The 72089-nt window shown below is 46.3% G+C and overlaps 1 protein-coding gene across 1 annotated transcript; it reads left to right on the forward strand.

Moving 5' to 3' along the window:
• Positions 1-277: 277 nt before the first annotated feature.
• On the forward strand, positions 278-35079 carry LOC139354339 (uncharacterized). The gene is made up of 7 exons (XM_070998563.1): positions 278-1434; positions 1508-1705; positions 1790-2183; positions 2273-2472; positions 2707-3059; positions 3972-4634; positions 34874-35079. The coding sequence occupies exons 1-7, from the start codon at positions 278-280 to the stop codon at positions 35077-35079; spliced, it is 3171 nt and encodes a 1056-aa protein (XP_070854664.1).
• Positions 35080-72089: the final 37010 nt, after the last annotated feature.

The raw sequence follows: 72089 nt of genomic DNA on the forward strand, positions 1-72089 counted from the left end.
TTGATGAACGCATTGCAGCCGTTATTTAGTTTTGAATCTTATTCTCTTTGGTATATGAAATACTTACTTTTGCCCTTTTTATGTATTTTGGTGCTGCGTCACACTTTAGAGATTTTTTAGGACTTAGTGTTAAGACTACAACGGAAAGCATCGGACACACAAGAAAATGTGACAAAGTTTAATAATTGAAATACAGTCCACTCAAATTGGGAAATAAAACGTTTTTATTCTACACCATATCGTTTGTCCTTCTATCCAGATTTAGTTACTGATTAACATGGATCAGTTTAAACTTTTGAAGGCAGCTAGAAGTCGTGCGAAGGCAAGCATTACGCGTTTGCTAACGGCGTCTCAAGATCCACGTGCGGGATTAGAATGGGAGCTTGATGAAATACAAGTTTCATTGGAAAGGCTCAACATCGTCTGGAAAGAATTCGAGTCCATCAGCGACCAAATGGTCCTTTTTGACGAAGAGGAAGGGTACGTCGATCCAGCCATCGACAACGAAAGGTACGAGGACAAGTACTTACAAGCAAGCACATTATTTCGCAACCTCATACGCACCTGTCAAGAATCTCAGGAGAATGAAAGAGAAGGCAACAACTTCAGACAAGCTGGCAACCCTGATGAGGCCGCATCAATGGCATCAGGAGTGGGAAACGAAAACCTAGTTCGTTTTCTGGAACAACAACAACAGCTCAACGAGCGTTTGGCTGAGCAACAAGCAACGCTTTTAAGGGCAAACTCGGCAGCAAATGTAATGCATAATGAACTGCCAAAAATCCACATCAAGCTGTTCACTGGCGACTACAAGGAGTGGCCAGCCTTTCAAAACATCTTCGAGAGTACGATCCATAGCAAGCAGCATTTGACAGCAATACAAAAGTTGCACTACTTGAAAACGTACATCACTGGCGAAGCAGCTGACTTGATTCGACATATGCCAGTAACGGATGCAGCTTACGAGGCTGCTTGGACTTGCCTAATTGATCGGTACAATAGACCACGTCACATTGTTAACACTCTGCTGGAGACATTTGTTAATTTACCTTCGACCGACAGAGCAGATGTAACAGTTTTGCGCAAGGTGACGGACGGAGCCACCGAAATTGTACGCGGCCTGGATGCAGCAGGGCAAACTAATAGGGACTGCTGGATTATAAACTTCATCCTAGTCAAGATCGACGCGGAAACCCGTCGCAAATGGATCGAAGGAAGCCGGGAACTGGAATCTCCGTCTGTGGATGATCTACTCAAGTTTTTAGACCGACGTTGCGAGGAATTCGAGCTCAGCAAAAGTGAGTCAGACATTGACTCCAAGGTTGGCCCACAACATGGCAAGGCAAAGCGATCGTCACACGCTTTAGTATCAATGGAAGCAAACACTTGTGGGAAGTGTAACTCCAAGGAGCACAAGATCCACACCTGCTCAAAGTTTGGTGAATTGTCAATCGAGCAGAGTCGCACATTTGTTAAGGCTAAATCCCTGTGTTTTAACTGCCTTAAGCCTGGGCATGTGTCACGAAAGTGTGAATCCAAATTCACATGCAAGTATTGCCACAATCGTCACCACTCTCTGCTACATGCAGATATTCTTAGTTCGCAAGCCGCTGTCGCTTCGACACACTCACGAGATGATGAAAGACACATCCCAAACGCTCCTGAAGATGCTACCGTCACCATCAGCCATATCGCACGGGCACAAGTGGCTCCCACAGCTGAATCCAGCTACAAGGGCTACGAAAAAGTGCATTGCCAACAGCTCTAGTGTTTGTTAGAAACGCAACAGTGGTTCGGAACTGTCGTACATCTCCGAGCGGTGCGTAAAGGCAATCGGACTGGCACGCTCACCGTCACGAATCTTGGTGACCGGAACTTCGTCTATCAAGGCTGAGACAACTAGAGGCTTCACCACACTGGACTTGCAGTCAAGGATCTCAGATCACACAATGAAGGTACGTGCTCACGTACTCAGCAAAATTACCTCCACGTTGGCAAGACACGTTATCGCCGCCTCAGCACTCAAGGCATTCGCTGGCTTTGAGCTTGCGGATTCTGACTATCAATCGTTGGCGCCAGTTGATATACTCCTGGGCAGCGACTACTTTTGGACCGTGTTCACCGGTCAAAAGATGTTCGACAACCAGGGCAACATCATCGCCATTTCGACCATATTTGGATGGGTCATAGCATCTATCGTTACTACCGGATGTTCATCTGCAACAAAAATGCACACGGCTATTGAGCTATTGAGCTGGAGAATGTCAACCAGGAATTCCATGGAAACCCAAAGGACGATGAAGTTGAAGAGCACTTTGTGATGACGCACACTCGGGACTCTAAGGGGCGTTACATCGTCGAACTTCCGTTCAAAAACTCCAAGGAACAGTTTTCGGATACTTTGCAGGGAACGCTAACAAGATTCAGGGGTGTAGAGCGCCGCCTTAAGAAAGACCCCAATCTGCATTCACAGTACGTGCAATTTATGCGAGATTATATTCAGTTGGGCCACATGCGAGAACTATCGCCAGAAGACATTGACAAAAAGACGTGCTTTTACTTGCCACATCATCCTGTAATTACCCAAAAATTACGGGTCGTATTTGACGGCTCATTCAAGGACACGAATGGACGGTCCTTAAACGAAGTTCTGCACATTGGACCCAGCATTCTACGAAACTTTTTCTCGATTTGTATGCGTTTCAGAATGTTCAAGTTCGACTTCTCAGCAGATATTGTCAAAATGTACCGACAAATCTGGGTGGCTGCCAACCATTGTGGCTATCAGCGAATTGTTTGGAGAGAAGATGAAACGACTCCTATTAAACACTATGAATTGTCCACGGTAACATACGGCACATCCTGCGCACCATTTTTAGCAGTGAGGGTCCTGGATCAGTTAGTTCACGACCATCAACACGAATTTCCTACCGCTGCAAAGATCTTGAAGGAGCAGTTTTATGTGGACGACGTACTGAGGGGAGCCAATACCGAGGAGGAGCTCATTCGCAATCAAAATGAGTTGATCCAGTTGATGAAATGTGCAGGCATGGAACTTGGTAAATGGGTTTCCAATTCATCACTTGTCGCCGACAGATCTCTCGCTACAACCGAAGTACAAAGCAAAGGATCCAATTCTACAGCAAAGGTTCTTGGCATTCATTGGGATCCAGAAGAGGATATGTTATCCTACAAAGTTTGCCTCACAACAAATCCGCACAACACCAAACGCCAAGTGCTGTCAGATGTGGCACGCATTTTTGACCCGCTGGGTATTCTGTCGCCAGTGGTAGTGCAATTTAAAATTCTGTTCCAAGAATTGTGGCTAATCGATCTCGGCTGGGACACGGAGCTTCCTCCGAAAATTGCGGACTGGTGGAATAAATGCCGTGACGACCTACACATCCTTCGCGACCTACGCCTGCCACGGTTTGTCCAAAACAATGAAGATCACATCGAACTGCATGGATTTTCAGATGGCTCCATCAAGGCATATTCCGCAGTCATCTATAGCAGAGTAGTGCGAGCAGATGGCACCGTATCTGTTTCACTCATAGCAGGAAAAACCAGAGTTGCTCCGCTGAAGCAGCAGTCTCTACCGCGTCTTGAACTGTGTGGCGCTTTGCTACTGAGCCGACTGTTCTTATCAGTCAAGGCTGCACTACAACACAAGGACATTGAAGTACATGCGTGGTGTGACTCAACCATAGTCTTGGCCTGGCTTTCACATCCACCATCTAAGCTTAAAACATTTGTAGCCAACAGAACATCAGAAATACTCGAAGCCTTACCGCGCAACGCATGGCATCATGTAAACACAAAGGAGAATCCGGCGGACTGCGCCACACGAGGAATGCTTGCTTCAGACCTTCTCCATTTCGACTTTTGGTGGATGGGACCTTCATGGCTGCAATATCCAGAAATGCTTGCGGTAATGTTGACCTCTAAAAAGTTCTGTTCTTCCCTTTTAGAAAACCATGGAAAAGAGGAAGTGAAGACCACCGCATTAACCGCACAGGAAAGCTGCTCATTGTCACCAATCGAATCTTTGACTCAACGCGTCTCGTCCTGGACAAAGCTGGTACGCGCTGTAGCTTACGCCTTGCGCTTCATCCAAAAGACCAAGGCCATTAAATCTGTAACGCTGGCAAATGGAAAGATTCTCACCTTTGAGGAGATTCGGGCCGCTCGCATTCTTTGCCTGCAAGAGGCTCACAAATGTTTCATGGAATACCGCAAACTACTGAAGGAAAACAAGCCACTTCACAGCCGCTCCCAGTTGGTGAAGCTCTCGCCGATTATCTGCAAGGATGGCCTTCTTCGAGTTGGTGGACGACTGGACAACTCACAATTACCAGCTGATGTAAAACACCCTATACTGCTTCCCAAGTCGAACCGCATCACAAGAATGATTTTGGAACACGAGCATACGACAAATCTTCATCCAGGAGTTTCTGCACTTTTTGTAATTGTTCGTCAAAAGTACTGGATCTTTGGTGCGCGCAACCTGATAAGAAATCTGGTTCACAACTGCATCAAATGTTTTCGCCAACGTAAACTCACGGAGCACCAATTCATGTCCGATCTACCAGGCATCCGTATAACTGAAGCTTTACCCTTCCAGCACTCGGGCTGTGATTACGCTGGACCATTTATTCTAAAGGAAAGGAGAGGGCGCAATCCCCGAAAAACAAAGGGCTACATATGCCTCTTTGTTTGCCTTGTGACATCAGCCATACATTTGGAACTGGCCACCGATCTTAGCACAGACACATTTTTGGCATGTCTTCGGCGTTTCATATCCCTTCGCGGAAAATGCTCACAGATCTTCAGCGACAACGGGACGATTTTGTGGGTGCCAAACGGGCACTAGATGAGATGCAGCAACTTTTATCTTCGCAGGCGCATCAACGCAATGTAGCACAATCGCTGGCTGATGATGGAATCAAATGGAGTTTTATACCTCCCCATTCGCCACATTGGGGAGGAAAGTGGGAGTCATCAGTACGTTCTGTTAAATTGCATCTGCGTCGAGTTGTGGGAAAAACTGTTCTAACCTTTGAGCAAATGCAAACTCTGATCGCTCAGATCAGTGCAGTGGTGAACTCGCGACCGCTATGCTACACACCTGACACCGACCTCACCTACTTGTCTCCGGCCCACTTTTTAATTGGGCGCCCATTCACAACTGTTCCAGAGGGAGATCTGACTAATTTGCCGATCAATCGTCTGGACTATTGGCAGCACTTGCAATCGATGTATCAAGGGTTTTGGAAACGCTGGCACCAAGAGTATTTGACATCCCTACAGCAAGGTCAAAGTGGAACAACAAGGAACGCAACATCACAGTAGACAATGTAGTCCTCGTCAAAGACTCAAATCTCCCTCCAGCAGCTTGGATACTAGCCCGTGTAGTGGAAGCTCATTCTGGACCAGGTGGACTTGTACGCGCTGTAAAACTTAAGACGTCTACTGGAGAGATGACCCGGCCCATCTTCAAGTTAGCTGTACTGCCTAATTCTGAAACATTGTTTCAGGGCGGCCCGGGATGTTGATGAACGCATTGCAGCCGTTATTTAGTTTTGAATCTTATTCTCTTTGGTATATGAAATACTAACTTTTGCCCTTTTTATGTATTTTGGTGCTGCGTCACACTTTAGAGATTTTTTAGGACTTAGTGTTAAGACTACAACGGAAAGCATCGGACACACAAGAAAATGTGACAAAGTTTAATAATTGAAATACAGTCCACTCAAATTGGGAAATAAAACGTTTTTATTCTACACCACCTGCCTTAACTTCAAACCCCAAATATTCAACACAGGACTTAAGAAATGAGCATTTGGTGATATTAAAAGAAAATCCGGCTTTAGTTGGGTTTTGCAAAACTACCTCAAGTCTTTCTAAAGCTTCGTCTTTGGTACCTGCTACTACCATAACGTCGTCCATGTAGACGACTACATACGAATGAACAAGATCACCTAAAGCACAATTAATAGCTCGTTGAAATACGGAAGGGGCATTCTTTAACCCAAATGGCATGGTAACAAACTCATACTGTCCGTCCGGAGTAACAAACGCTGTTCGTTCGATCGAATTCGGATGAATTGAGACTTTGTGAAATCCGCTTGCCATATCTATGCAGGTGAAAAACTTAGCACCACTTAGTCTACCTATCCGGTCCGAAATAAGTGGCAAAGGATACTTGTCAGAAATAGTGTTCGAATTCAGTTCCCTATAATCAACGCAGAGACGGTCAATTCCTTTTTTCTTCTTAACAAGAAGCATCGGGCTTGCAAAGGGGGAGGAACTTGGTTTTATAATGATCTGGCTGATGATGGAATCAAATGGAGTTTTATACCTCCCCATTCGCCACATTGGGGAGGAAAGTGGGAGTCATCAGTACGTTCTGTTAAATTGCATCTGCGTCGAGTTGTGGGAAAAACTGTTCTAACCTTTGAGCAAATGCAAACTCTGATCGCTCAGATCAGTGCAGTGGTGAACTCGCGACCGCTATGCTACACACCTGACACCGACCTCACCTACTTGTCTCCGGCCCACTTTTTAATTGGGCGCCCATTCACAACTGTTCCAGAGGGAGATCTGACTAATTTGCCGATCAATCGTCTGGACTATTGGCAGCACTTGCAATCGATGTATCAAGGGTTTTGGAAACGCTGGCACCAAGAGTATTTGACATCCCTACAGCAAGGTCAAAGTGGAACAACAAGGAACGCAACATCACAGTAGACAATGTAGTCCTCGTCAAAGACTCAAATCTCCCTCCAGCAGCTTGGATACTAGCCCGTGTAGTGGAAGCTCATTCTGGACCAGGTGGACTTGTACGCGCTGTAAAACTTAAGACGTCTACTGGAGAGATGACCCGGCCCATCACCAAGTTAGCTGTACTGCCTAATTCTGAAACATTGTTTCAGGGCGGCCCGGGATGTTGATGAACGCATTGCAGCCGTTATTTAGTTTTGAATCTTATTCTCTTTGGTATATGAAATACTAACTTTTGCCCTTTTTATGTATTTTGGTGCTGCGTCACACTTTAGAGATTTTTTAGGACTTAGTGTTAAGACTACAACGGAAAGCATCGGACACACAAGAAAATGTGACAAAGTTTAATAATTGAAATACAGTCCACTCAAATTGGGAAATAAAACGTTTTTATTCTACACCACCTGCCTTAACTTCAAACCCCAAATATTAAACACAGGACTTAAGAAATGAGCATTTGGTGATATTAAAAGAAAATCCGGCTTTAGTTGGGTTTTGCAAAACTACCTCAAGTCTTTCTAAAGCTTCGTCTTTGGTACCTGCTACTACCATAACGTCGTCCATGTAGACGACTACATACGAATGAACAAGATCACCTAAAGCACAATTAATAGCTCGTTGAAATACGGAAGGGGCATTCTTTAACCCAAATGGCATGGTAACAAACTCATACTGTCCGTCCGGAGTAACAAACGCTGTTCGTTCGATCGAATTCGGATGAATTGAGACTTTGTGAAATCCGCTTGCCATATCTATGCAGGTGAAAAACTTAGCACCACTTAGTCTACCTATCCGGTCCGAAATAAGTGGCAAAGGATACTTGTCAGAAATAGTGTTCGAATTCAGTTCCCTATAATCAACGCAGAGACGGTCAATTCCTTTTTTCTTCTTAACAAGAAGCATCGGGCTTGCAAAGGGGGAGGAACTTGGTTTTATAATGATCTGGCTGATGATGGAATCAAATGGAGTTTTATACCTCCCCATTCGCCACATTGGAGAGGAAAGTGGGAGTCATCAGTACGTTCTGTTAAATTGCATCTGCGTCGAGTTGTGGGAAAAACTGTTCTAACCTTTGAGCAAATGCAAACTCTGATCGCTCAGATCAGTGCAGTGGTGAACTCGCGACCGCTATGCTACACACCTGACACCGACCTCACCTACTTGTCTCCGGCCCACTTTTTAATTGGGCGCCCATTCACAACTGTTCCAGAGGGAGATCTGACTAATTTGCCGATCAATCGTCTGGACTATTGGCAGCACTTGCAATCGATGTATCAAGGGTTTTGGAAACGCTGGCACCAAGAGTATTTGACATCCCTACAGCAAGGTCAAAGTGGAGCAACAAGGAACGCAACATCACAGTAGACAATGTAGTCCTCGTCAAAGACTCAAATCTCCCTCCAGCAGCTTGGATACTAGCCCGTGTAGTGGAAGCTCATCCTGGACCAGGTGGACTTGTACGCGCTGTAAAACTTAAGACGTCTACTGGAGAGATGACCCGGCCCATCACCAAGTTAGCTGTACTGCCTAATTGTGAAACATTGTTTCAGGGCGGCCCGGGATGTTGATGAACGCATTGCAGCCGTTATTTAGTTTTGAATCTTATTCTCTTTGGTATATGAAATACAAACTTTTGCCCTTTTTATGTATTTTGGTGCTGCGTCACACTTTAGAGATTTTTTAGGACTTAGTGTTAAGACTACAACGGAAAGCATCGGACACACAAGAAAATGTGACAAAGTTTAATAATTGAAATACAGTCCACTCAAATTGGGAAATAAAACGTTTTTATTCTACACCACCTGCCTTAACTTCAAACCCCAAATATTCAACACAGGACTTAAGAAATGAGCATTTGGTGATATTAAAAGAAAATCCGGCTTTAGTTGGGTTTTGCAAAACTACCTCAAGTCTTTCTAAAGCTTCGTCTTTGGTACCTGCTACTACCATAACGTCGTCCATGTAGACGACTACATACGAATGAACAAGATCACCTAAAGCACAATTAATAGCTCGTTGAAATACGGAAGGGGCATTCTTTAACCCAAATGGCATGGTAACAAACTCATACTGTCCGTCCGGAGTAACAAGCGCTGTTCGTTCGATCGAATTCGAATGAATTGAGACTTTGTGAAATCCGCTTGCCATATCTATGCAGGTGAAAAACTTAGCACCACTTAGTCTACCTATCCGGTCCGAAATAAGTGGCAAAGGATACTTGTCAGAAATAGTGTTCGAATTCAGTTCCCTATAATCAACGCAGAGACGGTCAATTCCTTTTTTCTTCTTAACAAGAAGCATCTGGCTTGCAAAGGGGGAGGAACTTGGTTTTATAATGATCGCATCCAACATTTTCTTCCACGCTCAATCTGTAAGGTAGTCTCTGAACTGTCTTGTTTGGATCAATCAGTCGATTCTCTAGCTGTCCCGTTGTACCGCGACTTTGTGGAATAACGTTTATAAACGAACCTGAATAATTTTGAAGCATTGATGTTAGCCTTTCCTTATCTAAACCACTTAGACCGGTATCAACATTGGCCAAATCGGGAACACAGTCTGAAGTCAAGACAGGCACAACAGTTTTTTCATTAAACATTGAAAGTGAATTAAATGTAATGGTTACAAAAAGAAAAGGCTTTCAACTCCTGTTGCAACTCGTTTCGAGAATTGACTTGTGTCTTCGCAATCGCTTGTCCAATCCAGCCACGTGTGCCAAAGCAACAGAAAAGGCAATTTGCTCTACCGTCAGGGACTTCCACCTGGACATCAGGGATGTTACAACTCTGCTTCCATACATCGACATAGATTCTCCCTCTGTTGGGCGACCATTCAGCAGATTCAACACAGTTGCAGCCAAGTTCTCCATTCCGGCGAAATACTGCAAAAACAGTTCTCTGAACTGCGTCCATGTGATCCCAGGGTAGACCGTTTGTGCAAGCCAATGAGACGCGCTTCCTTGCAAGGACCGACTGAGAGCCATCACGAGAGCGCTGCCTTCTAGACTGTTTTCGGAAAGAATGTAATCCACGGTTGCACTCCATGATACTGCATCCGTGCTTGCACGATCAGGATTAAAGTTCGGGAATACAACGGTAACTGCGTCATTCGGGGCTCGCTGTACTGCTCTTATAAGTTCCGAGAAAGTACGATTTTGTGATTCCAAAAGCAGCTTCAGATTATTTTCGCTTTCGGTTTGAGGCCTGCGTAATCCCATTTCTGATGTCGAGGATTCACCAGAATCGTCCTCTGCTTCAGGCTGCTCTTCGTGCTGGTCCGAACGGAAACGATTTCTGGCGCGTGGCATCTTTTCGGTTTGGCTCTTCAAATACGAATGCCCTCTCTTACTGCTTGCGTCCTTTTTGCCAGCGTCGCTCTCTACTTTATTCTACTCTCGCTCTCGCATTCCAATACACACACTACTGAGAACTTTCCGTTATTCCTTTTGGATGCCGACACCTGCATCCTTCTATCTCGCTCACACTAGTGCACAGACTAACGTTGACGACAGAAACTGTTGCCTCCATTTGAACAGCCGAAGGAACAGCACAGAAGTACGTGAAAACGAATGGGAAGCGAACGACAAACCAAAGCTTACAGTTGTTATAATTTGAATTGGCCAACTAATCTACGACACGTCCATCCTGACTTTCACACGTCCTCGTGTGTTTCCAACTTTAAAACATTACAAAATATTATCTCTCAATAATAAATATAACTAGATATGTACCTTGAAGTTAAAGCAAAAATAACTATATTTTCATTAATCAGAATCCTTATAAACCATTAATCTATGAATAACAAATCAAACTTAGCATTTTTCCTTTGTTAACATTTTACCTTAATAACATTATTCTTTTAAATTCAAAACAAAAATACAGAATTCTTAATTCTTAACTAGCAGATCGAACTTACACTTCCTCATACGTAAACAAAGGACAATACTTTTATTATTTTAAGCCTTGAGATCCGGACTACCAGCAATTCAATCAATATTCATTTTCCATTTTCATTTGCTTCTCCAATAAGCAATCACATTGTTACATCGTCAATCACTATCTCTAACAGTTTTCATTTTACTTAACAATTTAAGTTTTGTCTCGACCAACCGGCCAACATAGCACACAGTTGTCTCGACTATAAACAGATCAATTGACCAACCGGCCAACACATAGCACACAGTTGTCTTAACTGTAAACAGATCAATTTACGGGTTTTCATTTCAACCAACCGGCCAACACATAGCACACAGTTATCATTTACATTTTCTTATTTCATAAGTCATCGCAGCCATCACCGGCTCGATCGACATCATCTTCATCCATGACCGCCTCGTCATGCTCTGTGGTAATCCCCTTCTCAGGCATATTTCGTAAAAATTCTTGGGAATATTTGTAAGTTCGATTGCCCTTTAACGCTTTTAATTTATATCGATCACCTGGTAATAGCTCAACAACTAAAAATGGGCCTTTAAACTTGGGGTCTAGTTTTGTCTGGTGTCGCTCCTCATTCTTAAGTAAGACATGATCCGCAACATTATGCTTAACAATAGTGGCTTTATTCCGATCGAATCTTAATTTGTCATATTTGGAATTTTGTTCCATATTGTGCTTAGCTATATTTCTGATTAGATTTACATCAACCACACTCTCGTTTTCAGCAACGGGTACAAGACCAAATGGTCTAGCTTCTTTTCCAATTAGTAACTCTATTGGACTAACCTTCGTTACCCGATTGGGAGTGCAATTAAGAGCCTGTTGAATTTCATACAAAGCGTACTGCCAAGATCCCTTGCCCGTTTCAACCGCAGTTAGCATAGATTTAAGAGTACTCATCACTCGTTCGACGTGGCCATTGGCCCGGCTGGCGCCAGTTGCGATCAAATGTAAATCTATCTTTTGTGCTGAGCAAAAGTCACGAAACAGTACTAGCAAAGCTACGTCCCTGATCAGCTATCAAACGGGAAGGAACCCCAAAAACCTTAAAGACCTCACTGACTTGATGCAGCTTTCAGAGTCTAGTCTAGTGGTGTGAAACAAATGGACGAACTTAGAAAATGCATCTATTTGAACTATTATATATTCGTTTTGGTCATTTTAACCACTAAACTTCCCTGTGATATCAATATGAACTGTATGAAACGGGACGCTCACTTTCGGAATGGGATGCAATTCAGCTTGTACCTTGCCAGTCGGAGTTTTAGATAACCTACAGGTAATGCAATTGTCAATGAATTTACGGACATACTTTGACATTTTGTCAAACCAATAGTACTCGTACATTTTTGCAAGGGTCTTTTCCCAACCGAGATGCATAATTGCCTCGTGAATGTTGTTAACAGCCGACCACCTAAAGGGCTTTGGAATAATAGGAAGACAGTGAGTTCTCCCATGTCTTTGAATTTTCCTATACAGAGTACCAACACGTAACCTAAATGTTTTCGCTATATCCTCAGGAAGTTCTCCATTGCGCAATTTGGACACGATAGATGATGTTTCTTCATCTCTTTGCTGCTCTGCCAGCAACCAGTTGTCGGTAATCTCTGTCAAGTTTATACGCTTTTCGGTTGTACCTTTTGAATTTTTACGATCTTCCAACACTGGGTTTCGAGAGAGAAAGTCTACATGAGCCATTCGATCACCTGGTCTATACTCAATATCGAACTTAAAAACCTGCATACATGACCACCACCTTTGCACTCTAGGAGTTAACTCGGCTTTGGTTTTTGAAGCTTTGAGCGAATTACAGTCCGTATACACCGTAAATTGACGATGATGCAAGTAATGACAAAAATAATTCATGGAGACATATACTGTGAGCGTTTCCAACTCGCTGAAATACTCGATCACTCGAGGCTTGTTCTCGATCCTATGCAATAAAATGGCCTCGTAACCATCAGCACTTGCGTCGGTGTGAAGCTCAATCGGAAAAAGTGGGTCGAATATACTGAGCACGGGTTCATTGGTCAAGATAAAAATTATTCTTTGTCGTACTTGCTCGTGCTCCGGGTTCCACTCAAACGATATGCTTTTGGAAGTTAAAGCATACAGAGGTTTCAACAATTGTGAGAACTGAGGGACAAATTGCCTAAAATAAGAAACGAGACCAATAAACTGTCTCAGCTGGGTCACAGACTGTGGGGGTGGCAGATCAGTCAATGCTTTTATTTTCCTTGGATTGGGTCTTATTTCACATGCCTTAACTTCAAACCCCAAATATTCAACACAGGATTTAAGAAATGAGCATTTGGTGATATTAAAAGAAAATCCGGCTTTAGTTAGGGCTTGCAAAACTACCTCAAGTCTTTCTAATGTTTCGTCTTTGGTACCTGCTACTACCATAACGTCGTCCATGTAGACGACTACATACGAATGAACAAGATCACCTAATGCACAATTAATAGCTCGTTGAAATACGGAAGGGGCATTCTTTAACCCAAATGGCATGGTAACAAACTCATACTGTCCGTCCGGAGTAACCAACGCTGTTCGTTCGATCGAATTCGGATGAATTGGGACTTGGTAAAATCCGCTTGCCTTATCTATGCAGGAGAAAAACTTAGCACCACTTAGTCTACCTATCCGGTCCGAAACAAGTGGCAACGGATACTTGTCAGAAATAGTGTTCGAATTCAGTTCCCTATAATCAACGCATAGACGGTCAGTTCCATTTTTCTTCTTAACAAGAGGAGGAACTTGGTCTTATAATATTCGCATCCATCAGCTGTTTATTAGACATTCGCACTTGTTCATTTTCTTCCACGCTCAATCTGTAAGGTCGTCTCTGAACTGTCTTGTTTGGATCAATCAGTCGAATCTCTAGCTGCCCCGTAGTTACGCGACTCTGTGGAAAAACGTTTATAAACGAACCTGAATAATTTTGAAGCATTGATGTTAGCCTTTCCTTATCTAAACCACTTAGATCGGTATCAACATTGGCCAAATCGGAAACACAGTCTGAAGTCAAGACAGGCACAACAGTTTTTTCATTAAACATTGAAAGTTAATTAGATGTAATTGTTACACCAATTTCCTGTCTCAAAATTTCTCGCCCTATCAGAGCATCGTATTTGATATAACTATCTTGAACTGCATGAAAAAGAACTTCGATGGAATGATCACAAATCAAAACTTTAGCCAATATCTATAGGTTGCTACAAACCGTATTACTACCAATACCTCTTAAAATTACTACGTTATTTATTCTAGGTCCAGACAGCTTTAGCGAGACGGCTTCCTTGATGAGCGAGCACTCGGCTCCTGAGTCAAAACGAAATTGGAACAACTCACCAAATTGTTGAAAAGTTCCAAGGGGCTCAAGTACGGTACACAGGTTGACATCTTTAACATAATCCCTCTTGACCGTCATTGAGCGCTCCTGACGATCCGGGAACACAGTAGCCACATGCCCTTCCTTTCCACACTTAAAGCAGATTAGAGTCGAGCGATCTCTTCCTCCGTTATGTCCAGAACGTTGATTAGCTAGTTGACTATGTCGCGGGGCCACACCAGACGAGCGACACTCCGCCTTCTTGTGACCCTCATTTCCGCATTTGTGACATCTGATATTGAAGAATGGTCTTGTTTTCTTATTAGTTGGGGCCGACAAGACAAAAGAAAAGCCTTAAACTCCTGTTGCAACTCGTTCCGAGAATTGACTTCTGTAGTAAAAGCCAAGCGTCGAAATCGCTTGTCCAATCCGGCCACGTGTGCCAAAGCAACAGAAACGGCAATTTGCTCTACCGTCAGGGACTTCCACCTGGACATCAGGGATGTTACAACTCTGCTTCCATACAGCGACATAGATTCTCCCTCTGTTGGGCGACCATTCAGCAGATTCAACACAGTTTAAGTTTTGTCTCAACCAACCGGCCAACATAGCACACAGTTGTCTCGACTATAAACAGATCAATTGACCAACCGGCCAACACATAGCACACAGTTGTCTTAACTGTAAACAGATCAATTTACGGGTTTTTATTTCAACCAACCGGCCAACACATAGCACACAGTTATCATTTACATTTTCTTATTTCATAAATCATCGCAGCCATCACCGGCTCGATCAACATCATCTTCATCTATGACCGACTCGTTATGCTCTGTGGTAATCCCCTTCTCAGGCATTTTTTGTAAAAATTCGTGGGAATATTTGTAAGTTCGATTGCCCTTTAACGCTTTTAATTTATATCGATCACCTGGTAATAGCTCAACAACTAAAAATGGGCCTTTAAACTTGGGGTCTAGTTTTGTCTGGTGTCGCTCCTCATTCTTGAGTAAGACATGATCCCCAACTTTATGCTTAACAATAGTGGCTTTATTCCGATCGAATCTTAATTTGTCATATTTGGAATTTTGTTCCATATTGTGCTTAGCTATATTTCTGATTAGATTTACATCAACCACACTCTCGTTTTCAGCAACGGGTACAAGACCAAATGGTCTGTCTTCTTTTCCGATTAGTAACTCTATTGGACTAACCTTCGTTACCCGATTGGGAGTGAAATTAAGATCCTGTTGAATTTCATACAAAGCGTACTGCCAAGATCCCTTGCCCGTTTCAACCGCAGTTAACATAGATTTAAGAGTACTCATCACTCGTTCGACCTGGCCATTGGCCCGGCTGGCGCCAGTTGCGATCAAATGTAAATCTATCTTTTGTGCTGAAACCAAACCAATAGTACTCGTACATTTTTGCAAGGGTCTTTTCCCAACCGAGATGCATAATTGCCTCGTGAATGTTGTTAACAGCCGACCACCTAAAGGGCTTTGGAATAATAGGAAGACAGTGAGTTCTCCCATGTCTTTGAATTTTCCTATACAGAGTACCAACACGTAACCTAAATGTTTTCGCTATATCCTCAGGAAGTTCTCCATTGCGCAATTTGGACACGATAGATGATGTTTCTTCATCTCTTTGCTGCTCTGCCAGCAACCAGTTGTCGGTAATCTCTGTCAAGTTTATACGCTTTTCGGTTGTACCTTTTGAATTTTTACGATCTTCCAACACTGGGTTTCGAGAGAGAAAGTCTACATGAGCCATTCGATCACCTGGTCTATACTCAATATCGAACTTAAAAACCTGCATACATGACCACCACCTTTGCACTCTAGGAGTTAACTCGGCTTTGGTTTTTGAAGCTTTGAGCGAATTACAGTCCGTATACACCGTAAATTGACGATGATGCAAGTAATGACAAAAATAATTCATGGAGACATATACTGTGAGCGTTTCCAACTCGCTGAAATACTCGATCACTCGAGGCTTGTTCTCGATCCTATGCAATAAAATGGCCTCGTAACCATCAGCACTTGCGTCGGTGTGAAGCTCAATCGGAAAAAGTGGGTCGAATATACTGAGCACGGGTTCATTGGTCAAGATAAAAATTAGTCTTTGTCGTACTTGCTCGTGCTCCGGGTTCCACTCAAACGATATGCTTTTGGAAGTTAAAGCATACAGAGGTTTCAACAATTGTGAGAACTGAGGGACAAATTGCCTAAAATAAGAAACGAGACCAATAAACTGTCTCAGCTGGGTCACAGACTGTGGGGGTGGCAGATCAGTCAATGCTTTTATTTTCCTTGGATTGGGTCTTATTTCACATGCCTTAACTTCAAACCCCAAATATTCAACACAGGATTTAAGAAATGAGCATTTGGTGATATTAAAAGAAAATCCGGCTTTAGTTAGGGCTTGCAAAACTACCTCAAGTCTTTCTAATGTTTCGTCTTTGGTACCTGCTACTACCATAACGTCGTCCATGTAGACGACTACATACGAATGAACAAGATCACCTAATGCACAATTAATAGCTCGTTGAAATACGGAAGGGGCATTCTTTAACCCAAATGGCATGGTAACAAACTCATACTGTCCGTCCGGAGTAACCAACGCTGTTCGTTCGATCGAATTCGGATGAATTGGGACTTGGTAAAATCCGCTTGCCTTATCTATGCAGGAGAAAAACTTAGCACCACTTAGTCTACCTATCCGGTCCGAAACAAGTGGCAACGGATACTTGTCAGAAATAGTGTTCGAATTCAGTTCCCTATAATCAACGCATAGACGGTCAGTTCCATTTTTCTTCTTAACAAGAGGAGGAACTTGGTCTTATAATATTCGCATCCATCAGCTGTTTATTAGACATTCGCACTTGTTCATTTTCTTCCACGCTCAATCTGTAAGGTCGTCTCTGAACTGTCTTGTTTGGATCAATCAGTCGAATCTCTAGCTGCCCCGTAGTTACGCGACTCTGTGGAATAACGTTTATAAACGAACCTGAATAATTTTGAAGCATTGATGTTAGCCTTTCCTTATCTAAACCACTTAGATCGGTATCAACATTGGCCAAATCGGAAACACAGTCTGAAGTCAAGACAGGCACAACAGTTTTTTCATTAAACATTGAAAGTTAATTAGATGTAATTGTTACACCAATTTCCTGTCTCAAAATTTCTCGCCCTATCAGAGCATCGTATTTGATATAACTATCTTGAACTGCATGAAAAAGAACTTCGATGGAATGATCACAAATCAAAACTTTAGCCAATATCTATAGGTTGCTACAAACCGTATTACTACCAATACCTCTTAAAATTACTACGTTATTTATTCTAGGTCCAGACAGCTTTAGCGAGACGGCTTCCTTGATGAGCGAGCACTCGGCTCCTGAGTCAAAACGAAATTGGAACAACTCACCAAATTGTTGAAAAGTTCCAAGGGGCTCAAGTACGGTACACAGGTTGACATCTTTAACATAATCCCTCTTGACCGTCATTGAGCGCTCCTGACGATCCGGGAACACAGTAGCCACATGCCCTTCCTTTCCACACTTAAAGCAGATTAGAGTCGAGCGATCTCTTCCTCCGTTATGTCCAGAACGTTGATTAGCTAGTTGACTATATCGCGGGGCCACACCAGACGAGCGACAATCCGCCTTCTTGTGACCCTCATTTCCGCATTTGTGACATCTGATATTGAAGAATGGTCTTGTTTTCTTATTAGTTGGGGCCGACAAGACGACGCCAGTACCGCGGCTCGGTCCAGCATCAAAAGAAAAGGCTTTCAACTCCTGTTGCAACTCGTTCCGAGAATTGACTTCTGTAGTAAAAGCCAAGCGTCGAAATCGCTTGTCCAATCCAGCCACGTGTGCCAAAGCAACAGAAACGGCAATTTGCTCTACCGTCAGGGACTTCCACCTGGACATCAGGGATGTTACAACTCTGCTTCCATACAGCGACATAGATTCTCCCTCTGTTGGGCGACCATTCAGCAGATTCAACACAGTTTAAGTTTTGTCTCAACCAACCGGCCAACATAGCACACAGTTGTCTCGACTATAAACAGATCAATTGACCAACCGGCCAACACATAGCACACAGTTGTCTTAACTGTAAACAGATCAATTTACGGGTTTTTATTTCAACCAACCGGCCAACACATAGCACACAGCTATCATTTACATTTTCTTATTTCATAAATCATCGCAGCCATCACCGGCTCGATCAACATCATCTTCATCTATGACTGACTCGTTATGCTCTGTGGTAATCCCCTTCTCAGGCATTTTTTGTAAAAATTCGTGGGAATATTTGTAAGTTCGATTGCCCTTTAACGCTTTTAATTTATATCGATCACCTGGTAATAGCTCAACAACTAAAAATGGGCCTTTAAACTTGGGGTCTAGTTTTGTCTGGTGTCGCTCCTCATTCTTGAGTAAGACATGATCCCCAACTTTATGCTTAACAATAGTGGCTTTATTCCGATCGAATCTTAATTTGTCATATTTGGAATTTTGTTCCATATTGTGCTTAGCTATATTTCTGATTAGATTTACATCAACCGCACTCTCGTTTTCAGCAACGGGTACAAGACCAAATGGTCTAGCTTCTTTTCCAGTTAGTAACTCTATTGGACTAACCTTCGTTACCCGATTGGAAGTGCAATTAAGAGCCAGTTGAATTTCATACAAAGCGTCCTGCCAAGATCCCTTGCCCGTTTCAACCGCAGTTAGCATAGACTTAAGAGTACTCATCACTCGTTCGACCTGGCCATTGGCCCGGCTGGCGCCAGTTGCGATCAAATGTTAATCTATCTTTTGTGCTGAGCAAAAGTCACGAAACAGTACTAGCAAAGCTACGTCCCTGATCAGCTATCAAACGGGAAGGAACCCCAAAAACCTTAAAGACCTCACTGACTTGATGCAGCTTTCAGAGTCTAGTCTAGTGGTGTGAAACAAATGGACGAACTTAGAAAATGCATCTATTTGAACTATTATATATTCCTTTTGGTCATTTTTAACACGAAGCTTCCCTGTGATATCAATATGAACTGTATGAAACGGGACGCTCACTTTCGGAATGGGATGCAATTCAGCTTGTACCTTGCCAGTCGGAGTTTTAGATAACCTACAGGTAATGCAATTGTCAATGAATTTACGGACATACTTTGACATTTTGTCAAACCAATAGTACTCGTACATTTTTGCAAGGGTCTTTTCCCAACCGAGATGCATAATTGCCTCGTGAATGTTGTTAACAGCCGACCACCTAAAGGGCTTTGGAATAATAGGAAGACAGTGAGTTCTCCCATGTCTTTGAATTTTCCTATACAGAGTACCAACACGTAACCTAAATGTTTTCGCTATATCCTCAGGAAGTTCTCCATTGCGCAATTTGGACACGATAGATGATGTTTCTTCATCTCTTTGCTGCTCTGCCAGCAACCAGTTGTCGGTAATCTCTGTCAAGTTTATACGCTTTTCGGTTGTACCTTTTGAATTTTTACGATCTTCCAACACTGGGTTTCGAGAGAGAAAGTCTACATGAGCCAATCGATCACCTGGTCTATACTCAACAACGAACTTAAAAACCTGCATATACGACCACCACCTTTGCACTCTAGGAGTTAACTCGGCTTTGGTTTTTGAAGCTTTGAGAGAATTACAGTCCGTATACACCGTAAATTGACGACCATGCAAGTAACTGTGAGCGTTTCCAACTCGTATGAGTGGTAGCGTGATTCGGCGGGGGAAGTCCTCTTGCTGAAATACTCGATCACTCGAGGCTTGTTCTCGATCCTATGCAATAAAATGGCCTCGTAACCATCAGCACTTGCGTCGGTGTGAAGCTCAATCGGAAAAAGTGGGTCGAATATACTGAGCACGGGTTCATTGGTCAAGATAAAAATTACTCTTTGTCGTACTTGCTCGTGCTCCGGGTTCCACTCAAACGATATGCTTTTGGAAGTTAAAGCATACAGAGGTTTCAACAATTGTGAGAACTGAGGGACAAATTGCCTAAAATAAGAAACGAGACCAATAAACTGTCTCAGCTGGGTCACAGACTGTGGGGGTGGCAGATCAGTCAATGCTTTTATTTTCCTTGGATTGGGTCTTATTTCACATGCCTTAACTTCAAACCCCAAATATTCAACACAGGATTTAAGAAATGAGCATTTGGTGATATTAAAAGAAAATCCGGCTTTAGTTAGGGTTTGCAAAACCATAACGTCGTCCATGTAGACGACTACATACGAATGAACAAGATCACCTAAAGCACAATTAATAGCTCGTTGAAATGCGGAAGTGGCAACAAACTCATACTGTCCATCCGAAGTAACGAACGCTGTTCGTTCGATCGAATTCAGTTGAATTGGGACTTGGTGAAATCCGCTTGCTATATCTATGCAGGTGAAAAACTTAGCACCACTTAGTCTACCTATCTGGTCCGAAATAAGTGGCTACGGATACTTGTCAGAAATAGTTTTCGAATTCAGTTCCCTATAATCAACGCAGAGACGGTCAGTTCCATTTTTCTTCTTAACAAGAAGCATCGGGCTTGCAGAGGGGGAGGAACTTGGTCTTATAATGATCGCATCCAACAGCTGTTTAATAGACATTCTCACTTGTTCATTTTCTTCCACGCTCAACCTGTAAGGTAGTCTCTGAACTGTCTTGTTTGGATCAATCAGTCGAATCTCTAGCTGCCCCGTAGATACCCGACCTTGTGGAATAACGTTTATAAACGAACCTGAATAATTTTGAAGCATTGATGTTAGCCTATCCTTATCTAAACCTCTTAGATCGGTATCAACATTGGCCAAATCGGGAACACAGTCTGAAGTCAAGACAGGCAATACAGTTTTTTCATAAAACATTGAAAGTGAATTAGATGTAATGGTTACACCGATTCCCAGGCTCAAAATTTCTCGCCCAATCAAAGCATCGTGTTTGATATAACTATCTTGAACTGCATGAAAAAGAACTTCGAAGGAGTGATCACAAATCAAACCGTATTACTACCAATACCTCTTAAAATTACTACGTTATTTATTCTAGATCCAGACAGCTTTAGCGAGACGGCTTCCTTGATGAGCGAGCACTCGGCTCCTGAGTCAAAACAAAATTGGAACGACTCACCAAGTTGTTGAAAAGTTCCAAGGGGCTCAAGTACGGTACACAGGCTGACATCTTTCACATAATCCCTCTTGACCGTCATTGAGCGCTCCTGACGATCCGGGCACACAGTAGCCACATGCCCTTCCTTTCCACACTTAAAGCAGATTAGAGTCGAGCGATCTCTTCCTCCGTTATGTCCAGAACGTTGATTAGCTAGTTGACTATGTCGCGGGGCCACACCAGACGAGCGACACTCCGCCTTCTTGTGACCCTCATTTCCGCATTTGTGACATCTGGTATTAAAGAATGGTCTTGTTTTCTTATTAGTTGGGGCCGACAAGACGACGCCAGTACCGCGACCCGGTCCAGCATCAAAAGAAAAGGCTTTCAACTCCTGTTGCAACGTGTTCCGAGAATTGACTTCTGAAGTAAAAGCCAAGCGTCGCAATCGCTTGTCCAATCCAGCCACGTGTGCCAAAGCAACAGAAAAGGCAATTTGCTCTACCGTCAGGGACTTCCACCTGGACATCAGGGATGTTACAACTCTGCTTCCATACAGCGACATAGATTCTCCCTCTGTTGGGCGACCATTCAGCGGATTCAACACAGTTGCAGCCAAGTTCTCCGTTCCGGCGAAATACTGCAAAAACAGTTCTCTGAACTGCGTCCATGTGATCCCAGGGTAGACCGTTTGTGCAAGCCAATGAGACGCGCTTCCTTGCAAGGACCGACTGAGAGCCATCACGAGAGCGCTGCCTTCTAGACTGTTTTCGGAAAGAATGTAATCCACCGTTGCACTCCATGATACTGCATCCGCGCTTGCACGATCAGGATTAAAGTTCGGCAATACAACGGTAACTGCGTCATTCGGGGCTCGCTGTACTGCTCTTATAAGTTCCGAGAAAGTACGATTTTGTGATTCCAAAAGAAGCTTCAGATTATTTTCGCTTTCGGTTTGAGGCCTGCGTAATCCCACTTCTGATGTCGAGGATTCACCAGAATCGTCCTCTGCTTCAGGCTGCTCTTCGTGCTGGTCCGAACGGAAACTTTTTCTGGCGCGTGGCTTCTTTTCAGCTTGGCTCTTCAAATACGAATGCCCTCTCTTACTGCTTGCGTCCCTTTTGCCAGCGTCGCTCTCTACTTTATTCTACTTTCGCTCTCGCATTCCAATACACACACTACTGAGAACTTTCCGTTATTCCTTTTTGATGCGGACACCTGCATCCTGCTATCTTGCTCACACCAGTGCACAGACTAACGTTGACGACAGAAACTGTTGCCTCCATTTGAACAGCCGAAGGAACAGCACAGAAGCACGAATGGGAAGCGAAAGACAAACCAAAGCTAACAGTTGATATAATTTGAATTGGCCAACTAATCTACGACACGTCCATCCTGACTTTAACACGTCCTCGTGTGTTTCCAACTTTAAGACATTACAAAATATTATCTCTCAATAATAAATAGAACTAAATATGTACCTTGAAGTTAAAGCAAAAACAAGGAAGAACGCTATAGTCGAGTACCTCGACTATCAGATACCCGTTACTCAGCTAAAGTGACCAAAGGGAAATGGAGATATGCAAGCAGCAAAGCGAGATTAAAATGCGCCACGCAACGGCGATAGACAGATTTAAACGTTATGGGCGTTAGAGTGGGCGTGGCAATTTTTTTTTGGATCAATCGATAGGTATTGACGAGACCAACACATTTCAGTTACAATTTTTATCTAGCATGAAAATTGTGGGCGTCACAGACTTGGGCGGCTTGTGGGCGTTAGAGTGGGCGTGGCATATTCGCGTGACAAACTTGCGCTGCGTATAAGGCTACGGAATCTAAATCTGAAATCTTAATTCTCTATCTTTGATAGTTTCCGAGATATCCACGTTCATAATTACGATTTTTTGAAGTTTGTGGGCGGTTTATGGGCGTTAGGGTGGGCGTGGCAAACTTTTTTTTGGGTCAATCGATAGGTATTGATAAGAACATTACATTTCAGTTAAAATTTTTAGTCTAGCATCAAAACTGTAGGAGCCACAGTTTTGGGCGGATTGTGGGCGTTAGAGTGGGCGTGGCACTGTACTGAAACAAACTTGCGCTGCGTAAGAAGCTCAGGAATCTGCACGCCAAATCTCAATAGCCTAGCTCCCATAGTTTCCGAGATCTCAGCGTTCATCCGGACAGACAGACGGACAGACGGACAGACGGACAGACGGACAGACGGACATGGCTAGATCGACTCGGCTAGTGATCCTGATCAAGAATATATATACTTTATGGGGTCGGAAACGCTTCCTTCTGCCTGTTACATACTTTCCGACGAATCTAGTATACCCTTTTACTCTACGAGTAACGGGTATAATAACTATATTTTCATTAATCAGAAGCCTTATAAACTATTAATCTATGAATAACAAATCAAACTTAGCATTTTTCCTTTGTTAACATTTTACCTTAATAACATTATTCTTTTAAATTCAAAACAAAAATACAGAATTCTTAATTCTTAACTAGCAGATCGAACTTACAGTTCCTCATACGTAAACAAAGGACAATACTTTTATTATTTTAAGCCTTGAGATCCGGACTACCATCAATTCAATCAATATTCATTTTCCATTTTCATTTGCTTCTCCAATAAGCAATCACATTGTTACATCGTCAATCACTATCTCTAACAGTTTTCATTTTACTTAACAACTTAAGTTTTGTCTCGACCAACCGGAAAACATAGCACACAGTTGTCTCGACTATAAATAGATCAGTTGACCAACTGGCCAACACATAGCACACAGTTGTCTTAACTGTAAACAGATCAATTTACAGGTTTTCATTTCAACCAACCGGCCAACACATAGCACACAGTTATCATTTACATTTTCTTATTTCATAAATCATCGCAGTCATCACCGGCTCGGTCAACATCATCTTCATCCATGACCGCCTCGTCATGCTCTGTGGTAATCCCCTTCTCAGGCATTTTTCGTAAAAATTCGTGAGAATATTTGTAAGTTCGATTGCCCTTTAACGCTTTTAAATTATATCGATAATATGGTAATAGCTCAACAACTAAAAATGGGCCTTTAAACTTGGGGTCTAGTTTTGTCTGGTGTCGCTCCTCATTCTTGAGTAAGACATGATCTCCAACTTTATGCTTAACAATAGTGGCTTTATTCCGATCGAATCTTAATTTGTCATATTTGGAATTTTGTTCCATATTAAGCTTAGCTATATTTCTGATTAGATTTACATCAACCACACTCTTGTTTTCAGCAACGGGTACAAGACCAAATGGTCTAGCTTCTTTTCCGAATAGTAACTCTACTGGACTAACCTTCGTTACCCGATTGGGAGTGCAATTAAGAGCCTGTTGAATTTTATACAAAGCGTTCTGCCAAGATCCCTTGCCCGTTTAAACCGCAGTTAGCATAGATTTAAGAGTACTCATCACTCTTTCGACCTGGCCTTTGGCCCAGCTGGCGCCAGTTGCGATCAAATGTAAATCTATCTTTTGTGCTGAGCAAAAGTCACGAAACAGTACTAGCAAAGCTACGTCCCTGATCAGCTATCAAAGGGGAAGGAACCCCAAAAATCGATTCTAAAGACCTCACTGACTTGATGCAGCTTTCAGAGTCTAGTCTAGTGGTGTGAAACAATTGGACGAACTTAGAAAATTCATCTATTTGAACTATTATATATTCCTTTTGGTCATTTTTACCACTAAGCTTCCCTGTGATATCAATATGAACTGTATGAAACGGGACGCTCACTTTCGGAATGGAATGCAATTCAGCTTGTACCTTGCATATCGGAGGTTTAGATAACCTACAGGTAATGCAATTGTCAACGAATTTAGGGACATACTTTGACATTTTGTCAAACCAATAGTACTCGTACATTTTTGCAAGGGTCTTTTCCCAACCGAGATGCATAATTGCCTCGTGAATGTTGTTAACAGCAGACCACCTAAAGGGGTTTGGAATAATAGGAAGACAGTGAGTTTTCCCATGTCTTTGAATTTTTCTATATAGAGTACCACCACGTAACTCTAAGGTTTTCGCTATATCCTCAGGAAGTTCTCCATCGCGCAATTTGGACACGATAGATGATGTTTCTTAATCTCTTTGCTGCTCTGCTAGCAACCAGTTGTCGGTAATCTCTGTCAAGTTTATACGCTTTTCGGTTGTACCTTTTGAATTTTTACGATCTTCCAACACTGGGTTTCGAGAGAGAAAGTCTACATGAGCCATTCGATCACCTGGTCTATACTCAATATCGAACTTAAAAATTGCATATACGACCACCACCTTTGCACTCTGAAGTGCTTTTGAGGCTTTGAGCGAATTACATACTGTGTTTATGCGATGCCGAATTCACGCTTTCATTTCGAGATTTCAGCCGATTCGTGTGTGCATAAACGCCATTTCGTGAATTCGGCAACACACGAAAGTTGACTATGAATTCAACCTGAAAGCGTGAAATGGTCACAATTAAACCCCGGTAACTCTATATAATTATCGGAGTTGCCAGATCGATATAAATACATAAATACACCTTAAACTTAACAAATTTTTTGTTCATTCAGTGCCAATGGAAACTAGTTTTCATCTTATATTTATACGGTAAAAAAATGTTATACTGGCTTGCACACACTTTATCTTTAATACAAGCAAGATTATTTCATGCGAATCGAAAAAAAATAATCGGTTTTATAATCGCTAACACCTTTTTCCACCGGTCCGGCATCTCTGTCAGCTGAGATTGATAAAAAGCATGAATTCGGCTGTGTCGCATAAACAGGAGCAAATTTTATTTCACGCTTTTAAGAAATCCTTAGCATAAACATAGTAACAGTCCGTATACACCGTAAATTGACGACCATGCAAGTAATGACGGAAATAATTCATGGAGACATATACTGCGAGCGTTTCCAACTCGTTGGAGTGGTAGCGTGACTCGGCGGGGGAAGTCCTTTTGCTGAAATACTCGATCACTAGAGGCTTGTTCTCGATCCTATGCAATAAAATGGCCCCGTAACCATCAGCACTTGCGTCGGTATGAAGCTCAATCGGAAAAAGTGGGTCGAATATACTGAGCACGAATTCATTGGTCAAGATAAAAATTACTCTTGGTCGAACTTGCTCGTGCTCCGGGTTCCACTCAAACGATATGCTTTTGGAAGTTAAAGCATACAGAGGTTTCAACAATTGTGAGAACTGAGGGACAAATTGCCTAAAATAAGAAACGAGAACAATACACTGTCTCAGCTGGGTCACAGCCTGTGGGGGTGGCAGATCAGTCAATGCTTTTGTTTTCCTTGGATTGGGTCTTATTTCACCTGCCTTAACTTCAAACCCGAAATATTCAACACAGGATTTAAGAAATGAGCATTTGGTGATATTAAAAGAAAATCCGGCTTTAGTTAGGGCTCGCAAAACTACCTCAAGTCTTTCTAATGTTTCGTCTTTGGTACCTGCTACTACCATAACGTCGTCCATGTTGGCGACTACATACGAATGAACAAGATCACCAAAAGCACAATTAATAGCTCGTTGAAATACGGAAGGGGCATTCTTTAACCCAAATGGCATGGTAACAAACTCATACTGTCCGTCCGGAGTAACCAACGCTGTTCGTTCGATCGAATTCGGATAAGTTGGGACTTGGTGAAATCCGCTTGCCATATCTATGCAGGAGAAAAACTTAGCACCACTTAGTCTACCTATCCGGTCCAAAATAAGTGGCAACGGATACTTGTCAGAAATAGTGTTCGAATTCAGTTCCCTATAATCAACGCAGAGACGGTCAGTTTCATTGTTTTTCTTAACAAGAAGCATCGGGCTTGCAAAGGGGGAGGAACTTGGTCTTATAATGTTCGCATCCAACAGCTGTTTAATAGACATTCGCACTTGTTCATTTTCTTCCACGCTCAATCTGTAAGGTCGTCTCTGAACTGTCTTGTTTGGATCAATCAGTCGAATCTCTAGCTGCCCCGTAGTTACGCGACTTTGTGGAATAACGTTTATAAACGAACCTGAATAATTTTGAAGCATTGATGTTAGCCTTTCCTTATCTAAACCACTTAGATCGGTATCAACATTGGCCAAATCGGAAACACAGTCTGAAGTCAAGACAGGCACAACAGTTTTTTCATTAAACATTGAAAGTGAATTAGATGTAATTGTTACACCGATTCCCTGGCTCAAAATTTCTCGCCCTATCAAAGCATCTGTGGTAATCCCCTTCTCAGGTATTTTTCGTAAAAATTCGTGGGAATATTTGTAAGTTCGATTTCCCTTTAACGATTTTAATTTATATCGATAAAATGGTAATAGCTCAACAACTAAAAATGGGCCTTTAAACTTGGGGTCTAGTTTTGTCTGGTGTCGCTCCTCATTCTTGAGTAAGACATGATCCCCAACTTTATGCTTAACAATAGTGGCTTTATTCCGATCGAATCTCAATTTGTCATATTTGGAATTTTGTTCCATATTGTGCTTAGCTATATTTCTGATTAGATTTACATCAACCACACTCTTGTTTTCAGCAACGGGTTCAAGACCAAATGGTTTAGCTTCTTTTCCGATTAGTAACTCTATTGGACTAACCTTCGAAACAAGATTGGGAGTGAAATTAAGAGCCTGTTGAATTTCATACAAAGCGTACTGCCAAGATCCCTTGCCCGTTTCAACCGCAGTAAACATAGATTTAAGAGTACTCATCACTCGTTCGCGCCAGTTGCGATCAAATGTTAATCTATGTTTTGTGCTGAGCAAAGGTCACGAAACAGTACTAGCAAAGCTACGTCCCTGATCAGCTATCAAACGGGAAGGAACCCCAAAAACCCTAAAGACCTCACTGACTTGATGCAGCTTTCAGAGTCTAGTCTAGTGGTGTGAAACAAATGGACGAACTTAGAAAATGCATCTATTTGAACTATTATATATTCCTTTTGGTCATTTTTAACACTAAGCTTCCCTGTGATATCAATATGAACTGTATGAAACGGGACGCTCACTTTCGGAATGGGATGCAATTCAGCTTGTACTTTGTCAGTCGGAGGTTTAGATAACCTACAGGTAATGCAATTGTCAACGAATTTACGGACATACTTTGACATTTTGTCAAACCAATAGTACTCGTACATTTTTGCAAGGGTCTTTTCCCAACCGAGATGCATAATTGCCTCGTGAATGTTGTTAACAGCAGACCACCTAAAGGGCTTTGGAATAATAGGAAGACAGTGAGTTCTCCCATGTCTTTGAATTTTCCTATATAGAGTACCACCACGTAACTCAAATGTTTTCGCTATATTCTCAGGAAGTTCTCCATTGCGCAATTTGGACACGATAGATGATGTTTCTTCATCTCTTTGCTGCTCTGCCAGCAACCAGTTGTCGGTAATCTCTGTCAAGTTTGTACGCCTTTCGGTTGTACCTTTTGAATTTTTACGATCTTCCAACACTGGGTTTCGAGAGAGAAAGTCTACATGAGCCATTCGATCACCTGGTCTATACTCAATATCGAACTTAAAAACCTGCATATACAACCAACACCTTTGCACCTTTTTCTGAAATACTCGATCACTCGAGGCTTGTTCTCGATCCTATGCAATAAAATGGCCCCGTAACCATCAGCACTTGCGTCGGTGTGAAGCTCAATCGGAAAAAGTGGGTCGAATATACTGAGCACGGGTTCATTGGTCAAGATAAAAATTACTCTTTGTCGTACTTGCTCGTGCTCCGGGTTCCACTCAAACGATATGCTTTTGGAAGTTAAATTCGCATCCAACAGCTGTTTAACAGACATTCGCACTTGTTCAATTTCTTCCACGCTTAATCTGTAACGTCGTCTCTGAACTGTCTTGTTTGGATCAATCAGTCGAATCTCTAGCTGCCCCGTAGATACCCGACCTTGTGGAATAACGTTTATAAACGAACCTCAATTATTTTGAAGCATTGGTGTTAGCCTATCCTTATCTAAACCACTTAGATCGGTATCAACATTGGCCAAATCGGGAACACAGTCTGAAGTCAAGACAGGCAATACAGTTTTTTCCTTAAACATTGAAAGTGAATTAGATGTAATGGTTACACCGATTCCCAGGCTCAAAATTTCTCGCCCAATCATAGCATCGTATTTGATATAACCATCTTGAACAGCATGAAAAAGAACTTCGAAGGAGTGATCACAAATCAAACCGTATTACTACCAATACCTCTTAAAATTACTACGTTATTTATTCTAGATCCAGACAGCTTTAGCGAGACTGCATCCTTGATGAGCGAGCACTCGGCTCCTGAGTCAAAACAAAATTGGAACGACTCACCAAGTTGTTGAAAAGTTCCAAGGGGCTCAAGTACGGTACACAGGTTGACATCTTTAACATAATCCCTCTTGACCGACATTAAGCGCTCCTGACGATCCGGGCACAGTAGCCACATGCCCATTCCTTTCCACACTTAAAGCATATTAGAGTCGAGCGATCTTTTCCTCCGTTATGTCCAGAACGTTGATTAGCTAGTTGACTATGTCGAGGGGCCACACCAGACGAACGACACTCCGCCTTCTTTTGACCCTCATTTTCGCATTTGTGACATCTGATATTGACGAATGGACTTGTTTTCTTATTAGTCGGGGCCGACAAGACGTCGCCAGTACCGCGGCTCGGTCCAGCATCAAAAGAAAAGGCTTTCAATTCCTGTTGCAACTCGTTCCGAGGATCGACTTCTGTAGTAAAAGCCAAGCGTCGAAATCGCTTGTCCAATCCAGCCACGTGTGCCAAAGCAACAGAAACGGCAATTTGCTCTACCGTCAAGGACTTCCACCTGAACATCAGGGATGTTACATCTTTGCTTCCATACAGCGACATAGATTCTCTCTCTGTTGGGCAACCATTCAGCAGATTCAACACAGTTGCAGCCAAGGTCTCCGTTCCGGCGAAATACTGCAAAAACAGTTCTCTGAACTGCGTCCATGTGATCCCAGGGTAGACCGTTCGTGCAAGCCATTGAGACGCGCTTCCTTGCAAGGACCGACTGAGAGCCATCACGAGAGCGCTGCCTTCTAGACTGTTTTCGGAAAGAATGTAATCCACCGTTGCACTCCATGATACTGCATCCGCGCTTGCACGATCAGGATTAAAGTTCGGCAATACAACGGTAACTGCGTCATTCGGGGCTCGCTGTACTGCTCTTATAAGTTCCGAGAAAGTACGATTTTGTGATTCCAAAAGAAGTTTCAGATTATTTTCGCTTTCGGTTTGAGGCCTGCGTAGTCCCACTTCTGATGTCGAGGATTCACTAGAATCGTCCTCTGCTTCAGGCTGCTCTTCGTGCTGGTCCGAACGAAAACGTTTTCTGGAGCGTGGCATCTTTTCAGTTTGGCTCTTCAAATACGAATGCCCTCTCTTACTGCTTGCGTCCCTTTTGCCAGAGTCGCTCTCTACTTTATTCTACTCTCGCTCTCGCATTCCAATACACACACTACTGAGAACTTTCCGTTATTCCTTTTTGATGCGGACACCTGCATCCTTCTATCTCGCTCACACCAGTGCACAGACTAACGTTGACGACAGAAACTGTTGCCTCCATTTGAACTGCCGAAGGAACAGCACAGAAATACATGAAAACGAATGGGAAGCGAAAGACAAACCCAAGCTAACAGTTGTTATAATTAGAATTGGCCAACTAATCTACGACATATATATGATGGACGTACAAACGAGCAGTACAAACGAGCAGTACAAACAAGTGGCCCAACGACACCAAGCACGTGCTTGTTACGCGCGGGGCCCTTTTATCAATTTGGGCAAAAAATGCGAGCTCGCGAGGAAGATACAAAAAATATAAAGAGACGGGACACAAATGAAAATAAAAGAAGCAACTAAGAATGAAGCAAATGAGTTAAAATATTAGATTTTAATTCCGGGATAGAAGTTGAAGTGCAAATTAAATGATAAAGGTTGTTATAAATTTTACATAAAACGCGAAAGGGCTCGTGCAGACAAAAATTAGATGTACATCGTGGCAAATTTAGGGGTCAAAAAGAAGAAATTTTTTTTGTACCGACTCAATACGGTCAATATGCACTTGATATTGTGGACTCCAAACCGAAGAACAATATTCCAAGATAAGACGGACAAGGGAGGTAAATAATAATTTGGTTGTATAAGGGTCATCCAATTTTGTTGACCAACGCTTTATAAACCCTTGTTGACAGTGGCCATTATGTGGCAGTCAAATTTTAAGTTTTGAAGAGAGTAACTAACAAAAGTTGGAATACCCCTTTAAAAAGTCATAACGTTGCATTTAAGGCAGTTCCAATTTAAAAGGTTGTACTCACAACATCACAGAAAACAATCAATATCTTACTGTAAGTTCAAACCCGACGCTATATCATTATATGATAAACAAAGCTTAACATCATCAGCATACATTAGTACACGAGAATGTGTTATGATAGAGGGAAGATCGTTAATAAACAAAGTAATTAGCAAAGGGCCAATTGACTACCCTGAGGCACTCCAGATGTCACGTAGATCAATTTTGAAGCAGTGTTCTTGAATATAGCCCTCTGAGTCCTACCGTTCAAATAACTTGATATCCAAGTTAATAGATTACATGGAAACCCAAGCTGATTTAATTTGAAAAAGAGAAGAGAGTGGTTGACAGAGTCAGAGGCCTTACTAAAACCTGTGTATATAACGTCGTCTGCATTTTATTCTTAAATCCATTTATTACAATAGATGACAATTCAAGGAGGTTGGTGGTGGTCGATCTTCGCTTAACAAAACCATGCTGACACGGTGATATTAGCGAGGAACATAAATGTTGCAAATGTTTTATGAATTGCCGAAAATTTAGAAATACCTCTAGAATTCTGGGCATCCGCCTTCGCACCCTTTTTGTGAAGTGGAATGATAAAAGAGTCCTTCCAGAAAGTAGGAAAAACTGATGATGAAATAGACAAATTAAAAAGTTTAAGAATCGGTTTACATACGGTTAACGCACAAAACTTAAGCACACACCCGGGGAGTCCATCTAAACCGGGAGAATAAGTTGGCGTTGTTGTTGCTAAGTCTCTTAAGAAAGAACTTTCCGTAATTACAGGGGTAAAAATACAATTTGCCCTATTTAAGGGATTAGGGTAGTTAGAATTTGACCAAGCAGCCGAACTACAAGTAGTTTGGAAAAACTCGGCAAATAAATCAGCAATTTTAGAATCCGTCGATGCATCCATTGAGTTAAAACGTACCGATGAAGGCAATGCTGACGACTTTCGCTTGGCATTGACAAAGTTATAAAACTGCTTCGGATCATTTGAAAATTCAAATTTACATCGATTTAAATACATAGAATAGCAATGACTATTGAGAACATTAAAATCCGATCGAGCCACCACATATTTCAAAAAATCAGATGGCTTACCCGATTTTTTATACTTTTTATAAGTGTTTGTCTTAAGGTTTTAAAGTCTTTGAAGCGCATTGGTAAACCAAGGAGGCCTGGTTAGCTTTGAAGGAAGCCTATCAGGAACGCATTCATTAAAAAAGGTATTTAACACTATATAGAAGTGTTCAGTGGCACTTTCAATATCCATACAATTGTACAAGTCTGTCCAATTATATTGAGAAATCATGTCGTTAAGTTTTTTATAGTTACATTTTCGGAAACATCTCACTTTAGTTTGAGAAACTAAAGGAGAGAGGGTATCAACGCATGGGAGGCAGATTGTCAATTCCATTGTTGGATGATATCGGTCTTTAGATACAACAAGAGCGTCAATTCTAGATACCGTGACTTCAGACGGGTCTGAAACAAACACAAGATCTAGTTGTCTATTTAATGAATTCCGTATAAAGCTTACTTGCTGTAACGATAATTCCAGAAGACCATCTACAAAATCATGGGCGGATAGAGGTATAGCGACTAGTGAGTCAGTAGGAGGAGACCAAGAAATATCAGGGAGATTAAAGTCACCCAAAACAATCAAAAGGTCTCTGTTTTTTAAAACCATAAAACCGTTTGCAAATTAAGCACGGAAGTTGATTGATTCTAGTCCCTGGACCTTTGCCAAGTTATTGTGCAGATCCGGTGGATTTAATGAGAAAAGGGTTTCTGAGATTGAACCATTTAGTCCAGAGATAAAAATTCGTAGAGCATTGCACCATATTATTTTGGTTTGTTTCCCTGGTAATTACGTTGTCCTTTCATTATGGTTTTGTTTATTAATAAAGTCATTTTTATACCCGTTACGCGTAGAGTAAAAGGGTATACTAGATTCGTCGGAAAGTATGTAACAGGCAGAAGGAAGCGTTTACGACCCCATAAAGTGTGTATATATACTTGATCAGGATCACTAGCCGAGTCGATCTAGCCATGTCGGTCTGTCCGTCCGGATGAACGCTGAGATCTCGAAAGCTATAAGAGCTAGGCTATTGAGATTTGGCATGCAGATTCCTGAGCTTCTTACGCAACGCAAGTTTGTTTCACCTGCTTACCACGCCCACTTTAACGCCCACGAACCGCCCAAAACGGTGGCTCCTACAGTTTTGATGGAGTAAAAATTTTAACTGAAATTAATTTTTCTTATCAATACCTATCGATTGATAAAAAAAAAACTTGCCACGCCCATTTTACCGCCCACAAACCGCCCACAAACTTCAAAAAATCGTAAATATCAACGCGGATATCTCGGAAAATATCAAAGATAGAGAATTGGGATTTCAGATTTAGATTTCGAAGCCTTGAGCGCAGCGCAAGTTTGTTACGCTAATATGCCAAGCCCACTAACCGCCAAAACGTGTGGCGCCCACAATTTTCGTGCTAGAAAAAACATTTTAACTGAAATGTATTAGTCTCGTCAACACCTATCGATTGACCCAAAAAAGTTTGCCACGCCCACTCCTACGCCCACAAACCGCCCAAACCTACAATATTCATGCAGATCAAGAGTGCAATGTGGGGATATCGGGTCTCCACCGTACTATGGACTCTCGTGAACTTTGGACCGGGAGAAGAAGTGCCACACCTCGGCAGTGGAGCGATACACAGGCGTGCCACAAGCATCACGGTTGGAAGCTGTGCGTAAAGGACAAGTGGGTCAACCAGGAGTCACGGACTTTGAAACCGGAGTGGAGAGATTCAGCGGGCCGTGCGCAAAAGGGAAATAACGGTTCCCGGGAAATAAGGCCGCAGAGCGCTGGCAGCTGGATCAGTCGATCACGAGGAGTCAAACCATCAAGATCAGTTAAAATACCAAAGTGAATAGTCAGTCAAGCAAGTAATCTACGAGGGAGCCACAACAAGGCAAGTCGTCGGAAACAGCGCCGTGGGAAGCATACAAGGAGCAAGATCGCCATGTCGAGACGTTCGGGACTGGGACATCAGGAATCTCCGAATTGAGACATAAGTGGCTGAGGTCCGGAAGGCATCACACGGCTAAGTTAAGGCGTTTGTTCTCCAACTTTGTCACGACCACACCCTGGCGAATCGCCCGGCGGGTCTGTCAGAGTCAAGCGAAAGAGGCCTACGACGAAGAACCGTTAGCTCGGGGAGGAATGTTGTCTATGACCCAGCGTACCTTGCCCGACCAAGTAGGACCTGGCGTGAAGGGCGAGCGGTGGATCGATTTGCGGTTTCAAGAGGCGTTGGCCTGGAGAGCCCTGCGATTACCGGCGAAGTTCCCGAACAGCAACCGCCCGAATCCCCGAGTGCCAGAACGCCAAGCTACTAGTCAGGAAGGGCGAGCGAACGACCCTGGAGAAGCCCAGCGGCAAGTCAACAGACAGGACAGAGGACATCGGCAGCGACGCCAGCAGACATCACCGGCAGCCGCGCTACCATCGCCGCGCGGATCTTATTGGGGAGCGTAAGAGAGTCGCGGACGTCAAGCATTAGGGTGAGGCCGGGTGGAACGTTCGTCTGCGCTAGGCGTAAAGCAAAGTGAACTGCTAGGCAACTTCCTGGCGATGACCTTGAATGTCAGCGCGATCTGAGAAAGAACCTAGCGGACCGTCCGGGACAGAGCAAGGGACAGGTATTGTTCACCCTAGTCGGAGAAGGGTGAAGGGTGACGCTTCCCTAAGCCCACAAGGCCGAACTCTCTGCGAGTCCAAGGCGCGACAAGCGACCCCGAGGCAGCGCGTCGGCAAGCGAGCAGAGGCGGCCACTACGAGCGTCCCGAGACACAGGAGCCAGCGGACGTCGAGTCAACTCGTCGACAAGCCAGGACGAGGAGCACTAGCAGCCGGCGGAACCAGAGCAGGGAGATACCGAGGCCAGCCCAACCACACACCCGCTGTACTAATACCACGAGAATAAATCCCACTGTTACCATTCGAACCCTGTGTTTTCTCACTGATCTACGGGGCAGTCACGTCATATAAATTTGTTGGGAGGAATACACAATCTTCTGAGCTAGCCGCACGAATCTCGTGGCGAGCAGACAACAAAATCACTTCGTTACATCTGGCGCCCAACGTGATTGTCCCAACAGTGAGAACAGCACAATAAAAATGGGAATGAAGTGCATTTACCGCCTTAAGAAGGAGGACTTCGCCCATGTCGCACAGAAGCTTAATGTCGCCCTGGAAAGCAGGCTAGACGACATGAGGAAGGCACTGTCAGAATACTACTCAGAAACGGAGAACGATTCACAACATGCAAAAAGAGGCCCACAGGAGAGAGACAAGCCAAGACAGGAAAACGGCAGTGCTGACCCCGAGACCAAGCCAGTCGGACTATGCAAAGGTCGCTAAACAGGTCCGCGAATGGTCGTTCAGGTTCGACGGCATGGACTACTTAATCGACATGCAGACGATGGTGAGGCCACTTAACTATTCTACGAAAGAGACGTTAGGGGTCATTAAAGAGAACTGCACCCCAACCCTACGGATCTTCCTAAGAGCGTACAAAGTCTCGGACCAGGATACGCTAATGATCCTAGCCGATAAGTACGAAGACCTTGAAAAGGAACGGGAAGTTTTCGCACAGGAGAACAAGTTCTCAAAGACAAAGTCGGCGTCACCAACACAGGTGACATGCAGGAGATGCGAGGAGGTATATAACCAGGACACACGAGGAAACGACCAATGGTCACCACCACACCAAGCCAGACGACAGCAGGCAACATACGCACCACGCGGAGGCCATTGGGCACCACCCCCAAAACAACAGAGACAGCCAAACAATACCGTGTGGATGCCACCCATATCACAGACCCGCAGGAGGCCTGGGCTAGAGGATGTCGAAACCAGCGGCTGTTATTTTGCTGGATATGCGGCAAGGTGGGTGTCAGGAGCGTCGATTGCTGCCAACGATCGGGAAATGGCCAGCAATCGCAGCCGCAGAGAGGCGAGCGGAGATCGCACAATGCTACCTCTCCAAACTAACGGGCAAGCTAATCGAGGAGGAGCAGCAGTTGTCCGCAGCTGTGATGACAGCTACAAAGCCACAATCGACACCGGAGTAACGGCAAGCTTCGTTAGCGAAGAAATGGCGGACAATATTGCTGCTCTAGGAAGGATTACGAGGGTGGTCCGATACGTACTTAGCCTCCAAAAGAAAAACGAAAATTTTGGAAAAGTGGCGATTCATTTCTCAACATAACCTCCTTTTAGCTCGATTCACTTGACCCAGCGATTCTCCAACTTCTTTAGCCCGTCCGGAAAATACGTTTTCTTGATGTCTGCGAAATAGGCCTCTGTGGCGGCGACGACCTCCTCATTCGACGCAAATTTCTGTCCAGCGAGTGACTTTTTCAAGTTTCGAAACAAAAAGAAGTCACACGGGGCCAAATCTGGAGAATATGGTGGATGGGGTAACAGTTCGTAGCCCAATTCGACCAATATGGCCTTGGCGAGGGCGGAAGTGTGAGCCGGTGCGTTGTCATGATGGAAGAGCACTTTTTTCTTCGCCAAATGGAGCCGTATTTTCTGCAATTCGGCGGCGAATCGACCCAATAATTCGGCATAGTACAGCCCTGTGACCGTTTTGCCCTTCTCCAGGTAGTCGATCACACCTTTCCGGCCGATGGGACAGTCTTCGCCTTCTTCGGAGCAGGTTCGCCGGGTGAAGTCCACTGTTTCGACTGTTCCTTGGTCCCTGGTGTGTACCAGTGGATCTATGTTTCGTCGACGGTCACGAAACGACGCAGAAATTCCTTCGGATTGCGCTTAAACAGCGGCAAACACTGCACTGAAGTGGTCTCACGGTTGCGTTTGTTGTCCGGAGTGAGCAAACGCGGCACCCATCGCGCCGACAGCTTTCTCATGCCCAAAATTTCATGGAGGATATGACACCCACGCGGTCTTTTGACATGCCTACTGTCTCAGCTATCTCGCGTATCTTCAATCGGCGGTCTGCCAATACGAGATCGTGGATTTTTGTCACGTTATCCTCCGTGGTAGCCGTTTTCGGGGCACCTGGGCGTGGCTCATCAAAAACCGACGTGCGACCACGTTGAAACTCGTTAAACCAATTTTTGACGGTCGCCATCGAAGGAGAAGACCCACCGTACACAGCATCCAAGCGCTCTTTGATTTCGCTGCACAATTTCCCTTCCAAAAACAAGAATCGAATCACAGACCGATATTGCTCTTCTCCATTTCACACGCAGTCAAAACAAAACTACGAGTACGATTCTGCTGAAATTTCGACAGTAGCCGTCTACGAGAATGTACTACACGATAGTATATCTTGCGATAGTGACGCCATCGGGCGGAGAGGCTAAGTACTTATCGGACTGCCCTCGTACAAGGACGAGACGGCAAGTTAGGTTGGCAGACGGAAGATGCGGCGGATGTTGATTTTACCCGGAGTAGTGGATCCGTTGGTGTTGGGATGGAACTTCCTGAAACAAGTCGGAGCCGAGATAAGGTGTGCTGGACACGAGATAATAATAACAGCCAGGAACCGACACAATGGATGGCACGAGGAGAAGCTATCGGTAGCAGTCGCACGCTAGAGGAACACCAGAGAAACCTTAGAGAAGTTTTCCGGCGTCTAAGAGAAGCGAACCTGAGGCTGAATCCAGAAAAATGTCAATTCTTTAAGAAGGATCTGTTGTACCTCGGACATCGAGTGACCAGCGAGGGAATAGGAACAGATCCAAACAAAAGTAGCCGCCATCGCTGAACTGGATCTGCCATCGACCGGCAAAGAGCTCCGGCAATATCTAGGAGTAGCGTCGTGGTACCGCCGGATTGTACCAGATTTATCCAGAATCGTCAAACCCCTGAATGACCTGCTGCGCAAAGGCAGTAAGTGGGAGTGGACACCAGAGCACCAGATGGCGTTTGAGGAAGTAAAGGCAAGACTCGTGGCAGATCCGGTGCTAGCATGCCCGGACTTCAGTATAACTTTCATCCTGCAAACAGACGCCAGCGACTACGGTATCGGAGCAATACTGCCCCAGGTCACCGAAAAGGGCTAAAGAGTAATCTCCTATTCGAGCCGAACACTGAACGGCGCGGAAAAAAAACTATTCAACAACGGAGAAGGAGTGCTTGGCGATCGTATGGGCGATCCGAAAGCTCAGGCCATATCTGGAAGGATACCACTTTAAGGTAGTAACCGACCACATGGCCCTGAAGTGGCTCAACAGCATCGAAAGCCCTTCAGGAAGGGTCGCCAGATGGGCCCTGGAGATACAACAGTACGACTTTGAGATAGCGTACAGAAAGGATCAGCTAAACGTGGTGGCCGACGCATTATCAAGACAACCTTTACCAGAGACGCTACGAGGATTTAAAGAAGCATCGGCAACAATAGCTTCAGGAGGGTGCAGCTAAATCAAGGACATGGGCGAAAAGATCAGGACCCAACCGCAGAAGTACCCGGACTATGTTATGGATGGTGAGACACTGGGGACCAGCGTACCTCACGAGAATCAGCATTTAGTTTTGCAGAAAGCTGATCTCGGTTTTCACTAATTTTTCGGCGAAAGTTGTGGAAAACCGGGAAAAGGCAGGAAAGCGCGGATGAGTTAAACCGGCGTGGGAAGAAGTAAACAAGACTAGAGGTGGAAACCATCAGCTGGTCGCAGCCGCAGTGAGTTGCCTAACACTCAACGAGAACGTTGAACATATCGGGTAGCGGCCACCACGGAAGGGCGCGAGGTACCTTTTTTATTAAAATAGATCATACTGCTAGGCGGGTAAATTAAAGGTGTTATTAGTCATGTCGAGTTCGGATGAAAAAGATAACTACTTATCACCGGTGCAGGCATCAGAAAAGCAGAAGCTGGAGAATATGTCCCAAAACATTGCAGGTGAAACATCCTTGAAGGATCTGACATCAGCTATGTCGAAGCTGCTCGACATAAAGTTAAAAAATCTGACAACTAAATCGGACTTCAAAGGGCTTAAACAAGAGCTGAAAAGCGATATTTCTCTGCAGGTCAAACAACTTACCTACGACAATGCGCGACTCAAAGAAGAGGTTATAAGACTTCGCTCAGATAGAGAAGCTGATAAGTGAACCATAAATATGTTGCTAGAACAACAAAAGAAAAAAAATGTAGTTGTAAAAGGTCTGAAGGTGGAAAAAAACTGCAAATTGGCTGTCAAAACTCTGATAGAAGGGAAACTACAATTAAAGGGTTCAAGGGTTTTCGATGTGCGAAAGCTTAATGAGCGGGATGGCAAAATGATGGTTCTAGTGGAATGTGAATCCCAAGGAGAAGCGGAGAATATTTTGAAGAATGGCCATTAATTGCGTGGAAGTCAGGTGTTCCTTGACAAGGATTTGACATTGGAAAAACAGGCGAATAAAATGGCTCTTCTAGAGCTAAAAAAGTTTCTTCTGGCCATTCGCAGGGAAACAAAAGAAAAAGTCCAAAGCGACAGTATTAACGTAGACGGAAATTTGATGTCCTTTAATAATAATATGGTGCTTATGTGGCAAGGAAAACCAGCTGAAACAAAATTAAAGGAAATATACGAAAACAGTTTGGAAATGTCTCACATTAATTATGCGTTCCTAAGCCAAAAGTCGAAGTCAAAAAACTAAAAAGAAACAAGAATAAATGTAGTAGATGTAGTCCCTTGTTAGTATATAGTAATGTTGCAGGTGCAAATGCGAATGAAGAGGCCGATACCATAAAGAGACTGGAGATCACAATATTGTCCTATAACGTGACGGGAGTAAAAAATAACCTTTAATATAACGATTTCTTTCAGTACATTGCGTCGTTTCAGATTTTCATTCTATCTGAAACATTCCTTGAAGCCAAATTGGATGCTGTCGAAGTCAAATTTAAATATTTTGTGCTTAGATGGCTGCCCGCCATCTGAACTAGAGATTCATAAATGTAGATGAGACCAGTATTATCCAACTGAGGACTGTAGAAAATGAAAACCTGCACCTGCTGCCAGTGTATATTAACTGCAATCATTGGGAAAGAGATTCTGGGAAGTTATATGCGGTTTAAAACCATGCTCGACTACATGAAAGTGCACTGATCATAGGAGATTGTAACGCAAGGCTTAACTTCATGGATTCGACTCACAAGCTCCCTCAATGAAGCCCGTAATGCCAAAGACAAAGTAACATACGCCAATGGCCGGCACCTAATGGACTTGGTCGAGCTGTTTGGCTTCACGGTGGTCAATGGAAGGACGGCAAGCGATCCTTTGGGCGATTACACCTTTATGAGAGGTGAAGCTCGGTCCACCATCGACCTATGTATGACACGCGGTACATGGATAGAAACTATCAAGGACTTCCAAGTGAGCAGTCAAATATTCTCTGACCATCTCCCGTTGGAAGTTACAGTCATCCTCTCCACAACATCGGACGCAAGCACAGCGCCGTTGGACTTCTACCAAGTTTGATCTGGCGAAACGAAAGAGTGTAAACTATAGGATAAAGTTGGAATGAAGCCTGGCAACAAATTGTGTGGCAGATTTGATAACCCCTGACGAAATTTAAGGATTTCTTACAGAGTGCATTACCAAAGCCGCTAATAATCGAGGACGAAGAAAACCCAGAGACTTTAAGCAAGAGTGGTACACGGAGCAGTGTGAGACAGCTCGAATACTTTCCTTCAACTTGCTAAGGCAGGCCAAATCAACTAACGCAGCAAGTGCAGCGGTAATGTATCATGAAGCCAACGCCGCATACAAGTTAACTTGTCAAAACGCTCGGACGCAATTTTACATTAACCTAGCGAGATCATTGGATTCCATAACAGATAGCAGGGCATATTGGAGTAGCAGCTATCGCTGCACTTTGCAATGCCGTGGGTAAAGAATCGTTCTTTAGATGAATGTGTGACAGGACTAGAATAGGAAAATGTATTTTCAGTGTTTAAAGAAAGAAAAGCACCCGCGCCTGACAGAATACCATCGGAATTCATAAAGTACGCTACTCCTCAATTTAAAGCCAGCCTTGTCACTGCTTTCAACAAGTTCTTGGGATCGGAAACAGTCCCAAAGAGCTTTCAAAAAGCTATAATTTTTCACATCTTTAAGAAAGGCGACCCGAAAGTGACATCTAACTACAGATGAATCTCTTTTCAAAATGCGTTAGCTAAAGTCTTCTCTGCGTTGCTACTCGAGCGGCTCAAAAACTGGGTATAAAACAACAATATTCTTACTGAACTCCAAGCCGGTTTTAGAAAAGGATATTCGACAGTAGACAACACTTTCAGTCTTACAAGCATAGCAAGGTCATATATCGATACCGGGAAAAAGGTGTATGCGTTCTTTGTAGATTTCAGAGCTGCCTTTGACTCTATAGACAGAAGAACCCTAAACTACAAGCTCAGCAATATCGGCATATCAACGGCATTTTTGAACGTCCTACAAAGCTTGTACACGGATAACCTGGCGACAGTATGGGATGGAGAACAACTATCCGAGTGGTTTACCACGGAAGCTGGAGTAAAGCAAGGATGTCTACTCAGCCCCCTCCTGTTTTCCCTTTTTTTAAACGACATAACGGATAGCCTGACTTGCGGTATTCAAATATGCGAATGCTCGATCAAGGCTCTGCTGTATGCAGATGACATTGTGATCCTCGCCGAATCCCCCGTTGAACTTCAAACAATAATTAATGCTCTGCACAAATACTGTTTGCTATGGGGATTGTTAGTAAACACCGAGAAGTCGAAAGTTCTGATTTTCAAGAGACATTGGAGAAGGCTAGCATAAAACGAAAAGTGGAATTTAGGGTCTATTCAGCTAAAAATTGGCAAGTCGTATAAATATCTGGGAGTCTGGATTTACCACAACGGTCGTTTCAACAACCATTTACAGGAGAAACTTCGAGAAGCAAAACTAGCCATAAACTGCACATGGAAATCGCTGCTAGGAAAAAAGGATATCCCAATGAGTAGCAAGTACAAACTGTTTAGTGCAGCAATGCGGTCAATCCTTTGTTACGGCGCGCAGGTCTGGGGCATCTCACCTTATGAAGAAGTTGAAAGCCTTCTAAGATTGTTCTTAAAGAAAATATTTCGTCTACCCAGATTTACTCCGAACAGGATGCTATATCTTGAAACAGGACTGTCGCCGCTTCATATCTATACAGCTGAAATGCATTTCAGGTATATCCAGAAAGTGGTAACCATGCCCGAACATAGGCTGCCACGAGTTCTAGCGAACTTTTTGGTGCAGGAGCGTAAACAATGGGTCATAGAATGGGAGACGCTTGCCGAGACCTACGGAGAAAGGCTACAGTTAGGCGATCCTTCACAATGGTCGCAATGGGCGAAAAATATTCTAGCACATATGGACGAAACCTATAGGACGCAGCTCAAAATGGAATCAAGGAGAAGCACAACTCGGATGACTCATAGGTCCCTTAATTATGATCTGGGACTTGATAACTATTTTACTAACGCTTTTATTGTTGAGAAGATTCGTACCATTTTCATGGCCAGGGGAGAAGTCCTCCCACTAAGCTATATCCCAAACGTGACAGCCAGCGACACGGTGAGCCTAATCTGCAATATGAGAGAGCAGAAAAACGTCGTGCACATTTTGGTAAGGCACAGCTGCAACCGCGGGATGTATTCAATTCGCTGGATGGGCAATGTTGGTCAACTCTCTACATCTACATCAACCAGGCTCTAAAGTACCGACACAACATTTTAACGGAAAGCTTTTAAACACTTCATATTATAAATCCAACACGTAACTCAGCTCACCTAGTTGTTAAACTGATTGGTAGAACGATCTGATATCTGGGGAAGACCCAGAAAGTCAGGTGTAGTACACTGTGCAGTCGAAGAAAGAAAGGACCGCTCGCGTTGGCGAGCTTAAGCAACAACAAAACGAGTAGACAGCAGAAACGTCAGATGACTAACAACAGGTAAAAGGCGACAGAATTAAGCGTCAGGCCGAAGCGAGAGTCATCCATACGCCACACGGAAAGGACAATCAGGATAGTGCAAGGACATGGATAAGGATGGATGAAGATCCCGACCGCAAGGCAACAGGATTCAGCGTCGGGCATTTGCCAGAGACATCCGCGATTACGCCAGGCGGAAAGGACACTTACGAGGACGGCACAAGGATACGGGTAACTTTTAGGGATCAAACAGCAAGGCAACAGGTTTCAGCGTCGGACATTTGCCAGAGGCATCCGCGATTACGCCAGGCGGAAGGGACACTCAAAAGACGGAACAAGGATACGGGTAACGATAAGGGATCCACCCGCAAGGCAACAGGATTCAGCGTCGTTATGCCAGGCGGGAAGGACACTGACAAGGACGGCACAACAACAGTAGCAAAAGCACATCGTCAGGAAGGATACCCCCAAGGATACCCGAAGGACACCCAAAGGATACCCCAAGGATACCCCTGGAGTAAAAATTTTAACTGAAATGAATTGTTCTTATCAATACCTATCGATTGATAAAAAAAAAATTTGCCACGCCCATTTTACCGCCCACAAACTTAAAAAAATCGTAAATATGAACGCGGATATCTCGGAAAATATCAAAGATAGAGAATTGGGATTTCAAAAATTTTTAACTGAAATGTATTACTCTCGTCAATACCTATCGTCAATACCGGCGGCAGTGGGCAGAACATCGGTTGGAAGCTGTGCGTAAAGGACAAGTGGGTCAACCAGGAGTCACGGACTTTGGACCCGGAGAGGAGAGATTCAGCGGGCCGTGCGCAAAAGGGAAATAACGGTTCCCGGGAAATAAGGCCGCAGAGCGCTGGCAGCTGGATCAGTCGATCACGAGGAGTCAAACCATCAAGATCAGTTAAAATACCAAAGTGAATAGTCAGTCAAGCAAGTAATCTGCGAGGGAGCCACAACAAGGCAAGTCGTCGGAAACAGCGCCGTGGGAAGCATACAAGGAGCAAGATCGCCACGTCGAGACGTTCGGGATTAAGACATCAGGAATCTCCGAATTGAGACATAAGTGGCTGAGGTCCGGAAGGTATCACACGGCTAAGTTAAGGCGTTTGTTCTCCAACTTTGTCACGACCACACCCTGGCGAATCGCCAGGCGGGTCTGTCAGAGTCAAGCGAAAGAGGCCTACGACGAAGAACCGTTAGCTCGGGGAGGAAAGTTGTCTAAGACCCAGCGTACCTTGCCCGACCAAGCAGGACCTGTCGTGAAGGACGAGCGGTGGATCGATTTGCGGTTTCAAGAGGCGTTGGCCTGGAGAGCCCTGCGATTACCGGCGAAGTTCCCGAACAGCAACCGCCCGAATCCCCGAGTGCCAGAACCCCAAGCTACTAGTCAGGAAGGGCGAGCGAACGACCCGGTCAAAGCAGTCAATAGGCGTTGTCCTGGAGAAGCCCAGCGGCAAGTCAAGAGACAGCGCAGAGGACATCGGCAGCGACGCTAGCAGACATCACCGTCAGCCACGCTACCATCGCCGCGCGGATCTCGTTGGGGAGCGCAGGAGAGTCGCGAACGTCAAGCATTAGGGTGAAGCCGGGTGGAACGTTCGTCTGCGCTAAGAGTAAAGCAAAGTGATCTGCTAGGCAGCTTCCTGGCGATGGCCTTGACTGTCAGCGCGATCTGAGGAAGAACCTAGCGAACCGTCCGGGACAGAGCAAGGAACAGGTATTGTTCACCCTAGTCTGAGAACGGTGACGCTTCCTTAAGCCGACAAGGCCGAAGTCTCTGCGAGTCCAAGGTGCGAAAAGCGACCCCAAGGCAGCGCGTCGGCAAGCGAACAGGGGCAGCCACTACGAGCGTCCCGGGACACAGGAGCCAGCGGACGTCGAGTCAACGCGTCGACAAGCCAGGACGAGTAGCACTAGCAGCCGGCGGAACCAGAGCAAGGAGATACCTAGGCCAGCCCAACAACACACCCGCTGTACTAATACCACGAGAATAAATCCCACTGTTACCATTCGAACCCTGAGTATATTTATTTATTTATTTATTTCGCCAACAGTTGGTACCTAACTGGCTACTTGTCTATTACTAAACTTAATACAAAGGGACGAAAAGTTTTCCTAATTAATTCCCTGGAGGAGCATGGGTCCAGCCGCATGTGAGATGGAAGTTTGTTCCAGTAGAACAAGGCTCTACACAGAGGCTCATTAAAAGCATAGTTAGCTCTATAGGCTGGAATAAAAAAAGGTTCAAATGACCTTAAAGACCTACCAGGTACGAAAAAGCCTATGCTACTCAGCAATGCAGGGCAATCTATTTTGGAGGACAGCAGGTCACAAATAAAAACTAGTGCGCTAGTTGTTCTACGATCTTGTAGGGAAGAAAGGTGCTCAAGACGACGAAGCATACTCCATCTGTACCTAATGAACGAAGAAAATAGGCTTAGTTTCGTGTACGGATCTTTAAATTGCGTGGAATTTCGTTTTACAAAACCATACATAGCGTATGCCTTTGGAATTATGTAATTTATGTGATCAATGAAAGTAAATTTGGTATCAAACATAACTCCTAGGTCCAGTGATTCATTTCTAAAGGAAAGAACATGGGAACTAATGGAATACGAGCTAAGGACATTAATTAATCGTTTGCTGTACCTAACGTAGAAACGTTTTGACACGTTCAGAGGCAACTTGTTACGAGAACACCAATTTCCCACCTTTTCAAGGTCATTTTGAAGAAGTTCACTATCGGAGATTGAATTCACAGACCTAAATATTTTAAGGTCGTCCGCAAACAACAGGAATTCAGAATTTGTTATGCAATAGCTTAAATCATTAATGAAGATTATGAATAGAAACGGACCCAATGCACTTCCCTGAGGAAGGCCAGAAGTAGCCACATACAGGCTTGAGAAAACAGCATTGCACTCTACTCCATAAATCCGCCCATCTAAATAAGATTTAAACCAATTTAATATTGATGAATGAAGTCCCAATTTCTGCAATTTTGCCAATAGAGCATTATGTTAGACTTTGTCAAATGCTTTGGCGAATTCGTTGTAGACTACATCAACTTAATGATGACTGATGAACGAGTGGATGCAAAAAAGATTAAACGTAGCTAAGTTAGTGGTAGTTGACCTTCCAGGCATAAAACCATGTTGGTTAGGACTGATGATCCGACCAGCAAGAAAAGTTAGCTGCTTAGCTAAAATTCGTTCAAACATTTTTGAGACATTACTTAGCTTTGCAATTGGCCTATAATTTGAAACAATATTTATGTAACCAGACTTGAATATAGGAGAAACTGTGGCAAGTTTCCATCTATGCGCAAATACGCCAGTGGAAAGAGACTTGTTGAATATCATTTTTAGGGGCTCACAAAGAACATTTATACAGTTTTTCAAAATAAATGGAGAAAGGCCATCGCAATCTAATTTTCCTGAGTCGTTAAAACTCTCAGCCGCCATATGACAGTCCAAATCAGTAACATCTAAGCACCCAATATTTAGCATCGTGGCAATGGCACTGAGTGAATCATCGTCATTCCACAGCGAGCACGATTCAAAGTTAGATGCAAAGTACTTAGCAAATAGATTAGCGACCCCAATATCTGAAGAAGCTGAAAGACTTTCATTTGACATATGGGAAGGAAAGTTGGAGGTTGTTCGTTTAGAATTGACAAAGTGCCAGAATGCTTTAGGATTGGTAGTTAGTTTACACTCTATATCAGCAATATATTGGCTGTACAAGAATTTATTGAGGAACTCAAACTCACGCTTATGTTGTTTGTACTGATCAAAGTCAGCAGCATCACCGCTTTCTATGTAGCGCTTATAGAATTTATTTCGGAGATTTTTGTATTTTTTTAGGCCTTTTGTGTACCACGGTAATCTATAAGAACTTTTAACTCTAGTTTTAGCCTATAATAGTAGAGAGAAAAGATATAAAAACTTCATAGGTTGTATTCACATCCGCATGCGAGGGGACTTCCGCCCATCTGATATTAGAAATATCACTACGGATAGAATCTAAACTGCTAGAAGAGGCAAGCGAGAATTTGTAATTAAGATTAATAGGGGCTTGTGATGAGCATCACACGCAGCTAGAGGATTATCGCTGCAACATAAAGTAAGGCATAAATCAGGGTGTACAAAAATTAGATCTAGAAGCTTATTTAAGTTATTAAATACATGGTTAATCTGGACTAAGCTCATCGATGACTAAGATTTCGGGGGGATGATGCAAATTACTGGGAACCATTGTTGAAGACTCAAGATCATGAGCCCACACGAGAAAAGATAGGTTGAAGTCGCCCAAAACACATATATATTGGCCATCTTCCAGCTCCTGGTATAGGTTTGCAATGTTGTCCACATGCGCTTTATATAAATCAAAAGTGCTGCTTGGGGGTATGTATGATACTGTCAGGAAAATTGTTTCCGTAGGACCAGCGAGAGATACACAGAGTTGGTCGAGCAGAGAATCCCCGTTCTGGAGACGAATAGCAATGCAACGCAGCTCACGCCGCACAGCAATTAAAACTCCGCCACCTCTGGAGCATCGTGTTTTAACGGAATCTCGATCCTTACGGAACACATGATAAAGATTTGTATCAAAGAATTCATTCAATTCAGGTTTCAACAAAAATGATGACGTCATGATCACCATGAGACGTTGCCTGGAAAAGGGATTGAGCTTTCATACGCATACCACCGATATTTTGAAAATAAATATTGAAATTGGTATTGTTAGCGCATATCCGGTCATTCATGGTCATGCTATCAATAACTAATCCAGCATCATGGTCCGAATCCGTAAGAGGCCTGGCTGGGATTTTATCAAAATTTATAAAATTATTTGTAAGAACCTTCAGTAAATTAGTGGTACGGATACGAATAGGCTGGTGATCGGCGCTCCAAATATTAGGTGGGCAGTCAATATTAGCATTCAAAATCTAACTGCGCGCAGGTGAATCCACTCCTGGTAATAAAGAGCGAGAACGTACTACAGCAGCCGCAGTCCGTTGTTGTTGTTGATGGCGAAAGCATCTCCAGAGAGCACCTTCAGAGAGCCATCCAGCCAAATGTGCCGATATTAGAACCAGGCGGACAGCGAATGTCGCGTAAAGCAAACAACAAAAGCTCCGGCTGATGTTGTTGATGAAGCATCAGGAGAGCAATGGATAATGATGTGAGCGCAACTACGAGGAGCGCGCCGAAATCCGAGCCAGGCGGAAATCCGAGAGAGTCAGAAGATGAAGACAGCGCAGTGAGAAAGGCAAGCAGCTGCCGATGTTGTTGCGAAAACGACTCCGACAAATGAGGAAAGGCTTGCAGACGATGTCCCGCAAAAGTATCGACGCCAATGGCGTCGAACACTAGGGGTTTTTTGATGGCTGAATTGATGATGAAGTTTGTCCAGGCTCCGGCAAATTAGATAAGATTCCTTCCCCTACCACAATGGCCCGTTCTCTATGAATAAATCTTTTGACCTTAACTGAGTTCGGCCAGAAATCGTTTTTGAAGACCTTATCTTAAAGCTGATCGGGGATTCCAAGCTTGAAATTTACAAACTTTAAAGTTGTAACGTCAACATCTTTTTTTACAAGTTTTACACAATTGAGAGAACTAGCATCCACCTTAAGCTTGGTGGACACGTATTTTAAAACAGTGTTCGGCTTTGTATCAGTTGCAAACTTTCCGACATGCAAAATTTCTTGGTCGGCAAATTAAGAAGATCTTCGGCATTAGGAGCCACTCCAACAACTATGTTTATTGGGCTTGTTGTTGTTCCTTCTCCTTTTATTTCAAACTTGTGTGAAATTTCCTCTCTTAATTTCCAGAGCAGGATTAGAAGGGTCAACGACCGCGGAAGGCGTAGCAGCAGCAGCTCATGGAATGCGAATCATTCGCAACCACACAGCTATCACATTGCCACGGTATATTTGGATTTAATAAGAGTTTGAGCACATCGTCCGGTAGGGCTACGCAAGAAGTATGATAGGCGCGACTGCACAAGGAAGAGCAGCGAACAGCATCCGAAGCGCGAAGCTGGGCCAATGTAACATCGGTTTTGCACTCGGGACAGCGGGGAAGTAACATAGCGAAAATTTTAAGCACGTCTAAACGCAATGAAAGCTAGATGATGACTGACAGTTTTCTAACTGATCTACCGGTCAGTCGCGTCATATAAATTTGGCGGGACGATTACACAATCTTCTGAGCTAGCCGCACGAATCTCGTGGCGAGCAGACAACAAAATCAGTTCGTTACATCTGGCGCCCAACGTGATTGTCCCAAGAGTAAGAACAGCGCAATAAAAATGGAAAAGAAGTGGATTTACCTCCTTAAGAAGGAGGACTTCGCCCATGTCGCACAGAAGCTTAATGTTGCCCTGGAAACAGGCTATACGACATGAGGAAGGCACTGTCAGAATACTACTCAAAAACAGACAACGACCCACAACTCGTCAACATCTGGGCCGAGTTGGAAGCAACATACCACGACAGAGCCGGCCCAAGCATTACGTTAACGAACGCTGAAGGGGGCAGCCTAGTGGCAAGCCTGAGGATTGACAACATGCAAAAAGAGGCCCACAGGAGAAAGACAAGCCAAGACAGGAAAGCAGCAGCGCTGACCCCGAGACCAAGTCAGTCGGACTATGCAAAGGTCGAAAAACCGGTCCGCGAATGGTCGTTCAGGTTCGAACTGCGCGCAGGTGAATCCACTCCTGGTAATAAAGAGCGAGAACGTACTACAGCAGCCGCAGTCCGTTGTTGTTGTTGATGGCGAAAGCATCTCCAGAGAGCACCTTCAGAGAGCCATCCAGCCAAATGTGCCGATATTAGAACCAGGCGGGCAGCGAATGTCGCGTAAAGCAAACAACAAAAGCTCCGGCTGATGTTGTTGATGAAGCATCAGGAGAGCAATGGATAATGATGTGAGCGCAACTCCGAGGAGCGCGCCGAAATCCGAGCCAGGCGGAAATCCGAGAGAGTCAGAAGATGAAGACAGCGCAGTGAGAAAGGCAAGCAGCTGCCGATGTTGTTGCGAAAACGACTCCGACAAATGAGGAAAGGCTTGCAGACGATGTCCCGCAAAAGTATCGACGCCAGTGGCGTCGAACACTAGGGGTTTTTTGATGGCTGAATTGATGATGAAGTTTGTCCAGGCTCCGGCAAATTAGATAAGATTCCATCCCCTACCACAATGGCCCGTTCTCTATGAATAAATCTTTTGACCTTAACTGAGTTCGGCCAGAAATCGTTTTTGAAGACCTTATCTTAAAGCTGATCGGGGATTCCAAGCTCGAAATTTACAAACTTTAAAGTTGTAACGTCAACATCTTTTTTACAAGTTTTACACAATTGAGAGAACTAGCATCCACCTTAAGCTTGGTGGACACGTATTTTAAAACAGTGTTCGGCTTTGTATCAGTTGCAAACTTTCCGACATGCAAAATTTCTTGGTCGGCAAAACAAGAAGATCTTCGGCATTAGGGGCCACTCCAACAACTATGTTTATTGCGCTTGTTGTTGTTCCTTCTCCTTTTATTTCAAACTTGTGTGAAATTTCCTCTCTCAATTTCCAGAGCAGGATTAGAAGGGTCAACGACCGCGGAAGCCGTAGCAGCAGCAGCTCATGGAATGCGAATCATTCGCAACCACACAGCTATCACATTGCCACGGTATATTTGGATTTAATAAGAGTTTGAGCACATCGTCCGGTAGGGCTACGCAAGAAGTATGATAGGCGCGACTGCACAAGGAAGAGCAGCGAACAGCATCAGAAGCGCGAAGCTGGGCCAATGTAACATCGGTTTTGCACTCGGGACAGCGGGTAAGTAACAGAGCGAAAATTTTAAGCACGTCTAAACGCAATGAAAGCTAGATGATGACTGACAGTTTTCTAACTGATCTACCGGTCAGTCACGTCATATAAATTTGGCGGGACGAATACACAATCTTCTGAGCTAGCCGCACGAATCTCGTGGCGAGCAGACAACAAAATCAGTTCGTTACATCTGGCGCCCGACGTGATTGTCCCAAGAGTAAGAACAGCGCAATAAAAATGGAAAAGAAGTGGATTTACCGCCTTAAGAAGGAGGACTTCGCCCATGTCGCACAGAAGCTTAATGTCGCCCTGGAAACCAGGCTAGACGACATGAGGAAGGCACTGTCAGAATACTACTCAGAAACGGAGAACGACCCAAAACTCGTCGACATCTGGGCTGAGTTGGAAGCAACATACCACGACAGAGCCAAGCATTACGTTAACGAACGCTGAAGGGGGCAACCTAGTGGCAAGCCTGAGGATTGACAATATGCAAAAAGAGGCCCACAGGAGAAAGACAAGCCAAGACAGGAAAACAGCAGCGCAGACCCCGAGACCAAGTCAGTCGGACTATGCAAAGGTCGAAAAACCGAACCGAAAAACCATTTGAATTCCTGGAGCAGGTAGAATGGTCCGCCAACACGTACGGCTTGGAATTAGATATGATCCCCCGAGCGATGCCGGAATTGCTTAAGGGAAAGGCTTTGAAATGGTTTATCGCCAACAACAAGCAATGGAGAACCTGGGCAGTGTTCATAAAAAGCTTCCACACCTATTTTCTGCCGAGAGATTTCTTCACCAGGCTGGCGGACCAGGTTCGGCAACAGAAGCAGGGCTTCAGCGAGTCGTTCAAGGACTACTTAATCGACATGCAGACGATGGTGAGGCCACTTAACTATTCTACGAAAGAGACGTTAAGGGTCATTAAAGAGAACTGCACCCCTACGGATCTTCCTAAAAGCTTACAAAGTGTCGGACCTGGATACGCTAATGGTCCTAGCCATTGAGTACGAAGAACTTAAAAAGGAACGGGAAGTCTTCGCACAGGAGAACAAGTTTCCAAAAACCAAGTCGGCATTACCACCCCGGGTCACATGCAGAAGGTGCGAGGAGACAGACAACCAGGACACACGGGGAAATGACCAATGGTCACCACCACACCAAGCCAGACGACAGCAGGCAACAGACGCACCACGCGGAGGCCAATGGGCACCACCCCCGCAGCAACAGAGACAGCCAAACAATACCTTGTGAAGGCCGCCAAGCAACACACAGAGGCCACAAGATGCCACCCATATCAAACTCTCGCAGGAGGCCTATCGGAAATGTGGGGGGAACGGACTCTGGGCTAGAGGCTGACGAAACCAACGGCTGTTATCCTGCTGGATATGCGGCAAGGTGGGTGTCAGAAGCGTCGATTGCTGCCAGCGATCGGGAAATGGCCAGCAATCTCAGTCGCAGAGAGGCGAGCGGAGATCGCACAATGCTACCTCTCCAAACTAACGGGCAAGCTAATCGAAAAGGAGCAGCAGTTGTCCGCAGCTGTGATGATTGGTGGAAACAGCTGCAAAGCCACAATCGACACCGGAGTAACGGGAAGCTTCGTTAGCGAAGAAATGGCGGACAATATTGCTGTTCTAGGAAGGATTACGAGGGTGGTCCGATAAGTACTTAGCCTCCAAAAGAAAAACGAAAATTTTGGAAAAGTGGCGATTTATTTCTCAACATAACCTCCTTTTAGCCCAATACACTTGACCCAGCGATGCTCCAACTTCTTTAACCCGTCTGAAAAATACGTTTTCTCGATGTCTGTACCACAGAAATACACGGCGTTCACGGTACCAGGCAAAGGCTTATTTCAGTGGAGGGTGTTCGTACCCAAAGGTACTCAACATGACCACACCCAACAAATCAAGCAGTAGCCAAGTATGGAACAGTACCAGGCGCTCAGTAGCACTCACGGTAGACTAACTCACCGTCTCACCGACTCAACGGCTCACTGACCCGCCAATGCAGTCAGCACATGTTGCAGTGTCAGTACCAGGCGTTCAGTAGCACCCACTGCATATGAGAATTGCTGATCAGCATATTATATGTCTCACTAACTCACCATCTCACCGACTCACCGTCTTACAGACTCAACGGCACACTGACGCGCCAATGCAGTCAGCACATGTTGCAGTTTTAGCTGAGCCAACTGCACCATAATCATAATTCCCTGACCTACTTTAGAATATAGCTTATTTCACTAATCATTACACTAAGCTTCCGTGTTCCAAGCAGTATATAAGCAGGTATCAAATGAAGAATAAATCAGTTATCAACACACCTCTTAACTCCGAGGTTCTACTTCCTACATCTGGGAATAGGGCTCGTAATACACTATCTCAACTAGCAGCTAACCACGTTAGCTCACCCTCAGCGCAGCTCCAGCATCGCCTGTGGTCCGGCATCGCAGTAACCATCGTTACCATTGCCGCGACGCGATCGTCCTGCCATCAAAGCGTCCCCGTGCCAGCGACAAGTGCTCATTACCCCCTTGTCCCGCGGTGTGACCCGGAAGTGTCTACTTCGGTTAGGCACAAACAGAGGGTATTGCCGTTCGGACTTCACTCGGCGTCGGCAACGTTTCAACGAACTTTGGACAAAGTAATTGGCCCCGAGATTTCACCTCACGCATTCGCATACCAGGATGACATAATAATGATCGGTCGCACGCTAGAGGAACACAAGAGAAAACTTAGAGAAGTGTTCCGGCGTCTAAGGGAAGCGAACCTGAGGGTGAATCCAGAATAATGCCAATTTTTTAAAAAGGAACTGCTGTACCTCGGACATCGAGTGACCAGCGAGAGAACAGATCCAAACAAAAGTAGCCGCCATCGCTGAACTGGATCTGCCATCGACCGTCAAAGAGCTCCGGCAATATCTAGGAGTAGCGTCGTGGTACCGCCGGTTTGTACCAGATTTTTCCAGAATCGTCAAACCTCTGAATGACTTGCTGCGCAAAGGCAGTAAGTGGGAGTGGACACCAGTGCACCAGATGGCGTTTGAGGAAGTAAAGGCAAGACTCGTGGCAGATCCGGTGCTAGCATGCCCAGACTTCAGTATAACTTTCATCCTGCAAAAAGACTACGCCAGCGACTACGGCATCGGAGCAATACTGCCCCAGGACACCGAAAAGGGCGAAAGAGTAATCTCCTATTCGAGCCGAACACTGAAAGGAACCGAAAAAAAACTGTTCAAAAGGGAGAAGGAGTGCTTTTCGATCGTATGGGCGATCCGAAAGCTCAGGCCATATCTGGAAGGGTACCACTTTAAGGTAGTAACCGACCACATGGCCCTGAAGTGGCTCAACAGCATCGAAAGCCCTTCAGGAAGGATCGCCAGATGGGCCCTGGAGCTACAACAGTACGACTTTGAGATAGCGTACAGAAAGGGTCAGCTAAACGTGGTGGCCGACGCATTATCAAGACAACCACTACCAGAGACGCTACGAGGATTAAAAGAGGCATCGGCAACAATAGCTTCAGGAGGGTGCATCTGGATCAAGGACATGGGCGAAAAGATAAGGACCCAACCGCAGAAGTACCCGGACTATGTTATGGATGGTGAGACACTGTACAGAAATATACCACACCGGGCAGGCAGTGAAGACGTAGGAAGCCAAAGGACAATTGCACGGTTGGCAGCCCGATACTACTGGCATGCATAGAGACGCCCGAGCCCACGTAAGAAAATGCGAGACTTGCATGCGGTTTAAGCCCAATCAGATGCAGGCGGCCGGGAAGATTGTGACCCAAGTGCCGGAGGAACCATGGGCCACGGTATGCGCAGACTTCGTTGGACCCCTACCAAGATCTCAGCTCGGGAACCAAATGATAGACAGATTTTCGAAATGGACAGAACTGGTGCCCATGGAATTTCAGATTTAGATTTCGTAGCCTTGAGCGCAGTGCAAGTTTGTTACGCGAATATGCCACGCCCACAAACCGCCCAAACGTGTGGCGCCCACAATTTTCAAGCTAGAACAATATTTTAACTGAAATGTATTAGTCTCGTCAATACCTATCGATTGACCCAAAAAAAGGTTTGCCACACCCACAAACCGCCCAAACCTACAATATTCATGCAGATCAAGAGTGCAATGTGGGAATAACGGGTCTCCACCGTACTTTGGACTCTCGTGAACTTTGGACCGGGAGAAGAAGTGCCACACCTCGGCAGTGGAGCGACACACAGTCGTGCCACAAGCATCACGGGAACCAGCGTGACGGCGGCAGTGGGCAGAACATCGGTTGGAAGCTGTGCGTAAAGGACAAGTGGGTCAACCAGGAGTCACGGACTTTGAAACCGGAGTGGAGAGATTTAGCGGGCCGTGCGCAAAAGGGAAATAACGGTTCCCGGAGGCCCTATATATGGCCGTAGAGCGCGTGAATAGTCAGCATTTTGCTGATGTGTGCACCTTCACAGGTGGTAAATTCTATACTCTCCGCTAACAAAAGTAATTGTCAATTCATTTATTTTCCATATGAATTAGCCAACATTATGTTACTCATCCACGGCGTACGCCGATATCAATATTACCCAATAAATTTGTAATGTAAAAGAATATCAAAACATGCAGTGCTAAAGCTTTATTAAGGGGGTGTGCTGACGCGAGGAGTGGAGTTGGTCAAGAACAATGACATAACTTTCGACGGACAACCTTGACAAGAGGGGATCGTATTGCGCGGATCGCGACGATCCATTGGCACACGAATGTGTGATGGGGAGGGAATAGGCCAAAACACAGCCCGATCGTATTGCGATCAAGCGACAGCTAAGCTTGTTGGGCAGTGTGGACTGATGAATGACGAACATTATGACTAATATTATTTTCCAGGCACTTTTAATATTTATTCTCGTTATATTGGAGAGGAGAGAGGCTTACCAAGATCCCACGACCCGAATACGACGTAGCTTATGCCGGAAAATGGTGCCTGAATATCGGACGCCTCTTCCTCGGCACAAGTCCTTGTCAGGACTCGGGCACTAATATGCCCACGTAACAATATCTCCATTTTCCTTTGGTCCCTTTAGCTGAGTAACGGGTATCTAATAGTCGAAGTACTCGACTATAGCGTTCTTCCTTGTTAAATTTAATAATTATAACTGCATGGGTATACAAGCTTCGACTTGCCGAAGTTAACTCCCTTTTTTGTTGAACATATAACCTCCTATTCTTAGAAATAACATTTTTTAATTAGTTTTGAATTTCGAATCAAATTTGATCAAAATCGGACGACTATATCATACAGCTGCCATAGGAACGATTGCAAAATTGGTGGGAAAATATTATGAAACAAATTATAGCTTCGGTGTTTTTTAACATATAACCTCCTAAGCTTAGAAATAACATTTTTTAATTAGTTTACAATTTCGAATTAATTTTTTTATCAAAATCGGACGACTATATCATATAGCTGCCATAGGAACGATCGGAAAATTGGTGGGAAAATAATATGAAACAAATTATAGCTTCGGTGTTTTCTGACATATTATTTTATACTATTGGGAATATCATTTTTTGTATTTTTAAATTTAACAATTATAACTGCAAGGGTATACAAGCTTCGGCTTGCCAAAGTTAACTTCCTTTTTTGTTGGACTGTGAGGAGTTGAATAACCCCCCACAAATATAAGCAGCAGCAGCAGCAGATGGGCCTCCGGTTACCAGATACGCGGCAAATTCGCGTAGTAACGGCGCGGCGAGGAGAGGATGGAGATCGAGAGAGTTTGGAGACCAAGGATGGAGATCCAGAGAGCTTGGAGACCAAGGAGCAGATAAGGAGATAGTGGAGACTTGCCGGGTAGAGCAAGAGTGCCACGTGGGGATAACGAGACTCCACCGTACTCTGGACTCTCCCGTGAACTTTGGACCGGGAGAATAAGTGCCACATCTCGGCGGTGGAGTGGCACACAGGCCGGCAGCAGTGGGCAGAACATCGGTTGGAAGCGGTACGTGAAGGACAAATGGGTCAACCAGGAGTCACGAACTTTGGAACCGGAGTGGAGAGATCCAGCGGGCCGTGCGCAAAAGGGAAATAATGGTTCCCGGAGGCCCTATATATGGCCGTAGAGCGCTGGCAGCTGGATCAGTCGATCACAAGGAGTCAAACCGTCAAGATGAATCAGATACCAAAGTGAACAGTTAATCAACCAGATAGTCCACAAGAGAGCAACAGCAAGTCGAGTCGTCGGAAAAGCAGCGCCGTGGGAGCCTACGAGGAGCAAGATTGCTACGTCGAGACGTTCGGGATTGGGATACCAGGAATCTCCGAATTGAGACGCAGGTCGCTGAGGTCCAGAGGGCATCTCACGGCCAGGTCAAGGCGGTCGGTTAAACCCTATCAACAAAGTCCTTGCGTTTCGCCTGGAGGACAACGAGTATAACAAGCCAGAAGGGAGAACGGTCGATCGGTACGGTCTCGAGTGGAGTTGTCCAGGAGAGCCCTACGGTATCGACTTGCGCGGTCCCGGAGCGGCGTGTCCGAATCCCAAGTACAACAACCCAGAAGGGAGAGCGGTCGATTGGTACGGTCTCGAGTGGAGTTGTCCAGGAGAGCGGCGTCCGCCCGAACCCCGAGTACCAAAAGCCACGCTACGTCCAGCCGGGCAGCCAGCACCGCCAGGAGCAGTGCGCAAGATAGCGTCAGCAGCAAACCAGCCACCACATCACGGCCCGAGCATCACGTTAACGAACACCGAAGGGGGCAACCTAGTGGCAAGCCTGTGCGTTGACAACTTACAAAATGAGGCAAACAGGAGAGAGTCAAGCCAAGACAGGAAAATAACAGCGCTGATCTCGAGACCCAGTCAGTCAGACTATGCAAGGATCGCCAAAGAGGTCCGCGAATGGTCGGTCAGGTTCGACGGGGCGGAAAAACCGTTCGAGTTCCTGGAGCAGGTGGAATGGTCCGCAAACACATACAGCTTGGAGTTAGACATGATTCCACGAGCGATGCCGGAATTGCTTAAGGGAAAGGCCTTGAAGTGGTTTATCGCCAACAACAAACAATGGAAAACCTGGGCAGAGTTCATGGATAGTTTCCATACATACTTTCTGCCGAGAGACTTCTTCACCAGGCTGGCGGATCAGGTCAGGCAACGGAAGCAGACTACATGATCGGCATGCAGACGATGGTGAGGCCACTTAATTATTCCGCGAAAGATACTCTAAGGATCATCAAGGAAAACTGCACCCCAAGTCTAAGGATCTTCCTAAGGGCGTACAAAGTGTCGGACCTGGACACGCTGATGATATTAGCAGATGAGTATGAAGAACTCGGCATCACCCACGCAGGTAACATGCAGAAGATGCGAAGAGAATGGTCGCCACCTAACCGAGTCCCACGGCAGCAGGCAACAGGAGCACCACGCGGAGGCCAATGGACACTACCACAACAGCAACAGATGCACCCAGCAAACAATATTTGGAGGCCACCAAGTACAACACAAAGGCCTCGTGAAACGACACACATCACAGACCCTCAGGAGGCCTGCCAAAAGTGCGGTGGTCATGGACCCTGGGCGCGGGGGTGTCGGCACCAACGCTTGTTGTTCTGCTGGGTGTGCGGGAGAGTAGGCGTCAGGAGCGTCGAATGCTGCCAGCAGACGAGAAATGCCCAGCGATCTCAGCCGCAGAGAGGCGAGCGGGGATCGCAAGATGCTACCTCTCCAAACTAACGGGAAAGCTGAACGAGGAGGAGCAGCAGTTGTCTGGGGCACATACAAGGCCACAATCGATACCGGGGCAACAGCAAGCTTTATAAGAAAAAAACTGGCGGTCAACCTGGCTGCCCTCGGGAGGAATACGAGGACACCACGGCAAGTTAGGTTGGCAGACGGAAGATGTGGCGGAATCGATGAGCAGCTGGAGGTGGAAATCGCGTTCGGGAACAAGCGACTGAGCCTGAGCCTGCTGATACTACCAGGGGTAGTGGTTGCGATGGAACTTTCTAACACAAGTCGGTACCGAGATTAAGTGTGCTGGACACGAAGTGATAATACCGGCCAGGAATCGACACGAGGGATGGCTCGAGGAGAGGCTATCGGTGGCAGTCGTACAACGGGCAAGCGAAGATGACGACACGTCGAAATTTCTGTAGGCAGAGCTATCGAATTTCAGCAGCATGAAGGGAACATCGAACATGGCAGAGCATCAGATCACGATGAAAGACGACAAACCAATAAAGCAGCGATACTATCCCAAGAATCCGAAAGTTCAAGGGGAGATCAATGCGAAGGTGGACGAGCTTCTCCAAATGGGATACGTAGAACACTCAACAAGCCCATACAGTTCTCCCATCGTGATGGTTAGAAAAAAGACGGGCAAATGGAGACTGTGCGTCGACTTTAGGCAAATAAACGCCAAATCTGTAAAGGATGCCTACCCGATGCCCCGAATAAATTATATTCTCGACCAACTGAGGGAAGCACGGTACATCAGAAGCTTGGACCTAAAGGATGGGTACTGGCAAATCCCACTGAAAGCGGACAGCAGGCAGTATACGGCATTTACAGTGCCGGGGAAAGGTTTATTCCAATGGAAAGTAATGCCATTCGGACTTCATTCGGCGTCTGCGACCTTTCAACGGGTGCTGGACCGGGGGATCGGCCCAGAAATGTCCCCGCACGCATTTGCTTACCAGGACGACATCATAGTGATCGGGCGCTCGCTGGAAGAACATAAGGCCAACCTAAAGGAAGTGTTCCGACGACTAAAGGAGGCAAATCTGAGATTAAACCCGGAGAAGTGTCAATTTTTCAAGAAAGAGCTGTTATATCTCGGTCATCGAGTGACTAGCGAAGGAATAGGCACGGATCCGGAGAAGGTAGCAGCCATCGCCGAACTAGAACCACCATCGACAGTAAGAGAGCTCCGACAGTACCTGGGCGTAGCATCATGGTACCGCCGGTACCTGACTTCGCAAAAATAGTCAAACCTCTCAACGATCTGCTACGCTACAGGAAACTGAACGAGGCGAAAAGGTAATCTCTTACTCAAGCCGAACGCTCAACGGCGCTGGGAAGAATTACTCAACAACCGAGAAGGAGTGCTTGGCAATCGTCTGGGCAATCCGAAAGCTCAAGCCGTATCTGGAAGGTTACCACTTTAAAGTAGTAACCGACCACATGGCACTGAAGTAGCTCAACAGCATAGAGAGCTCTTCAGGGAGGATCGCCAGATGGGCCCTGGAGTTGCAGCAGTACGACTTCGAAATAGCGTACAGGAAAGGGCAACTCAACGTGGTGGCAGACGCTTTGTAAAGGCAGCCACTGCCGGAAACGCTTCGAGGGATCAAGGAGACGTCGGCGGCGGAAGCTTCTGCAGCATGCAGCTGGATTCTGGAAATGCGCGAAAAGATAAGGACCCAGCCGCAAAAGTATCCAGACTACGTGATGGAGGGTAACACCCTGTACAGGAATATACCTCATAGAGCGGGCAGCGAAGATGTTGCAACATGGAAGATGTCCGTCCCGAAAGCTCTACGGGAAACGGTGCTGAAGGAGAACCACGACTCACCGGCGGCTGAACATGTAGGAAGCCGAAAGACAATAGCACGTCTGGCAGCCCGGTACTACTGGCCAGGAATGCACAGAGACGCCAGAGCCCACGTGCGAGCATGCGAGACATGCATGAGGTTCAAGCCGAATCAGATGCAAATGGCTGGGAAAATGCTTACGCAGGTGCCAGAGGAACCATGGGCTACGGTATGTGCGGACTTCGTCGGACCCCTGCCGCGTTCGAAGCACGGCAACCAAATGCTGCTGGTATTGATAGACAGGTTCTCCAAGTGGACTGAGTTGGTGCCGCTGCGAAGCGCGACGGCCGAATCCCTAAAGAAAGCTTTTAAAGAACGCATAATCGCGAGGTATGGGGTCCCCAAAATAGTCATAACGGACAACGGAGTCCAGTTTACCAGCAAAACCTTCAATAGTTTCCTGGCCGAAATGGGAGCCAGGCAACAGTTCACAGCTCCATACACCCCACAGGAGAACCCGACTAAGAGAGCCAATAATAGTCAAAAATAGTCAAACCTCTCAACGATCTGCTACGCTACAGGAAACTGAACGAGGCGAAAAGGTAATCTCTTACTCAAGCCGAACGCTCAACGGCGCTGGGAAGAATTACTCAACAACCGAGAAGGAGTGCTTGGCAATCGTCTGGGCAATCCGAAAGCTCAAGCCGTATCTGGAAGGTTACCACTTTAAAGTAGTAACCGACCACATGGCACTGAAGTAGCTCAACAGCATAGAGAGCTCTTCAGGGAGGATCGCCAGATGGGCCCTGGAGTTGCAGCAGTACGACTTCGAAATAGCGTACAGGAAAGGGCAACTCAACGTGGTGGCAGACGCTTTGTAAAGGCAGCCACTGCCGGAAACGCTTCGAGGGATCAAGGAGACGTCGGCGGCGGAAGCTTCTGCAGCGAAGATGTTGCAACATGGAAGATGTCCGTCCCGAAAGCTCTACGGGAAACGGTGCTGAAGGAGAACCACGACTCACCGGCGGCTGAACATGTAGGAAGCCGAAAGACAATAGCACGTCTGGCAGCCCGGTACTACTGGCCAGGAATGCACAGAGACGCCAGAGCCCACGTGCGAGCATGCGAGACATGCATGAGGTTCAAGCCGAATCAGATGCAAATGGCTGGGAAAATGCTTACGCAGGTGCCAGAGGAACCATGGGCTACGGTATGTGCGGACTTCGTCGGACCCCTGCCGCGTTCGAAGCACGGCAACCAAATGCTGCTGGTATTGATAGACAGGTTCTCCAAGTGGACTGAGTTGGTGCCGCTGCGAAGCGCGACGGCCGAATCCCTAAAGAAAGCTTTTAAAGAACGCATAATCGCGAGGTATGGGGTCCCCAAAATAGTCATAACGGACAACGGAGTCCAGTTTACCAGCAAAACCTTCAATAGTTTCCTGGCCGAAATGGGAGCCAGGCAACAGTTCACAGCTCCATACACCCCACAGGAGAACCCGACTAAGAGAGCCAATAGGACGGTGAAGACAATGATTGCGCAGTTCGCAGGGCAGAACCAAAGAGACTGGGACGAAAAATGGCCAGAAATCATGCTGGCAGTAAACACGAGCGTTTCAGAATCCACAGGTTACACACCGTCGTTCATTACCCAAGGCAGAGAACAAAGACTACCGAGCGCCCTATACGACAGAGAAACCGTAGGGACGGGACAACCGACAAAGACCCCGGAAGAGAATGCTAACAAACTCAGGGAAATCTTTGAGATTGTAAGGCGGAACCTGGAGAAAGCATCCCAGGACCAGGCTAGGCATTATAACCTAAGGAGGAGGCAATGGACGCCAAAGGTGGGTGACGTCGTGTGGGCCAAGGAACACCATTTATCAAAAGCGGCTGAGGGGTTCGCAGCAAAATTGGCGCCAAGATACGACGGACCTTACCAAGTCATAGGTTTTGCGTCACCAGTTATCTGCAAAATACGACACATAAACACAAAGAAAGAGCGGACCATCCACGTAAGCGAGCTGAAACAGCAACAAACGGAAAACACAAGCGAGCGGCTACAGCAAGCAGACACAACAGATGCAAAACAACATTAAAAGTCCAAGGATACCTCCAAGGATGACCAAAGGATAATGCGAAAGGATCCCAAGGATACCTACAAGGATGCCCAAAGGATACTACGAAAGGAGTCCAAGGATACCTCCAAGGATGCCCGAAGGATACTACGAAAGGATTCCAAGGATACCTCCAAGGATGACCAAAGGATACTACGAAAGGATCCCAAGGATACCTCCAAGGATGGCCAAAGGATACTACGAAGGGAGTCCAAGGATACCTCCAAGGATGACCAAAGGACACTACGAAAGGATCCCAAGGATACCTCCAAGGATGCCCAAAGGATACTACGAAAGGAGTCCAAGGATACCCCCAAGGATGCCCAAAGGATACTTCGAAAGGAGTCCAAGGATACCTCCAAGAATGCCCAAGGGATACTACGAGAGGAGTCCAAGGATACCTCCAAGGATGCCCAAAGGGTATTACGAAAGGATTCCAAGGATACCTCCAAGGATGCCCAAAGGATACTACGAAAGGAGTCAAAGGATACGTCCAAGGATTCCCAAAGGGTACTACGGAAAGAGTCCAAGGATACCTGCAAGGATTCCCAAAGGATACTATGAACAAATTCCAAGGATACCTCCAAGGATACTACAGGGCATCTACAAAGGCGCAATGAAACACATAAAGGACATCAGGAGAACGTTAAGAACACAAAGGGAGCGAACCAGAGCGTCTAAGGTCTCGATTGGGACTGATCGGAGGAAAAGAAAAAACACGCATCAAAAGTCTGCCGAAGGAAGGGGGAAGACGGACGTGAGCCACAGCACAGAGCAGAGAGCTGTACCGTAGATCTGGGTAGTAAGAAGGAGAGGCCGATGGAAATAGCGGGATTGAGCAAAGAGGAAGGCTCGGAACCGAGGTGTCGTTAAAGGGAGCCCAGGCTCCAGCTGCACAATCAAAATCAACGAGCATCATGAGCACACGTGTGACGAGGAGCGAAGCGCGCAGGATGATGGCTGCCCACCAGCCGTCCGGAGGATCTAGCCCGGGGCAAGGATGGTCGGCAGCCCGGCCTACCCGAACCTCGCGGCGGATCTCCGGGCGGGGCGTCCCCGATTCAGTGATCAGCTCCGACAGCGACGTCGAGTTGGTGGAGGACCCGCGGGTGGAGCAACGGCGATGGCGGCTTCGCAAGGCGTTCAACCGGGCCGACGGACGCATCCCGACTGGCGCGGCGCAGGTGGAGTGGGCCAGTGAAGAACCGCCCCAGGACCAGCCGGCTCCCGTTAGCCATGCCGAGGCTGTGGTAGCGGCTACGTGGGAGTTCCGGCGCAAGTGCGAGGCGCGAAGGCGAAACGAGGAGCGGCGGTTGAAGGAGATGGAGGAGTCGCCGGAGTGGCAGGCCCAACTACGGATGGCCGAAGAGGAGGAGACGCAGCTGTGGGAAAGCCCGGGGTACCCACCTACGCCGAGGTATGCGCCCGAACCCTGCACCCCGCCGCAAGAAGTGTCAGACGATTGGGCGCCCTCGCCTCCGCGGTGGCTGCCCGAAATCCCGCCCACACCGCGGTACGAGGGGTCACCACAGTGGACGCCAGCACGACCGCCCACGCCGAGGCACGAGCAGCAGCCACCGCAGCAGCAGCAGCCACCGCAGCAGCAGCAGCCACCGCAGCAGCAGCCACCACCGCAGCAGCAGCCACCGCAGCAGCAGCCACCACAGCAGCAGCCGCCACCGCAGCAGCAGCCACCACCGCAGCAGCAGCCACCACAGCAGCAGCCACCACCGCAGCAGCAGCAGCCACCGCAGCAGCAGCCACCACCGCAGCAGCAGCCACCGCAGCAGCAGCCACCACAGCAGCAGCCGCCACCGCAGCAGCAGCCACCACCGCAGCAGCAGCCACCACAGCAGCAGCCACCACCGCAGCAGCAGCCACCGCACCAGCAGCCACCACCGCAGCAGCAGCCCCACAGCAGCAGCCACCACCGCAGCAGCAGCCACCACCGCAGCAGCAGCCACCACCGCAGCAGCAACACATCCGGACAGACATACCGGCGGCCCACGTGAGCCACAGCACCCGGACGTTCGTGGCCGAAGGGGTAAGGTGGCGACAGCAAACGGTTGTCTGGACATGGCCGGAGGGACCCGCGGAGGAGACGGCAGCGACGGAAGAACCCCGGATCTGGGAAGAATGTGGTCCCCGGGTGAGCCCGCTGGACCCCAGGACCCGTGGCAGACCGGAGCAGTGGGCACCACCGACGCCGAGCACCGCACCAACGACGCCAAGGACAGGGCCATCGACGCCAACGCCTACCGGGAGCGCAGTAACCGCGGAGCCTCTGGAGCGAGGACCCTGGGTGTGGCCTGAGCCCGTGGAAAACGGCCGTCCTCCGCTCAAGCGGCAGCACTCGGCGCCCGAAGTGTCCGAGGTTGTGGCCCGGCCGAAGTTGTCGCGGACGGTGTCGGCGCCGGAGGGCCAGCGATGGCGAGAGATCGTGGAGCCGTAGTGGCCCGAAGGGATCGCGGAGGCACCGGTGGTACAGGAGGCTCGCATCCTGGGCGGCAGGCGCACCGTGCGCGTATGGAGAGAGGGGCGCGCGTTCCGCGTCCGGTTGGGGCTGGCGGGCATGAGAGTGTTCGATAGAACGGGAAACGCGGCTGAAACAGGGGCCAGAAGTAAGGGGCATACATGGCGGCTTCAGCGTCCTGAAATCAATATTGGGTTAATACAGGAAGCAGCCAAGCGACACCAAAATACTTACCTGCAGCGAAGCAAATGCGAAGTCCTCTCCGCACCAGCTTTCGAGTGTTGCCAGCGTAAAGCCAGACTCAGCCGGCCGAGGACGATTGAAGGGCGAGAGAGAGAGACGAGAGGCGAGAGAGTTTGTGTGGAGAGAGAAAGGATGAAATAGAAAGGAGTGAGGAAATGCGAAAACTTACCTAGAAAGTTGCAAAATCACCATGACCCAGGGAAGGGGGCGCCTCGATAGGCGATCGATTGGCACTAGATGAAAGTGCGATCAATGGGTACACGTCAAATGGTAATATCGGCCAAAGGTGGAAATATCGCAACGAGCAGGTGGCAACGCCGCACCGTCCATATCGATATCGCACATCGATCACACACGAATGGTGTGACCAGGCGGAGGAAGCAAATAAAAGGAGTAGAACGCAGCGATGAGCAGCGAGCTGGGGATCGATAGCACACGAGTATCGATGTCCCAGTGGAGTCAGGAAAGATATCGGCGCGGGAGATTCAAGTTGCTACGAGGAGGATGGCCAGCGCTGTAGAAACTCAACGGAGTTAAGAGCGTCGTGGGAGCATCGAGGGAGCAACGAGGGAGCGCCGCGGGAATCACAAGGACTCGAAGGCTAGGATAAACAAGAAAACGCCGGAGAGTAGGAACAAGTTTAAAATGTTTCCCGAAGTAAGGGGGGAATGTGAGGAGTTGAATAACTCCCCACAAATAGAAACAGCAGCAGATGGCCGGCCGCTTGCCAGATACGCGGCGAATTCGCGTAGTAACGGCGCGGCGAGGAGAGCGAGAGAGTTTGGAGTCCAACGAAGGAGAGCGAGAGAGTTTGGAGACCAATGAAGGAGAGCGAGAGAGTTTGGAGACCAAGGATGGAGATCGAGAGAGAGTGGAGACTTCGCGGGCAAGGCAAGAGTGCCGTGTGCAAAAGCGGGTAACGGAACTCCACCGGACTTTGGACTCTCCCGTGAACTTTGGACCGGGAGAGGAAGTGCCACATCTCGGCAGTGGAGCGGCACACAGGCATGCCAAAAGCGGCACGGGAATCAGCGGAGTGGCAGCAGTGGGCGGAGCATCTATTGGAAGCGGTACGTGAATGAGAAGTGGGTCATCCAGGAGGCACGGACTTTGGACCCAGAGTGGAGAGATCCAGCGGGCCGTGCGCAAAAGGGAAATAACGGTTCCCGGAGGCCCTATATAAGGCCGCAGAGCGCTGGCAGCTGGATCAGTCGATCACAAGGAGTCAAACCGTCAAGATCACTCAGATACCAAAGTGAACAATCAAAGAACCAGATAATCTACAAGGGAGCAGCAGCAAGTCTAGTCGCCAGAGAAGCAGCGCCGTGGGAGCCTACAAGGAGCGAGATTGCTACGTCGAGACGTTCGGGATTGGGATACCAGGAATCTCCGAATTGAGACGCAGGTAGCTGAGATCCAGAGGGCATCACACGGCTAGGTCAAGGCGGTCGATTAACCCTGTCCACAAAGTCCTGGCGTTACGCCTGGAAAGAGTATAACAAGCCAGAAGGGAGAGCGGTCGATCGGTAAGGTCTCGAGTGGAATTGTCCAGGAGAGCCCTACGGACTCGACTTGCGAGGTCCCGGAGCGGCGTGCCCGAACCACGAGTATAACAAGCCAGAAGGGAGAGCGGTCGATCGGTACGGTGTCGAGTGGAATTATCCAGGAGAGCCCTACGGATTCGACTTGCGAGGTCCCGGAGCGGCGTGCCCGAACCCCGAGTACCAAAAGCCACACGGAAACGTCCCGGACAAAAGGCAAAAGGGTGAGGCTAGGGTGGAACGTTCGTTCACACTAGGCGTGGAAGCGAAGTAAGGCGCGAGGCAGCTTCCTGGCGTTCCGCCTTGACTGTCCGCGCGGGCTGAGCAGAAACCCAGTGGGACCATCCGGGACAGAGCAAGGGACAGGCGGCGGTGTGTCGAAAGGAGCGATCCTGGAGAGCGCAGCTTCTGTTCACCCTAGTCTGAGAACGGTGACGCTTCCCTAAGCCCGTACGGCTGATACCCCTCGCGATTCCGAGTCGGTACCAGCAGTCAACAAGTCACGCGTGACAAGTGAGCAGCGAGCGAGCGCCTTCAGGGAGCTGCGGGGATCTTCAGGGAGCGGCGAGGATCTTCAGGGAGCTGCGAGTATCTTCAGGGAGCTACAGGACTGGAGCACTGAGTCGTCAAGGCAAGAGGTCGTCGAGTCAATCAGGGCCGTCGGAAGCACCGAGGGTCACAAGCAACGAGTCAAGGCCAACCAAGCGACTAAGACACTTGTAATAATATACCCGCAATAAAACCCAATACGAACCCGTGAATTCTATGCTTTCTCACTGAGCTACTGGGCGGTCACGTTAATATAAATTTGGTGGGACGAATACACAATCTTCTGAGCTAGCCTCACGAATCTCGTGGCGAGCAGACAACAAAATCAGTTCGATACATCTGGCGCCCAACGTGATTGACCCAAGAGTAAGAACAGCGCAATAAAAATGGAAAAGAAGTGGATTTACCGCCTTAAGAAGGAGGACTTCGCCCATGTCGCACAGAAGCTAAATGTCGCCCTGGAAACCAGGCTAGACGACATGAGGAAGGCACTGTCAGAATACTACTCAGAAACGGAGAACGACCCACAACTCGTCAACATCTGGGCTGAGTTGGAAGCAACATACCACGACAGAGCCGGCCCAAGCATTACGTTAACGAACGCTGAAGGGGGCAACGTAGTGGCAAGCCTGAGGATTGACAACATTCAAAAAGAGGCCCACAGGAGAGAAACAAGCCAAGACAGGAAAACAGCAGCGCTGACCCCGAGACCAAGTCAGTCAGACTATGCAAAGGTCGAAAAACCGGTCCGCGAATGGTCATTCAGGTTCGACGAAGCGGAAAAACCATTTGAATTCCTGGAGCAGGTAGAATGGTCCGCCAACACGTACGGCTTGGAATTAGATATTATCCCCCGAGTGATGCCGGAATTGCTTAAGGAAAGGGCTTTGAAATGGTTTATCGCCAACAACAAGCAATGGAGAACCTGGGCAGGGTTCATAAAAAGCTTCCACACTTATTTTCTGCCGAGAGATTTCTTCACCAGGCTGGCGGACCAGGTTCGGCAACAGAAGCAGGGCTTCAGCGAGTCGTTCAAGGACTACTTAATCGACATGCAGACGATGGTGAGGCCACTTAACTATTCTACGAAAGAGACGTTAAGGGTCATTAAAGAGAACTGCAACCCAAAGTACAAAGTCTCGGACCTGGATACGCTAATGATCCTAGCCGATAAGTACGAAGAACTTGAAAAGGAACGGGAAGTCTTCGCACAGGAGAACAATTTTTCAAAGACCAAGTCGGCATTACCAACGCAGGTCACATGCAGAAGGTGCGAGGAGACAGACAACCAGGACACACGAGGAAATGACCAATGTTCACCACCACACCAATAGGCGTTGTCCTGGAGAGGTTGAGCGGCAAGTCAGGAGACAGCGCAGGGGACATCGGCAGCGACGCCAGCAGACATCACCGGCAGCCACGCTACCATCGCCGCGCGGATCTCATCGGGGAGCGCAGGAGCGTCGCGGACGTCAAGCATTAGGGTGAAGACGGGTGGAACGTTCGTCTGCGCTAGGCGTAAAGCAAAGTGAACTGCTAGGTAGCTTCCTGGCGATGACCTAGACTGTCAGCGCGATCTGAGGAAGAACCTAGCGGACCGTCCGGGACAGAGCAAGGGACAGGTATTGTTCACCCAAGTCTGAGAACGGTGACGCTTCCCTAAGCCCACAAGGCCGAAGTCTCTGCGAGTCCAAGGTGCGAAAAGCGACCCCGAGGCAGCGCGTCGGCAAGCGAGCAGAGGCGGCCACTACGAGCGTCCCGGGACACAGGAGCCAGCGGTCGTCGAGTCAACGCGTCGACAAGCCAGGACGAGTAGCACTAGCAGCAGGTGGAACCAGAGCAAGGAGATACCTAGGCCAGCCCAACCACACACCCGCTGTACTAATACCACGAGAATAAATCCCACTGTTACCATTCGAACCCTGTGTTTTCTCACTGATCTACGGGGCAGTCACGTCATATAAATTTGGCGGGACGAATACACAATCTTCTGAGCTAGCCTCACGAATCTCGTGGCGAGCAGACAACAAAATCAGTTCGATACATCTGGCGCCCAACGTGATTGTCCCAAGAGTAAGAACAGCGCAATAAAAATGGAAAAGAAGTGGATTTACCGCCTTAAGAAGGAGGACTTCCCCCATGTCGCACAGAAGCTTAATGTCGCCCTGGAAACCAGGCTAGACGACATGAGGAAGGCACTGTCAGAATACTACTCAGAAACGGAGAACGACCCACAACTCGTCGACACCTCGGCTGAGTTGGAAGCAACATACCACGACAGAGCCGGCCCAAGCATTACGTTAACGAACGCTGAAGGGGGCAACCTAGTGGCAAGCCTGAGGATTGACAACATGCAAAAAGAGGCCCACAGGAGAGAGACAAGCCAAGACAGGAAAACAGCAGCGCTGACCCCGAGACCAAGTCAGTCGGACTATGCAAAGGTCGAAAAACCGGTCCGCGAATGGTCGTTCAGGTTCGACGGAGCGGAAAAACCATTTGAATTCCTGGAGCAACAACACGTACGGCTTGGAATTAGATATAATCCCCCGAGTGATGCCGGAATTCCATAAGGGGAGGGCTTTGAAATGGTTTATCGCCAACAACAAGCAATGGAGAACCTGGGCAGGGTTCATAAAAAGCTTCCACACCTATTTTCTGCCGAGCGATTTCTTCAACAGGCTGGCGGACCAGGTTCGGCAACAGAAGCAGGGCTTCAGCGAGTCGTTCAAGGACTACTTAATCGACATGCAGACGATGGTGAGGCCACTTAACTATTCTACGAAAGAGACGTTAAGGGTCATTAAAGAGAACTGCACCCCAACCCTACGGATCTTCCTAAAAGCGTACAAAGTCTCGGACCTGGATACGCTAATGATCCTAGCCGATAAGTACGAAGAACTTGAAAAGGAACGGGAAGTCTTCGCACAGGAGAACAAGTTTTCCAAGACCAAGTCGGCATTACCAACGCAGGTCACATGCAGAAGGTGCGAGGAGACAGACAACCAGGACACACGAGGAAATGACCAATGGTCACCAACACACCAAGCCAGACGACAGCAGGCAACAGACGCACCACGCGGAGGCCAATGGACACCACCCCCACAGCAACAGAGACAGCCAAACAATACCTTGTGGAGGCCGCCAAGCAACACACAGAGGCCACAAGATGCCACCCATATCACACTCCCGCAGAAGGCCTGTCGGAAATGTGGGGGGAACGGACACTGGATATGCGGCAAGGTGGGTGTCAGAAGCGTCGACTGCTGCCAACGATCGGGAAATGGCCAGCAATCTCAGTCGCAGAGAGGCGAGCGGGGATCGCACAATGCTACCTCTCCCAACTAACGGGCAAGCTAATTGAGGAGGAGCAGCAGTTGTCCGCAGCTGTGATGATTGGTGGGAACAGCTACAAAGCCACAATCGACACCGGAGTAACGGCAAGCTTCGTTAGCGAAGAAATGGCGGACAATATTGCTGCTCTAGGAAGGATTACGAGGGTGGTCCGATAAGTACTTAGCCTCCAAAAGAAAAACGAAAATTTTGGAAAAGTGGCGATTTATTTCTCAACATAACCTCCTTTTAGCTCGATACACTTGACCCAGCGATGCTCCAACTTCTTTAACCCGTCAGAAAAATACGTTTTCTCGATGTCTGCGAAATAGGCCTCTGTGGCGGCGACGAACTCCTCATTCGACGCAAATTTCTGTCCAGCGAGTGACTTTTTCAAGTTTCGAAACAAAAAGAAGTCACACGGGACCAAATCTGGAGAATATGGTGGATGGGGTAACAGTTCGTAGCCCAATTCGACCAATATGGCCTTGGCGAGGGCGGAAGTGTGAGCCGGTGCGTTGTCATGATGGAAGAGCACTTTTTTCTTCGCCAAATGGAGCCGTATTTTCCGCAATTCGGCGGCGAATCGACCCAATAATTCGGCATAGTACAGCCCTGTGACCGTTTTGCCCTTCTCCAGGTAGTCGATCACACCTTTCCGGTCGATGTGACAGTCTTCGCCTTCTTCGGTGCAGGTTCGCCGGGTGAAGTCCACTGTTTCGACTGTTCCTTGGTCTCTGGTGTGTACCAGTGGATCTATGTTTCGTCGACGGTCACGAAACGACGCAGAAATTCCTTCGGATTGCGCTTAAACAGCGGCAAACACTGCTCTGAAGTGGTCTCACAGTTGCGTTTGTTATCCGGAGTGAGCAAACGCGGCACCCATCGCGCCGACAGCTTCCTCATGCCCAAAATTTCATGGAGGATATGACCCACGCGGTCTTTTGACATGCCTACTGTCTCAGCTATTTCGCGTATCTTCAA

Source organism: Drosophila suzukii (genome assembly GCF_043229965.1).
Source record: "Drosophila suzukii chromosome 2 unlocalized genomic scaffold, CBGP_Dsuzu_IsoJpt1.0 scf_2c, whole genome shotgun sequence".
NCBI classification, from domain to species: Eukaryota; Metazoa; Arthropoda; class Insecta; order Diptera; family Drosophilidae; genus Drosophila; species Drosophila suzukii.

Coding starts and splice junctions, on each gene's coding strand:
- LOC139354339 (XM_070998563.1), top strand. CDS start 278: ATGGATCAGTTTAAACTTTTGAAGGCAGCTAGAAGTCGTGCGAAGGCA. Junction 1,706..1,789: donor GCCATATCGCACGGGCACAA/GTGGCTCCCACA, acceptor GAAACGCAACAG/TGGTTCGGAACTGTCGTACA. Junction 2,184..2,272: donor TTTCGACCATATTTGGATGG/GTCATAGCATCT, acceptor AATGTCAACCAG/GAATTCCATGGAAACCCAAA.